This window comes from Mobula birostris, chromosome 5, assembly GCF_030028105.1.
Source record: "Mobula birostris isolate sMobBir1 chromosome 5, sMobBir1.hap1, whole genome shotgun sequence".
In the NCBI taxonomy this organism is placed as follows: domain Eukaryota; kingdom Metazoa; phylum Chordata; class Chondrichthyes; order Myliobatiformes; family Myliobatidae; genus Mobula; species Mobula birostris.
Window position 1 is genome coordinate 19,278,349 of NC_092374.1, and position 72,089 is coordinate 19,350,437.

Consider the following 72,089-nt stretch of genomic DNA (forward strand, 5'->3'; position numbering starts at 1 on the left):
GATCTTTTCTGGAACCTCTGCTGTTTGGGATTTTTATAAATGACTTGCATGAGGAAGAGGAAGGGTGGGTAAGTAAATTTGCAGATGACACATAGGTGTGGAGTTGTGGATAGTGTAGAAGGTTGTCATAGATGACCATAGAACATTGACAGGATGCAGACCTGGGCTGAGAAGTCGAACATAGAGTTCAATGCAAAGACATGTAAAACAATTCACCTTGGAAGGTTGCATTTGAAGGCAAAATACAGTGTTAATGCCAGAATTCTTAGCACTGTGGAGGAACAAGGGGATCTTCGAGTCCACGTCCATAGGTTCCTCAAAGTTTCCATGCAGGTTGATAGGGTAGTATAGTGGGTTAGACTTCATTCGTCAGGGATTTGAGTTTGAGTGCCGCAAGGTAATGAGGTCTCCATCAGTCAGGGTTGACTATGGATGTTGTGTCCTAGCTGTCTAGATATGCAGGCCAGGGGATTGCAATACAGAGAGCAAGCTGTTAAGGTAATATTACAGCTCTATAAAATCCTGGTTAGACCACTTTTGGAATATCGTACTCAGTTCTGGGCACCATATTGTAGAAAAGATGTAGAAGTTTTAGAGAAGGTGCAGAGAAGATATACAAGGATACTGCCTGAACTAGAGAGCATGTCTTATGAGAGGTTGAGTGAGCTAGGGCTTTTCTCCTTGCAGGAAAGGAGGATGAGAGGTGACTTGGCAGAGGTGTACAAGATGATAAGAGGCATAGATCAATTGGATAGCCAAAGATCTTTCCCAGAGATTTTTCCCTAATAAAATTAATTTTGCACAGTCTTTTCTCCTCTTTCTCTTCACTGTCTTGTATAATTTATGTATGCTTTATATATAATTTTTTATTACTTAAGTTGTCTATATACAGTTGAAGTCAGAAGTTTACATACACCTTGACCAAATACATTTAAACTCAGTTTTTCACTATTGCTGACATTTAATCCTAGAAAACATTCCCTGTCTTAGGTCAGTTAGGATCACTACTTTATTTTAAGAATGTGAAATGTCAGAATAATAGTAGAAAGAATGATTTATTTCAGCTTTTATTTCTTTCATCACTTTCCCAGTGGGTCAGAAATTTACATACACTTTGTTAGTATTTGGTAGCATTGCCTTTAAATTGTTTAATTTGGGTCAAACATTTTGGGTAGCCTTCCACAAGCTTCTCACAGTAAGTTGCTGGAATTTTGTTCCATTCCTCCAGACAGAACTAGTGTAACTGAGTCAGGTTTGTAGGTCTCCTTGCTTGCATATGCTTTTTCAGTTCTGCCCACAAATTGTCTATCAGATTGAGGCCAGAGCTTTGTGATGGCCACTCCAATACCTTGACTTTGTTGTCCTTAAGCAATTTTGCCACAACTTTGGAGGTATGCTTGGGGCCATGGTTCATTTGGAAGACACATTTACAACTGAGCTTTAACTTCCTGGCTGATGTTTTCAGAAGTTGCTTCAATATATCCACAAAATTTTCCTTCCTCATGATGCCATCTATTTTGTGAAGTGCACCAGTCCCTCCTGCACAAAGCACCCCCACAACATGATGCTGCCACCCCCATGCTTCACAGTTGGGATGGTTTTCTTTGGCTTTCAAGCCTCATCCTTTTTCCTCCAAATCTAATGATGGCCATTATGGCCAAACAGTTCAATTTTTGTTTCATCAGACCAGAGGACATTTCTCCAAAAAGTAAGATCTTTGTCCCCATGTGCACTTGCAAACTGTAGTCTGGCTTTTTTATGGCGGTTTTGGAGCAGTGGCTTCTTCCTTGCTGAGCAGCCTTTCAGGTTATGTTGATATAGGACTCGTTTTACTGTGGATATAGATACTTCTGTACCTGTTTCCTCCAGCATCTGCACAACGTCCTTTGCTGTTGTTCTGGGATTGATTTTGCACTTTTCGCGCCAAAGTACATTCACCTCTAGGAGACAGAATGCGTCTCCTTCCTGAGCGGTATGATGGCTGCATGGTCCCATGGTGTTTATACTTGCGTACTATTGTTTGTACAGATGAACGTGGTACCTTCAGGCACTCGGAAATTGCTCCCAAGGATGAACCAGAATTGATGTTATTTTCTGACCTCGATCCGATAGAAAATTTGTGGGCAGAACTGAAAAAGCATGCGCAAGCAAGGAGGCCTACAAACCTGACTCAGTTACACCAGTTCTGTCTAGATGAATAGAACACAACTCCAGCAACTTACTGTGAGAGGCTTGTGGAAGGCTACCCAAAATGTTTGACCCAAGTTAAACAATTTAAAGGCAATGCTACCACATACTATCAAAGTGTATGTAAACTTCTGACGCACTGGGAAAGTGATGAAAGAAATAAAAGCTGAAATAAATCATTCTTTCTACTATTATTCTGACATTTCACATTCTTAAAATAAAGTAGTGATCCTAACTGACCTATGACAGGGAATGTTTTCTGGGATTAAATGTCAGGAATAGTGAAAAACTGAGTTTAAATGTATTTGGCTAAGGTGTATGTAAACTTCTGACTTCAACTGTATTTGTGATACTTCTGCAACCAAATTTCCCATTGTGCTCAAAACTTTCTGTACTTGTGGATATGACAATAAACTCAGCATGTCATAAAATAACCCCACCATGGATGGTCCCAACCCCAGCTGTGAAAGGAGGGGACTTGTACATCAAGCCGTTCATCAGAACCCTTCATCAGGAACCCTTTGGGATGAAGGGTCTCAGCCCAAAACTTTGGCTGTTTATTTCTCTCCATAAGTACTGCCTTACTTATTGAGTTCCTACAGCACTTTGTGTGTGTTCCTCAAGATTTCCAGCATCTGCAGAATCTCCGTGTCCGCTCATCCTTGCTGGTTAAATCGTGCAACCCCTTACCCATTGAGATAGTAGGAGTATCTTCGCTAGAAAAATGGCAGTGGAAGAAGAAGATAGCTCAATGCCACTTTCTTATAGCAATTCAGAAAGGGTCAACAGAAGCAGGCATGATAAAAAAAAGCTTGCTTGCAGCTTTGTTACAGGCACAAAGATAGAGATAACTCACATAAAAGCAAACCAATAAATACTTGACTTACTACTGATGGCCATCTTGAAAAATAAATGCATTATTTTAAAACAATTGTTCATTGGGAAGATAACATGTTGTTCTCTCTAGGCTAATTAATCTGCTAAATTTCAATTCTGGTCAATATAGAGGCAAGAGGAGGGGAAATGCAATTTTAATTCATTTACGCACATGTTAGCATGAACAAAATTGTTATCACCTGCTGGCCAGTATTCTGTTTCTTAAATTTAGGGACTTGGGAAAAGATTACATAACCCGAGTTTTATTTTTTATTGTTTTCAATTTCTACATCTGTCAAAAAATGTGCACAACTGTTCCAGGAGAAAATCTCATTACTTTCGTAATTTGCTTGTCAATTAAGCTCATATGGAACATTCACTAATACAGAAGATTGTCTTCTAATTAATATATTTCCCATGTAGACACAGTCATCATCTTTTTTGCCTATTTTCTCCCTTCAGATTTTATACAGATTAGTTTGTTGATTTTTTAAATGGAATCCAGTTTTTTCCTATTGACTTCTAATTAGTTCTTGAAATTATAAGATTTTGCAACAAAGAATGCACATTTTGGAACTCTGAAAATTTAATCCAATGATTCCTTTTTCTTAACCCTTAACTCTGAGACACTGTTACTTGTTTTATCGATTCCTCTTTTGAAAGTTATTACTGTATCTACTTCCACCATCATTTCAGTCAATACATTTCAAATCATAGTAACCAGACTCAAAAAAAAGAATGTGTCTTTGTCTCTTCTATTTGGAAATCTGTTGGAATTGTTTGAGAAAATAACAAGGATAGATAAAGCAAATCGATTGATGTTGTGTATTTGGATTTTCAAAAGACCTTGACAAAGTGCCACATTTGAGGCTGCTTAACAAGGTAAGAGGCCATGGTATTACAGGAAAAAAATATTAGCATGAATAGAGCATTGGCTGATCGGAGAGGGCAAAGAGTGGAAATAAAGGGAGCCTTCTCTGATTGGCTGCCAGTGACTGGCAGTGTTCACAGGATTTGGTGTTGGGACTGATTCTTTTTACACTGCATGTCAATGATTTGGGTGATGGAATGGATGGCTTTGTGGCTAATTTTGCAGATGATAGTAAGACAGGTGGAGGAGCAGGTCATGTTGAGGAAGCAGGCTGGCCCCAGAAGGACTTGGACAGATTAGGAGAATGGGCAAAGAAGTAGCAGCTGGAATACAGAATCCAGAATTGCATGTTCATGCAATTTGGCAGAAGGAATAAAAGCGTAGACTATTTTCTAAATGGGGAGCAAATTCAAATATCTGAGGTGCAAAGGGACTTGGCAATCCTTGTACAGGATTCCCTAAAGATTAACTTCCATGTTGAGTCCATGGTGAAGAAGGCAAATGCAATGTTAGCATTCATTTCGAGAACTCTAGAATATAAATACGTATGTAATGCTGATGTGCTGACATTGGCGGGGGTTCAAAGAAGACTCATAAAGATATTTCCAGGATTGAAAGGCTTATCATTTGAGAAGCATTTGATAGCTCTGGGCTTGTACTGCTGGAATTTAGAACAATAAGGGGAGGATCTCATTGAAATCTGTCAAATGTTGAAAGACCTATTTAGAGTGGATAGGAGAAGATGTTTCCTATAGTGGGGGTATCTAGGAACAGAGGGCACAGCCTCAAAATAGAGAGATGAGGAGGAATTTTTTAACCCAGGCATGATGATTCGTTGCCACAGGCAGCTGAGGAGGCCAGGTCATGGAGTGTATTTAAGACAGAGGCTGACAGAGTCCTGATAAGTCAGACTGTGAAAGGTTATGGGGATAAGGCAGGAGAATGAGGTTGAGCGGGAAATAGATCAGCCAATATCAAATGGGAATGCAGACTCGACAGGCCAAATGGCCTAATTCTTCTCCATTGTCTCATGGTCTTATTTGGCAAAGCTTTATAACTTAACTTTTAACTCAGTGATCTAATAAACCCAATTCAATTAATTTATAAGGTAAAATCAGAAAAAAATCTAACATATTCAGGAACTGCTAATTATTTGACTGCAGTCTATACAATGATTCTGTCTAATAAACCTATATAAAGTTAGGATTCATTTAGTTTTGGTTGGAGTGATTAATATTAGAGCATATAATCAATTTCATTACACCAAATAGTAATAAGTTTGCAAATGTACTTTGCAATAATTTAATGTGAAAGAGATAGAGAATATTAAAATGCAGCTGAAGCTTCATTCAAATAAGTGTTTCTTATATGGCATTTGACCTTAATTGTTATTTTGTGCTCCAATTCTATAGGGTAATTGGCTGTCTTTTTGAGTTCCTATTATGATGTGCAAGAGCTGACTGAGGCAGTGATTATGAAACCATGGTGTGAATATTAAATGAACAGGGAGAACACATTGGCAGAGCTATAATCAACAAGGAAATGGATTGCAAGGAGTAAGGCATTTCTCTGAAGTACAGTCTGTAGCCGGTGAATAGATGTTCTAGTATTCACCTGGGTCTCAATCACTGGGAAGTGAAGGATATCCTAATCAAGTACCAGCAGGGCTCAGTAAACGTCCCCTTTCTGAATCACAAATGCCTGAACTGATACTTTATACATTATGAGTTACCCCCTTAGGAAATCATGAGTCTTTGAGTTTATTACAGGAACAAAGTTTGTAGTATGATGCAGAACACAGCAAGAACTTGCCACATGTTTATTTATTTTTATTTAATGATACAGTGTGGAGCAAGCCCTTCCTGCCCTTTGATCCATGCCCCCCACCCCCCAGCAATCACCAATAAACCCGATTAACCCGAACCTAATCACCGGATAATTTACAATGACCAATTGATCTCCCTGGTATGCCTCTGGATGGTGGGAGGGAACCAGAGGAGCTGGAGAAAACCCATGCATTCCATAGGGAGGACGTACAGGGGCTCCTTACAGAACAGCCCCGGAATTGAACTCCCAAACTCCCCGAGCTGTAATAACTTCGCACTAACTGCTATGCTATCACGGCATCCTTTTCAATTTGACTTCCCATTCCCATTCAGACATGTCTTTGCTTGCCCTTCTCTACTGTCACAATGAGGCCCCTCTCAGGCTGGAGGAGCTATACCTCATATTCCATCTGGGTAGCCTCCAATCTGATGGCATGACCATCCATTTCTCCAATTTATGGTAAATTTGCCCCCTTCCTCCCTTCTCTCTTTTTCAAATCCCCATTCTGTCTCCATCTTATCTCATCTCTTTTCCTCCTCTGCCAATTACCTCCCTCCTCCTTTCCTTTCTACCATGTTCCACTCTCCTCTCATATTTGATTCCTTGCTCTTCCTTTACCTCTTCTACTCATCACTTCCCAGCTTCTCATCCCCTCTTCCCCACCCACCTATCTTTCCTCCACCCCTTCTTGTTCTGATTTCTTCTGGCCCAAAGCATCAACTATTTATTCCTCTCTATAGATGCACTTACACATGCATACACATGGACAGCTTCCAGACCGTTCCAGCTGACTGGAAGTGCACTGAGAGCGGTAAGCATAAAGGAGTTGGGTGTTTACTGTTCTGGTTAACAACGGATGGTACAATCCAGGTCATATTACGAACGAGGAACATGTTCGTAGACCGGATATTGAACTTTTTGCTGTTGGACCCCGGCCATATTCCACCGAGATACAACACAGGGCATCATGGGAGGTTGCTCCTGCCTGTGGCCATCGAACTTTGCAGCTCCTCCCGTGGAGGGTCAGACACCCTGAGCCAATAGGCTGGTCCTGGACTTATTTCCATCTGGCATAGTTTCAATTTTGTTGTTTGATTGTTTGTGGTTTTTGTATTGCTATATTTCTGCTCTATTCTTGGTTGATGCGGCTGTAACGAAACCCAATTTCCCTCGGGATTGATAAAGTATATCTATCTATCTATTATTTGTGTGTGTGTTGGTCTTGATTTCCAGTATCTGCAGAATTTCTTGTGTTTATGGTATTACATATTTGACTTAGTTTAATAACACATTGCAATTAATATTGTTAAAATCATTGGTGTGGTAATGGTTAATGTGCTGACCAGCTTCATTAAAGCTTATTTATGATAGTGAATAGTCATGGAACAGGAAGGGCTTGTTACCTGAGAGGAAGTTGCTTGATCATGTGTATACAAGGAGATGTTGCCAATGACAGAAAGAGCTCTGCCTCGGTACTGCAGAGTTTGGAATCGAAGACTTCAAGGAGACCTGATTTGTTGATGGAAGTGTATTATAATCTATATACTCACAATAGTGCGGGAAGAGAAATACAGTTCTGTTGGGTACCTACTCATGTGGATGTATTGGGTAATGAAAAGCCAGAACTTACAGCAAAACGAGCACTTACTAAATCTGAGGTAGGTATTATAGTCAATGTGGGAAAGTAAAAAGTGAAATCTTTTATTGAGTTGGCTGGGATTGGGAAATTGCAGAAATTATGGGAAAGGAGTGCGGCAGGTAAATGGCATTGCAATTAGTTTCCATTACTCCAGGGGAGGCACCTTTTGGGAAGGAATAGGAGGAAGGATGTGTGGTTGGTGAGACTGAGGTTTGGACTCCACTTTGACACTTGTCGGTAAGCACGGAAAAGGGTAGTGTGATTTTTGTAAGGTCCCAGAGACAGTGGAATATGTGACAATGGTGTGCCACAGATACTCATTTGAACATGAGAAGCTGTTTAGACAATTATTAGATAGATCTGACATGCCTAGTTTGCGGGATATTGTGGTACATGAGGCAGGGATGGCTAAGTTGCATGGTGCCCTAGCAAATGTTTTAATTAAAGCAGGTTTGGGAGGTAAGACAGCATCTCTAGGAAGAGGTACAGTCGACATTTCGGGCCGAGACCCTTCGACAGGACTAACTGAAGGAAGAGCTAGTAAGAGATTTGAAAGTGGGAGGGGGAGGGTAGATCCAAAATGATAGGAGAAGACAGAAGGGGGGGGGGGATGGAGCCAAGAGCTGGACAGTTGATTGGCAAAAGGGATATGAGAGGATCATGGGACAGGAGGCTTAGGGAAAAAGAAAAGGGGGAGGGGGGGAAAACCCAAAGGATGGGCAAGGGGTATAGTGAGAGGGACAGAAGGAGAAAAAGGAGAGAGAGAAAAAGAATGTGTGTATATAAATAAATAACGGATGGGGTACGAGGGGGTGGTGGGGCATTAGCGGAAGTTAGAGAAGTCAATGTTCATGCCATCAGGTTGGAGGCTACCCAGACGGGATATAAGATGTTGTTCCTCCAACCTGAGTGTGGCTTCATTTTTACAGTAGATACTGTGGATAGACATATCAGAATGGGAATGGGATGTGGAATTAAAATGTGTGGCCATTGGGAGATCCTGCTTTCTCTGGCGGACAGAGCACAGGTGAATTTCACGTCCCGTTCCCATTCTGATATGTCTATCCACGGCCTCCTCTACTGTAAAGATGAAGCCACACTCAGGTTGGAGGAACAACACCTTATATTCTGTCTGGGTAGCCTCCAACCTGATGGCATGAACATTGACTTCTCAAACTTCCGCTAATGCCCCACCTCCCCCTCGTACCCCATCCATTATTTATTTATATACACACATTCTTTTTCTCTCTCTCCTTTTTTTCCCTCTGTCCCTCTCACTATACCCCTTGCCCATCCTCTGGGTTTTTCCCCCCTCATTCTTTTCTTTCTCCCTAGGCCTTCTGTCCCATGATCCTCTCATATCCCTTTTGCCAATCAACTGTCCAGCTCTTGGCTCCATCCCTCACCCTCCTGTCTTCTCCTATCATTTTGGATCTCCTCCTCCCCTCCCACTTTCAAATCTCTTACTAGCTCTTCTTTCAGTTAGTCCTGACGAAGGGTCTCAGCCCGAAACGTCGACTGTAGCTCTTCCTAGAGATGCAGCCTGGCCTGCTGCATTCACCAGCAACTTTTATGTGTGTTGCTTGAAATTCCAGCATCTGCAGATTCCTCGTGTTTGGGAGGTAAGATCTGATCCCCTCATGGCTCCTGTTATACTCCACTACAGTAGGTGGCAGCAATGCACCTTCCTGATGGGTGTAAGCCACCATTAGCACAAAAGAAAAAGAAGACAGAAAGAATATCTTTGGACTGGAATTGAATGTGGTACCAGGAAGCAAAACTGAGAAGATATCTGTCTCTTTTTACTGTTGCCAGGTCTGTAAACAATGGAAAAATGTGAGAGCTTTGTGTTATTTTCTCTTGAGAACTGTTAGATTCCTGGATTGACTGCACAGACTTTATCATGGCCAAGTGGTGTCAAAGACTACAGAAAATCCTTACACCTGAGGTTATTGTGAATAGGAAAAGTGTGATAGGGGAATGTGCTTATTTGGAGGGTGTAAACTGTTCATTCTACAAATTGTGCCATAAAACAATTTTTTTGAACATAGAGACTAGATTAGAGCCACATTGTCATAAACCAGTAGTTTATAAAGTGGAGGTGAGGTAATTCTTTTAGGCATAACCTTTATTGAATGGTAGAGCAAGCCTACATGATCAATATTATATCTGCTGTCTTTATTTTGTGTCCTTATCATTTATATTTAACTGTATCTCTAAAAGTTTCAACACTAGGTTGTTAACTTTGGTGCTGTGTGGTTCATCTCATCAAGGTGAAGAGTTCTGACTCAAAAGGTTGACTGTACCCTCTACGGATGCTGCTTGACCTGTTGAGTTCCTCCAATGCTTTGTGTGTTGTCTTATCTCTGATTTGCCCAGGTGCCTGTGTTAAACGGTGGGATAATCATTTATAGTTCCTCTTGAAAGAAAAGAACTGTAGTTTGCAACAGTGTTGCTAACAGGTATGTATCTCTTTCTGTTAACCTTTATCATGTTTGTGACATGTTAACATTCATGAATGTTTAATGTCTTTTCCAGTACAGAAGTGTAAAGAACGAAATAGAGTCATAGAAAAATATAGCACAGAAATAGGCCCTTTGGCCCACCAAGTCCATGTTAAGCCATTTAAACTGCCTACTTCCATCAACCTCCATAGCCCCTATGTATATATCTAAACTTCTTTTAAGCTTTGAGATCAAGCTCACATGCACCATTTGCACAAGCAGCTCATTCCACACTTTCACGGCCATCTGAGTGAAGAAGTTTCCCCTTATGTTCTGCTTAAACGTTTCACCTTTCACCCTTAACCCATGTCTTCTTGTTGTAGACCCACTCACACAACTTCAGTAGAAAAAGCCTGCTTGCATTTATCTCAATCTATACCCTTCATAATTTTGTGTACTTCTATCAAATCTCCCTTCAATCTTGTCCATTTCAAGGAATAAAGTCCTAACCTATTCAATATTTCCTTACAGCTGAGGTCCTCCAGCCCTGGCAACATCCTTATAAATTTTCTCTGTACTCTTTCAAGCTTATTCACATCTTTCCTGTAGGTTGGTGTCCAAAACGACATAGAACACTCTAAATTAGGCCTTACCAATGTCTTATACAACTACAACATTATATCTAATCTCCTGTACTCAGTACTATGATTTATGAAGGCCAATGTGCTAAAAGCTTTTTTTACTACCCTATCTACCTGTGACACCACTTTCACTGAATTATGGACCTGTACTCCCAGATCCCTTTGTTCTACAGCACTCCTCAGTGTCCTGTGTAAGACTTCACACAAAATGCAGGAGGAGCTCAGTAGAGAGGCAGCATCTACAGAAAAGTGAACAGTCAACATTTCGAGCCAAAACCTTTCATCAGAGTACTGTTTACTCTTTCATAGATGCTGTCTGGCCAGCTGAGTTCATCCAACTTCTTGTGTGTATTGCTTTGGATTTCCAGCATCTGCAGATTTTCTCATGACTCTATCAGACCTACCCTGGTTGGTCCTACTGAGGTGCAATACTTTGAACTTGTCTGCATTAAACTCCATCTCCATATTTCAGCCCATTTTTCTAGCTGGTCCAGATCATGCTGCAAGCTCTGATAGTCTTCCTTGCTGTCAACTACACCCCCAGTCTTGGTGTCATCTGCAAAATTGTTGATCCAGTTTACCACAATGTCATCCAGATCATTGATAGAGATGACAAATAACAAAGGACCCAGCACCGAACCTTGCGGCACTCCACTAGTCGCAGCCCTCCAGTCAGAGAGGCAACCATCAACTACCACCCTCCGGCTTCTCCCAATAAGACCAATCTCTTATCTATTTTACTACCTCATCTTGAATATGATTGACTGATCTTTCTTGTCTTAAATAATTGTTATACTGGATCTGATCATATAAAAACACACTAAAATAAAGAACACAATAAAAACAAAACTAAATACATAAGATAGCTTATATACATAGATTGATTTATATAAAATGATGCTAGGTATAGGAGTGTTAATGTGTGCAGTGGCAGATCTCTGTTGCAGAACATGATTTCTGGTTAATTTGTACTTTCCTAATTGGGTTAGTTTCTAGAATGCAGATCTGGTTAATTGATCATTGCATTTCTCATGGGTCAAATGGGCTTTTAATAAGTCTCACTTTACTTGATACAGCATGAGATCCTGTGAATAGATAACAAATGATATTAATTAGTCAGTTGTCCTTGATTAAAGGCAGCTATGTAAAGCCTCCCTGCCTACCTTTATACCAAAGGCCAGAAGATGTGGTGTGTTTAATGATAATTACAACTATAAATACTGGCTGTGCCTGTTCTTACAACTTTCAATTTACAGTGTTTGTAAAACTACAAAAGATACAGATTGATAACCCATTGAAAAACACCTGACTGGTGAACTTCTATTGTCACCTCTGCAACACCAGCTACCTCAACTTCCAATATCACTCCATGTATAATTGTGCCTTTGTTGTTTCTGTGCTGACCGGTTGGTCTCTCTTTATTTTCCACCTTCCACACACTTGACCTTCCATACTCAACTGAACCTGTTTTGTCTATCAACAAATCCTTCTGCAACCTTCCTCTCCCATCCTTTCTGATTGACCCTATTTCCCCAAGAACTAAAGTCCAACTGCCTATGTTTAAAATCCTGCCGAGATACTTCCCAGATATGCCTTCACATTCTCTAGACACAGAACTCCAGTCTTAATCTTTAGTTAATAATAACCCCAAATACTTAAAATGACCTTACACGAAGACCTAGACGGGTGTAATAAGTTTTGTTCTCCAATGGCAGTAGGGGATTTAAATTCAGTTCATTAAACATTATGGAACAGATGATTTTCAACTGTATAACTGCGGGATTGCAGTAAATCCAGTATTTAAACTATGGCTGGCCTTACAATAGCTTTTAACTGAAGTGGAGAGGCAGGTGGCCCAGTGACACTAACTTGTTATGGATTGAGATGATTACAGACGATGGCTCACTAGACAGTGAAAGTGAGCTGTCCAGACTGTGCTGTGTTAAATGGAGCAATTGGGATTCTACATCATGGGAGCTCTGATGGGAGAGGTGTCAGGATTACTAAATGCTGAGGGATGCCCTGAGCCCAGTGCAGCCACCACAAAGGCCTCTTCACCTGGATCCACCTCTCACCTACTTCACCTCTTCCCCTCACCTCTCTATTTTTTTTATTTTTTGAGATACTGCACAGAATCAGCCCTTCCGGCCCTCAAGCCATGCCACCCAGCAATCCCCCGATTTAATCTGAGCCTAACTACAGGACAATTTACAATGACCAATTAACCCCCAATTAACCAGATTTTCTTCGGACTGTGGGATAAAACCAAAGTCTTATAGCTATATAGCAGAGAAAGAACACCTTCAGCCCAACTCCTCTAGGCTGACCAAATTGCTTAAATGATCTAGTTCCATTCGGTGCATATCTTTCTAAACCTTTAGGACCTTAATGCATTTTCCACATGCACTACTTCCTCTGGCAGCTTGTTTCCTATGCTCGTTATTTTTGTTTGAAAAAAATTGCACTCAGGTGCTGTTTACGCGATAAAGATCATGTGTAAGATATATTTTTTTCATTATACCTCAGTATATACTTAGTGACCACTTTATTAGGCACCTCTTTTACCTAACAAAGGTGGCCACTGACTGTATTCCATGGTCTTCTGCTGCTGTAGTCCATCCACCTCAGTGTTTTTTGTCTTTAGCATCATTCTTTGCAAACTCTAGAGCAGAGTTTCCCAACCTGGGGTCCACGGACCCCTTGCTTATTGGTATTGGTCCAAAGCATCAAAAAGGTTGGGAACCCCTGCTCTAGAGACTGTTGTGCACGAAAATCCCAGGAGATCAGCAGTTGCTGAGATACTCAAACTACCCTGTCTGCCACCAACAATCAATCTATGGTCAAAGTCACTTAGATCACATTTCTTCACCATTCTGAGGTTTGGTCTGAGCAACCGCTAAACCTCTTGGCAACGTCTGCATGTTTTTTACACACTGAGTTGCTGCCAGATGATTGCTGATTGGATATTTGCTTTAATGAGCAGGTGTACAGGTATCCCTAATAAAGTGGTCACTGAGTATTTGAGACAATATTTAAAACATTTTACCAATACGAATCTTTCCCCTCTCCTTTTGAGTCTCTGCCCTTTGGTTTTGGAGTCACTTCCCCTGGGGGAAAGCATTTTGCTATCACCTTAACTATGCCCCTCAGAAGATGAGAAATTATTACTCCGAAGATTTTCTGCCCACCCACCATCTCCCTCCCCTTCCCTCTGTATATCTCTAGATATACAGCCCTTCACGAACTTAGCCAAAATATTGCCAGTGTGAAAGTGAGCTCTCATCAATCAAACACTAATTAATATTTGATGAGGAAATGTGCCATTTTGTCAGGGCTTTGTGTATTGCAGCTTTTTTTTCAGAGAAAAAAAGAGCACAGTTTGTCTTTTATCTCTAACTTTTGTAATAATGTGCTGTGCAGAGATACTGTCTAGATGGGCTATGAATATACTGTCTGGAATATTACATTGTGCATGGGCTCTTGTTTCTGTAAGGAGAGATCTGGCTGGGCTGTGTGTACAGAGTATAGTATCTGGAATGATTTTGCGGGTACGGTCTGCATTTTGAATGCAGAGCCCATGGCAATCATGGCAGGTGATCTCATTGAAATCTTACATGTTCTTCCAGGCTCTGATGTGGATGTGAAGTTGATAGGTTTCTCTGAGCGGATAGGTTCAGAGTGAGGGAATCACTGACTTAAAAGTAATGGTTGCTCTACCAGGAGGAGATGAAAGGAATTTCTTCATCCAGAGGGTGATGAATCCTTGGAATTTTCAACATGAATCCAACACAGTGACGGACTATATTCAAGGCAACATGTCCAGGGCAGCACAGTGGTGTACTGGTTCGCACAATTCCTGTTGCTGCCTGTAAAGAATTTGTACGTTCTCCCTGTGGCACTATGACTTTCTTCCGGGTACTCCGGTTTCCTTCCATAGTCCGGAGATCTACTGGTTGGTAGTTTAATTGGTTTTTGTAAATTGCCCCCTGATTAGGCTAGGATTAAATCCAGGGATTTTTGGGAAGCACAACTTAAAGAGGCTGTTCTATGCTGTATCTCAATAAAATAAAAAAAAATAAAAGTAACGATTAATATGTTTTTAGGTAATAAAGGTTAGTACAGGAAAGTGGTATTCAGGTAAAAAGATTCACCATTATCTTATTGAAGCCATAATGATGTATTTCTTCTGCATCTGATTTTTGTTTTGTTTGACTGTTAAGTGCCGTCTAGAACAATCAGTCTGGAGAGCACTGTACATCCATCTAGAGCGTAGAAGCTGGAATGGACAAGTCAGACTGGAGGTGAAAAATGGACACTACAACACAGTACAGGCCCTTTGACCCACAATGTTGTGCTGACCTGATAATCTACTCTAACATCTATCTAAGCTTACCTCATACATCAACCTCCATTCTTCTATCATCCATTTGCCCGTCTAAAAGTTTCTTAAATGTTCCTAATATATCTACCTCTACCACCAACCCTGGCAGGGCATTCCACACACCCTCCACTCTCTAGGAAGTTTAAAAAAAACTTGTCTCTGACATCTTCTCTATCACCTTGAAATTATACCCCCCTCCTCTGTGTTAGCTATTTCCACCCTGGGAGAAAGTCTCTGGCTATCCACTTGATCTATGCCGCTTATCATCTTGTACACCTCGATCAGATCACCTCTCATCTTCCTTTTCTGCAAAGAGAAAGTTCCCAGCTTACTCAACCTAGATAAACTATAGTTATAGAGCAGGGTTTCCTTGCCTGGGGTCCATGGACCCCCTCCGTTAACATTAGTCATCCATGGAGCATAAAAGGTTTGGAACTGCTGTTCTAGAGAGATGCAGCTTGGAAGCAGACCATTCTGGCCAGCAAATCCATACTGACCATCGAATACCCAGTTAGAGTAATCCTCTTTGAACTAATTTATTCACCCCATTTTCACATCAACTCTCTACCTCACCTCTACACATGCTAGGAGAAATGTACAGTGGCCAATTAAGCCACCAACCTGCATCTTTTGAATGTCACACACCCAGTGGAAACCTACTTGGTCTCAAGGAGAAGATGCAAACTCCACACAGACAGGACTTGTCAGGATTGAAGTTGGGTTGCTGGAACTGTGAGATAGCAGCCCTGTTGGTTTCTCCACTGTGCAGCTAAGTATACTAGGCAAAGGAACGTGCATGGTGCAGTCTCATTTTTGTGCACATGTCGGGAGTATCCTCCAAACTGAGGTATACGAGTCCGGAGGGTACCACAGGGAGCTCTGTGTGAATTGGCTGTCCAAAGTGTACTGTCTGGAATAAACAGGAGTGTACATGTTCAGAGGGTAGTGCCTGAAGCAATCGGTATGAATCATCTGTCTGGAGTGGATTATGTAAAATTACCAAGTTAATTCTGAATTCTGCTTAGTAGCCTCGTTGTTAGGAAGGACAACAGTATTTTTTCTAACAGGGAGAGTTAAAAGTCCTCAAATACTACAGCTTGTAAGGGGACATTACCTTAAGTGATAATTCAATAGTGAATGCATCCAAGAAACTATTTTCTTGAAGCTTGTTTTTAATATTGCCTTGGCACAACTAGGTCACATCACAATTTCTTTTCAATTTTTAATCTTCACTTTCATAACTTTTCATTTGCATTATTTGTGCCATGACAGAAATTCTCTGCTTGCAGTTTGATTCAGGCCCGTGTGAGTGCCATGAATCAGCTCACTTTGTGCATTGATTGAGGAAGTGACATATGATGGGTATGATGAGACTGACACTTCTTCAATCAAGTAAGAAGGCATCCGTTAGTCTTGCGAGACCATGGATCTGCACCTGGAAAGTCTTCACTCTCCAGGGCGTGGACCTGGGCAAGGTTGTATAGAAGACTGGCAGTTGCCCATGTTGCAAGTCTCCCCTTTCCACAACACCGATGTTGTCCAAGGGAAGGGAAAGGGCCAATACAGCTTAGCACCAGTGTCGTCACAGAGCAATATGTGGTTAAGTGCCTTGCTCAAGGACACAACACGCTGCCTCGGCTGGGGTTCAAACCCACAACCTTCAGGTCGCTAGTCAAATGCCTTAACCACTTGGCCACATGCCCACAGAATCAAGTAAGTTCCCACTGCATAACTTGGTTTTACTCTGGATTCATGGCAGCACGATAGAGTAATGCTAAGCTCAAGTGCTTTACAGCACTAGCGATCACTAACTGAGGTTCGATTCCCGCTGCTGTCTGAAAAGAGATTGTATGTTCTCTCCATAACCTCTTGGGTTTCCTCTGGGAGATCCTGTTTCCTCCCATATTCCAAAGAAGTATGGTTAGGGTTAGTGTGTTGTAGGCATGCTATATCGGCACCGGAAGCATGGTGACACTTGCGGGCTGCCCCAATTCTCGGACTGTGTTGGTTGTTGAAGCAAACTGACACATTTCACTATGTTTTAATGTTTTGATGTACGTGTGACAAAAAGACTAACCTAATTTAATCTTGACATGTCAAAACATACTATTTGGTGAGCCCTTTCCTAACCTAATGTTAAATATATTTAGGCTCATCATTATCCGCTGGCACTCATTCGTGTCATGCAAGTTTCATTTGATGCTGGTCCCATTGGCAAATTTGTGGTGTGTTTGCCATTGTAAGTATCACATTTTCCAGCGAGCTCTGCAGAGATGGAAATGCTGTGGGTTGTGGCTCTTGTAGTGGAAAGAATATTGAGGCAGTCGTGCATGGTGTCCAGGATCTCAACCTCAGAAATCCGAGTCCACTGATACGAACAAGTCTCACAAACTAGGGTCTTCCTTGGTTACAGTGGATGAACATGACATCTTCTGTGCCTTGACATGCCCTTCGCTCTCCATGGAGTGTTGCAGAACTGCCTTCCTGGTCATTGGATCTCACTGTAGTTCTCAACCACTCACTCTGCCAGAGCTGGCTTTGCATGCTGGGATAGGCATGGCCCTATCTCACCGGGGTACGAGGCTGCCAGCTATCCTCACCTGGTTTAGCCTGTCTGTTCAAGCAATGTACTAGGCACTGTCGCATGCCAACAGCAACTTGGAGCCATAGGTGAGAGCTGTGTATACAGAGGGGACCAAAGGTGAGTAGGCTGTCCCAGAATGGACACGACAAGCCACTTCATCAGAGGTGCTACCCCTCCCTGGACACTGCACACACTCCAATGAAAACTAATATCTAGTAAATTAGGATGTGGATTTTGCCAGTATGGTACAGGGGAAGTGCAGTCATGGAATGCATTAGTGACAACACCCAACTTAAGGAACTTCACCAGCTATGTTACAGTGTCCACCCTTTGTTGTAATAAAAAATTGGATTTACTGTTAGATCTGGGGATAATCATTTTATTATGTAATCGGGACCTAGTCTGTACTTAATTAGGTCTTCCTGTAGCCACCACTCTGTTATCAGGGTGTAGTTTTACTGGTAATCTCATTAACTGAGAATGTAAAACCTGTAGCAAATTCATGTTCAGGTAGATCAGCTTTGACTGGTCTCCTGCTGCACACCAGTTTTTAATAATTGTTCATTATTTTAAATACCAACTATGGGATCTTTCAATTTTCTCCTACACTGGGCAATCAGTGTTTCTCATTAGCTTTACTCAAACAACAATTCAACTCAGACTCTCCATTTCTTTCTGTGTTGCTAGATTACTGGTTTTGTGGCTAATAAGCCTCTAACTGAATTCTCAGTTTGCTTGGAGTCATGGAATCATAGAACACTACAGCACAGAAACAGGCTCTCAGCCCCATCTAGTCTCCATTGGTATGATTTTCTGTCTAGTTCCACTTACCTGCACCCAGACCATAATCCTCCATACACTTCATCCATGCATCTATCCAAACTTCTGCAACACCCTGGGAAAGGTTTCGCTGCTAACGTAATGGACTTTCTGTAGAAGCAGTGTTTGGGTTATGGTTAGAGATACCAGGTGCTTTGGAATGTGAGCTGGGTCCTCTGTTCGGCGGGAGATAAAGAGGGAAGATGCTGGAGAGAACGGGTCATCGGATTCGGCCTGGTGAGGGACCGTGATTCGATGGAGAAAGTGCCGCAGTCAATTGAGGATCAGCGAATATTACTTTTGCAAGAGCTGAGCTCCAACTTGTGCACATTTGACTGCTTAATTATAATAGGCTCTTTTTTGTTTTTTTCTTTTCTTTACTAACCCTTTAGTTAAGATTCATAAGTATAAATAATTCCTTAAATCGTATGCAGTGTGCTGTCCGATATTTCTTGGCACTGAGTTGTAACAGGGTAGTAAACTACACAGCATTCACACAGACTGGGGCTCAGGAGGCGGGGACAGCCGTCTCAATCTCACAGGTTTGGTGGGACCAGAGTCTGTATTCCCTAGACTTACGCAGCCAAGGAAACCAGTCCAGTGGGGTTTCCCTTCTAAATGTTAAGATTGAACCCACATCCACCACTTCCACCAGCAGCTCATTCCACACTTGCATAACGCTGTGAGTGAAGAAGCTCCTCCTCAGGTTCCTCTTAAATATTTTGCCTTTCACCCTATACTATCATCTCTAGTTCTATCTCACCCAATCTCAAGGTAAAAAGACCCCATGTACCTGCCTTACGTCTACCTACATAATTTTGTATACCTCAGAAGATCTCCCCTCATTCTGCTATGTACCTGGGAGTAAAGTCCTAACCTATTCAACCTATATCAGTAACTCAGGTCCTGACAACATCCTGTACTCCTTCAATCTTATTAATATGTTTTCTGTAGATAGGTGACCAGAACTGCTCTCAAAACTTTTAAATTTGGCATCACCAACATCTGATAATATTTTAACAGGACATCCCAACTCCTTCACTCAGTGTCTTAATTTATGAAGCTCAATGTGCCAGATGCTCTCTTTATAACTCCATCTACTTGATCTTCTATTTTTCTCTATCCTGCAATTTTATGGGTTAAGGAGATACACTGCCTCTCTTGCTATTTACGGAGGACTCATTTGCTCCAGAACGCCTGCTGTGCCATCATCGGCTCACTTTCAAAGCAAGTTATACAATAAATCATCCCTAAAACAGTCTGAAGATGTCAAACTAATGAACTCCCACTCCTACAAGATTTGGCACATGATTCTCATAAGCTTAAGGAAATTATTAGAATTTAGTGCTTTGTTAGACAATGGTTTTGAATATGCTGCACAAGGGTTCAGCAGTTAATGGATGTGAACAGAGCAATGGCCCTCTTCATTTTGGACTATTTCCTTCAGAATCAGGTTTATTACTACTAACCTGTGTGGTGAATTTATTGTTTTATGGAATCAGTACAGTGTAAAGTCATAAAATTGCTATAAATTACAAAATAAATGGTGCAGAAAAATGGAATAATGAAGTAGGGTTTATGGATCATTCAGAAATCTGATGTCAGCAGGGAAGGAGATGCTCTTGAATCTCTGGATGAGGGTCTTCCGGATCCTAGATGGTAGAAGCGAGAAGAGGGCACGTCTGAATGTTGGGCACCCAGAAAGATTGATGCCTCCTCCTAGAGGCATCACCTTTTGAAAATATCCTTGATGCTGGGGTGGGGGGGGGGGGTCTGCCCATCATGGAGTTGGCTGACTCTGCAGCCTGTTCTGCTTGGTATTTCACAACTTCCATGTTCTGAAGTCTACATTCTCACACTGCAACTATTCTCATTCAATCACTGATCAAACAATCTTGTTTACTGCTTATCCCCATTGTCACCTTACTCTCTCAGAGATTTCCCCTCTTCCCCACCCCACTTGTTTCTTTTTGTCACTTTTTTTTAATTTAAAAGAGTCTCCAAACTGAAATATTGACTTTGTTTCTCCTCCCACAGAAGCATCCTAACCTGCTGAGAGTTTCCCACATCTTTTGTCTTTGTTTCAGTTCCAGCATCTGTTTTTTTTTAAATTTTTCTCTCTACAATGTCTGTGTGAAGCGGATTTCAGAATTACAGCACTGTGCAAAAGTCTTGAGCACATATACAGTAAATAGCTAGGGTACCTATCTATATACAGCCAATACAGGATTTTTGCACAGTACTGTAGTAATTTTATTTACTGCACTGTACCATTGCTGCAAAAAAATACATTTCATGACATGTATGAGTGATGATAAACTGATTCTGATATGGGTCTCTGTTGTTGTCTGAGAGGGAGAAGGGATAGGGGAACTATGCTTGGGAAAAGGCAAAGGGAGAGGGGAGGGAGCGGGAAGCACCAGAGAGACATTCTGTAATGATTAGTAAACCAATTATTTGGAAACAAATGACCTTGCCTGGTATCTCAGATCTGCACTTGCACCACCCACACATCTGGCACTCTCTCTTTGCCACCTGCCCCATACCGTTTCTGCAGTGTTCCACCCTCACCAGTCCCAACATCTTTTGTTCCCACACCAATAAATAAATAAATAAATAAATAAATAAATAAATAAATAAAAAAAATCTCTCCCCTCCCTCTCTCCCCTCCCTCTCCCTCTCCCTCTCCCCTCTCTCCTCATAACTTTTTTAATACGAGACAAAGTGGCATTTAGGAGTTGCTAACAAACTCAGGACAGTATTCAGTAGGGGAAATAGATACAAAATTACATACGTCAATATTAATACAAGTGGACACAACAATAAGAAACAAAAAAAAACTGCTGAAGGAACTCGATGTGTTGAGCAGCATTTGAAGGGGAAAGAATTAACGTTTTGAGTTAAGACCCTGCAGAAGATCAACAAGGAACTCTTCAGTCTGTAACTGTTTGTATGTAAGAGTCCTTACTGCTTATTTCAATCTATTGAAATCTCAGATGTATTACTAATCGTGCCATTGTCATACAGTACAGAAACAGGCCCTTTGGCTCATCTCGTCCACACTGGTCAAAATCCACATCCAAGCTAGTCCCATTTGTCTAGGGGTTCCCAACCTATTTTGTGCCACGTACGCCCACCATTAACTGAGGGATCCATGGACTCCAGGTTCGAAACTTTTCCTAAACACTTATGTACCTGATGGCAACCTACTCCCTGCACTGCCTCTTTAATTGAAGACGTACAAATTTCTGTTTTCTAATTATCTAATTTCCTGATCTGCTTTTAGTTGATTCTGTGAAACTAGCTTCCTCCAACTACAATAACCTCAAAAACACTCTTGACTTTTTTGAAAAGAACAATTTCTAATTTTCCTTTGTAATCTCCATGGAACCTCAGATATTTGACACGCTCCAATGCATAAACTAACATTTTACATCAAAAGCACATTATTAGGATTCATTCTTAGGCCAATGAAATCTTCACCTTAACCAATCATTCTGAATGAGAAAGCACCATGCAGATATGAATAGGTCTTTAAGCAAAAACTTAATTAGAAAATGGAGGTGGGCGGTGTGATACTTAGATGATGAAGCAATTGTAAATTGTTTCCAATCTGTGTAAACTTGTAAGAAGAAACTATTCTGAAAGATGCCTCTGAAATCCTTTCAGCTCTAATTCTCTGCTTTTTCTCTGTTTCACTTTGCTCTATTCAGTGGAGGGTCAAGAGTGACAGCAGGCTATTCTTGTATCTCTTTATGACATAGAAATAGGCTATTTGGACCAGTAAATCTCTGCTGGCTCTCAGAGTATTTCAAACCATTCATTTCCCTCACTTATTATCTGCCTACTCAACTTCTCACAAATGCACATGTGTAAGACTTAAGAGCAGAAGTAGGCCTTTTGACCCATCATATCTGCTCCACCGTTTCTTCATGTCCGATCTATTTCCCTCTCAACCCTTTCTCCTGCCTTGACCATGTAACCTTTACTCCCTGAATAATCTAGAACCTATCAGCTTCCACCTAATGACATGACTTACAGAGCCACATGTGACAATGAATTTCACAGATTTGCCACTCTCTGGCTAAAGAAATTCTTCTCATCTCCAGTCTAAATGGACCTCCCACTACTCTGAGGCTGTGCCCTCTGGTCCGAGACTACCCCACCTTTGGAAACCTCCTCCCCACATACACTCTGCCTAGATCTTTCAACCTTCCATATCTTTCAATGAGATCCCCCCTCATTTTTCTAAATTGCAGTGAGGAAAGGCATGGAACCATCAATTGCTCCTCATATAATAAGCCTTCCATTTCTGGAATCATTCCGGTGAAACTTCTCTGAATCCTCTTTAATGTCAGTACATCCTTGCTTAAATAAGGAGCCCAAAACTATTCACAATACTGCAGATGAGGCCTCAGCATTACATCCTTGCTTTTATATTCTAGTTTGCTTGAAAGGAATGCTAACGTTCCATTTGCCATCCTTGCCTTTGACTCAACCTGTAAATTAACCTTTAGGGAATCCCGCACAAGGACTCACAAGTCCCTTTACACCTCAGATTTTTGAATTTTTTCCCTATTTAGAAAATGGTCTATGCGTTTATTCCTTCTACCAAGGTGCATGAATCATCCACAAACTAGGCCACAAAGCCTTCAATTCCAGCATCCAGACCTGTGGAAGACTACTAGTCGCTGGCAGCCAATCAGAAAGTCTCCCTTTATTTCCGTTCTTTGCCTCCTGCCAATCAGATAATGTTCAATCCAATCTAGTATCATTCCTGGAACACCATTGGCTCTTGTTCAGCAGCCTCGTGAGTGGCACCTTGTCAAAGACCTTCTGAAAATTTGAGTACACAACTTCTCCTGATTTTCCTTTGTCTATCCTGCTTGTTAATTCCTCAAAGAATTCCAAGAGATTTGTCATGCACGATGAAACCATGTTGTTCTTGGCCTATTTTAGTATGGTGTCTCCACTCCTGAAATCACATCTTTCAACATCAACTCTAACATCTTTCCAACCACCAAGGTTGGGCTAAATGGCCTATAATTTCCTTTCTTCTGTCTCCCTTCCTTCTTGAAGAGTGGAATGACATTTGCAATTTTCCAGTTCTCCAGAAGCATTCCAGAATCTAGTAATTCTTGAAAGATTATTACTACTGCCTCCACAATCTCTTCAGCTACCTCTTTCAGAACCCTGGGATGTAGTCCTACTGCCTTCATACCTTTCAGTTTGCCAATTATCTTCTCCACAGTCATAGTAAAGGACCTCACTTCTGTCCCCTAACACTCGAACTTCCAGCATACTGCTAATATCATATACAGAGAAGACTGATGCAAAATGCTTATTTAGTTCGTCCGCCTTTTCCTTGTCCCCGCCCACTGCCTCACCAATGTCACTTTCTTGTGGTCCGATATCAACTCTTGCCTCTTTTTTACACTTAATATATTTGCAAAAACTTTGGTATCCTCTTTGATATTGAAAAAGGATCGAGTACTATCCCAGCGTATATGATGATTAAACTCTTCCTGGGCTTCTAGGGTTTGTCATCAAAACATCACTTAGATTATGAAGACACACAGTACTCTTTTGTTGTCATTTCGTAATGCATGCATTAAGAAATGAGACAATATTCCCGGTGTGATATCACAAAACACAGGACAGACCAAGACTGAAAAAACTAACAAAACCACATAATTATAACATATAGTTACAACAGTGCAACAATACCATAACTTGATGAAGAACAGTCCATGAGCACAGTAAAAAGTTCAAAGTCTCTCAAATGTCCCACATCTCACACAGACGGGAGAAGGAAGAAAAACTCTTCCTGCCATGCCCGACCATAGTCCGACTCTGAGTCGTCCGAAAACTTCGAGCCTCCGATCAGCTCTCCGACACCGAGTACTGAGCACCATCTCTATCCGAGCGATTCGACCTCAATCTCGGTCACCAACAGCAGGCAAAGCCGGGGATTTTGAGGCCTTCCCTCCGGAAGATTCACGATTACGCAGTAACGACAGCAGCGAACGGGCGTTCCTCTGTGCTTTCACGTCCCTCTCCATCAAATCAGAATTGTCAATGGCCCCTATTTAATGGATATGGCATCATTTTCACCGGAGGGCTATGCACGCGCGGCGTGCTGCACTCTCTCCTCCCGCCACTTAAAAGCCTGAGATGAGTTTATTCCTCTTTGATATCATTGACAAGCTTACCTTCATATTTCATCTTTTCCACACATCAACACTTTTTTGGTTCTCCTGCCACCAATCTACACCAAGGCCAATTTATAGTAACAATTAACCAACAACTCTATGGGATATGGGATGGAATGTGAGCACCAGGAGGACTCTGCACTGTCAGAGACGGAGTGTGCAAACTCCACATGAGCAGAACCTGAGGTCAACACCAAGCTTGAATTTTGAAGCTGTGAGGGAGTACTTACAAAAGGTAAGGTGAGGAGAAGACTCCAGGAATAACTTATTAGTTAAATGTCCAAGCATGAAGTGTCAAAGAGTAACTAGAACATTTGCAGTTAACCATACGTATTGAGCTGCCGGCTGGTGGCATAGTGACATCAGTGCCGGACTTCGGAGCGAAGGCTCCTGAGTTCGAATCCAGCCGGCTTTCCATCCATGCTGGGTTGAGCGTCGAGCTAGCAACTCGGCATTGTAAAAATAAGAAAGCCTGCTAAAAAAAACGTCGTCATGATGGCGTCCCGATGATGCCACTCGGAGATAAGGGCTTTCTTCTTCTTCTTCCATATGTATTGAGCAGCCAATCCATCTTGCCCTCCCCTTGAAGACCCCTCACACAAAATAGGCCTGGAACAAGTAAGATTCACTCCATGTCTTGAAAACAAAATTCCGAAGAATCCACAATGCAGCAAAGGATAAAACAACCAGGGGTAGCTGGTTGCATCCTACAAAGGATGCATATTTCACAGTGAACCAAAATTGACTGTGTTTGTTTCTCAAAGTACTGTGAGGAAATCAATGTCATTACTGAACTTTTTGAACAGATTGTCAGCTGGAAAAGAGATCCTGAATACCTGTTTATACAAACAAGCTTTTCTTCAGAACCCATACTACGTGACAACAACACTAAAGTAACAAGTCCTTTTGTAGATAATAAGATCGTTCTAGCATGGCTGCATATCTTCTCAATTGTAAGTATCAGGGAAAGATTTGCTATCAACTTTCAGATAAACTCACATATTTCTACACTAGAATATCTTTGTTATGCCAATGGTTGGACATCAAACATTCCTCTATCAGACAAACAGGAAGGAGGCAGTGCAGTCAAAACCGAACGTTGTGTCAATCAAATGATAAACAGAAGAAACTCTGCCCATGCTGGAAATCTGAAGCAACACGCACCAAATGCTGAAGGAACTTAGCAGGTCAGGCAGCAACCATGGAAATGGTTTCGAACTGAGATCCCTTCTTCAGGACTGGAAAGGAAGGGGGAAGATGCCAGAATAAAAAAGGTAGGGGAAGGGGAAGGAAGATGGCTAGAAGGTGATAGCTGAAGCCAGGTGGGTAGGAAAGGTAAGGGGCTCGAGAGGAAGGGATCTGACAGGAGAGAGGAACATAGGAGGAATAGAAGGAGATGGGGACCCAAAAGATGGTGAGAAGAGATAAGGAACCAGAGTGACAACCCCAGGAGATCTGCAGGTGAAGTGTTACCTCAGCTGGAAAGATGGTTTGTGGCCCTGAATAGAGGTGAATGGGCAGGTGTAGCACTTTGTTACAGGCTGCTTGTAGAGATAAGTACTGGAGGGGTGGGGGCGGGGGAGATTATTGGGGAGGGAGAGATGAATGGAATGGCCATAGTTTTGATTTTTGGATTATAAGTATTAAGATTTCAGAGCTAGGGAGAAAAAAATGACAGGAGATGTAACTGAACATCTTAAGTGGTTGCCATGGTGAGATCTATCTGAAGTAATCTACAGTAAAAGATAAATAATATTTAGACTTTAAAGTAGCTTGTGCTGAAACTGCAATCAAAATTGACATGAGAGAGAGAGCGAGATTAGAACATTAGAAAAAACATTAGAAAAATTGTACTATTTTATTTTGTCAACACACACAAAATGCTAGAGGGACCCTGAGGGCCAGGCACCATCTATGGAAAAGAGTAGAGCCGAGATTTCGGCCCAAAATGCTGCAGTTAAAGGAGGCTGCTCAATGTCACTTTCTCAAGGGCAATGAGGAGTGATTTCGGCCCTTGCTGGTGACATCAAGATCCTATGAATGAGGAAAGAGGTCCATTCTCTGAGCAAATAGATGGAGATCGCCAGGTCAGAGTGGACACAAGCACTTTTGTGTCACAGATGACACTGACTGGTTATTATTCCGTTACCAACAATGGGAACTTGTTGTGTGTAAATTGAGTGGTTTGTTTTTCTACACTGCAGCAAACAACTACGCATCAGAAGTTCTTTATCTGTTGTGTATATTGGAGAAAATTGATACCACAAATGGCAATTTCTTTCTCTGTTTCATTCTGAATGGCTTGCATCCCAAACTGCTAGAAGCATGGAAATGTAAATAGCAGAAAGACTTGTCATAATCTTCTAATCTTCCCTGGAGAGCATGCATTGTTAAGAATGACTGAAAAAATGGCAAATGTGCACTTTATTTTGTAAAAGGTCCCCAAGACACACTTCGCATTCCCGTCAGTTAATGGTAAAAGGACTAGGGGCACATATTTAATGTTTTGGACAGGTCATCCAAAAGACGAAGGAAAACCATGGTCACCAAAGTCCGCATCGGATATGGTGCCTAGCCAGACAGACAGACAGGACAAGAAACAGAATAGAATTTTGAGGGAGATTATTTTATTTACTGAGTGATAATGAATTTGAATTTATGTCTTGGAACATGATGAAAGTAGAGATGATCAGTGATTTGAAAAGGACATTGGACAGGCACAAGGCATTTCATTTGCTGCAGGGAAGGGGTAGAGGGAATAGGACTGTCTATAGGAAGTCAGTTTGGACATGTTGGGGAAATGAACCTTTTCTGTGGTGTTATGAATTTAGGGCTTTTATATGACCAATGAAGTTAGAAATCCTTATAAAACCAAGATACCTAGTGACTAATACTTCCACAGTATTAATGATGAAAAATGTAATCTATTGTTATAAGTTTTCTCCTCACTTCTCTTTAGTGCCCAGGCTGTGTTTGCCAAAATATTTCCTAAGTATCAACTGAGGAGTGATAAGGATTTTTATTAATTTATGATAAGAATCCACCACTACATGCACAGTGCCTGGTGTCACTTTATGGACATTCTGATGTAATATATATTATAATATGTGGATATACAAAATAACATATAATAGCTATTCGTACATTGTGTTTTATAGGATTGCTTTTATATTTATTGTGTTTTTTTATCGTGTTCCTTATTTCATTTTGTTCTCTTTTACACGTGTGCCCTAAAGAATGACAATGAACAATCCTGAATCTTGAATCTTGATCTTGAACTATACATCTCATCAGAAATAAACAATGCCAGAAAATCCTCAAAACTCAATAAAGAAAATCCTAGTTACTTGGAAAATGTGCAGAAGTTAAGAGAGAAAATGCTTTTGATTTTGTGACAATTTTTTGAAGTTCAGCTGGAAATGTTTCTTTTGTTATTTAAGAGCCAAGTATTCATAATAAATGGAAAAAATGAGATTTTCATTGCTCCACATTGTGCTGACCGCTCAGTACTGCAACCATCTGATAATTAAATCAATAAAGACCTGTTTAGAAAGTGATAGCCATCACTATTTGTATTGGAGCTCGAAAAGGTTACACCAATTTCTCTTTCACTCAGCAGATGGCTGTTAATACTTTAATAATTGATGTCTCTGGTAAATTGTTTATTTTTACCACTTCTGCAACAGTAGCAAAGTATTACCCTTGCTGTGGTAGATAAAATGCTCTTCGCAATTGTTCTATAGTGTAAGGTTGCCAAATATGTAGGATTTCTTTTAAGTAGCAAAAGTGATCCATACACCTGCTTCACACTCTCGTGGCCATTCAATAAGTTCATGGATGATCAAATCTTGGTCTTATTTCCACTTTTCTGTCCTCTTTCCATTACTGTTGCATCCCTTGTTGTCCAATATTCCATAAAACCAGAAGACATAGGAGCAGAATTAGGCTATTCGGCCCATTGAGTCTAATTGACTAATTGATCATGGTTGGTTTATTTTCCCTCTCCAATTCATTCTTCCATCTTCTCCCTGTAGCCTTCACTAATTAAGAATCTTCAGTCCTCCGCTTTAAATACACCCAATGACTTGGCCTCCACAATTGTCTGTGGCAAGGAATTCCACTGTTCCTAAGGACATTCCTCATCTGCATTAAAGGGATGTCCTTCTACTCTGAGGCTTGTGCCCTCTGTCCCAGATTCCCTGACTATTGGTAACATCCTCTCCACCTCCGCTCTATCTGGGCCTTTCAGTATTCAATAGGTTTCAATGAGATCTCCCGCTTATACTTCTAAACTCCAGTAAGTACAGGCCAGAACCATCAAATGCTGCTCATATGTTAATCTTTTCATTCCTGGGATCATTCTATTGAATTTCCTATGGGACCTTTCCAAAGCCAGCATATAATTTCTTAGATATGGGGCTCAAAAGTGCTTGCAATACTCCAAATGTGGTCTGACCAATGTCTTATAAAGCCTGAACATTATATTCTTACTTGAAATTCAGTGGTTGTCATAATTAATACTTCTGCAACTCCAAAATTGTAAAGATTCATAACTCTTCTGAAAGAAGAAATTCTCTGCCTTAAGCTGGAATCTCCCTATTTTCTTACTATTTTGTTCAATAAGGTTTATAATCATTCCTTTCAACTACATTTGTTGAAGGTCCAACATGATCAACTATTCTTCATAAAATAACTCTCTCAAGCCAGGAGTCAATAGATTCTGCATACAATCTAAATGCATCCCTCCTTAAATAGAGACCAAAACAGTGTATTGCATCCGGAGCTCCCGGTGTGGCCTCCTCTACATCGGTGAAACTCGATGCAGATTGGGGGACCTCCTCATCGAGCACCTCCACTCCGTCCACCAAAAGAGACAGGATCTCCCAGTAGCCACCCGCTTCAACTCTGCTTCCCCTCCCATTCAGATATGTCCATACAAGGCCTCCTCTACTGTCATGATGAGGTAAAACTCAGGTTGGAGGAGCAACACCTCATATACTGTCTAGGTAGTCTCCAGCCCCTTGGTATAAACATAGAATTCTCCAACTTCTCCCTTCCCCTATCCCTATGTCACGCTGCCCCCTCTCCCAGCTGCCTATCACCTCCCTCATGGTTCCGCCTCCTTCTACTACCCATTGTGTTTTCCCCTATTCTTTCTTCACCTTTCCCGCCTATCCCCTCCCTGCCTCCCTTCCCCCACCCCTTTATCTTTCCCCTTACTGGTTTTTCACCTGGAACCTACTAGCCTTCTCCTTCCTACCCTCCCCCACCTTCTTTATAGGGCCTCTGCCCCATCCCTCTTCAGTCCTGATGAAGGGTTCTGGCCTAAAACGTCGACCGATCTTTTCCACGGATGCTGCCTGACCTGCTGAGTTCTTCCAGCGTGTTGTGAGTGTTGTAGTCATGTGTCATTTCCTCATGGGCCTGCGCTGTTTTAGAAGGAATTAACTACTTTTGTAATCCGACCCCTTAACCATGAATTTTAGTTGTTCTTCTCACAGTTCAGTGCTTGGATGCCAGCTATTCATGATATATATTCATGATTTATATGAGGGGATTAATTGTACAGTACTGTACAAAAATTTTAAGCACGTATATATAGCTAAGTGCACAAAACGTTTGCACAGTACTGTATTTGTCAACGTGAAGCAGAGAGGGAGTTTGTAAATCTGGCAGGATCAAAGGATGATAGGAATGGAGCGCCACTGGAGGGTTTTGGGACAGGTGGCAGAGAAAGGGTGCGGGAGCAGGGAGTGGCATAGGTGCATATTCACTCAACCCTAAGACAGCAGGGACGTAAACAATTGGTTTATTGATCATAATGTCAGAAAGTCTGCGGATGCTGGAATTCCAAAGCAACACATACAAAATGCTGGAGGAACTCAGCAGGTCAGGCAGCATCTGTGGAAATGAATAGGCAATTGACATTTCAGACCAAGATGACTTCTTCAGGACTGAGGTTTATTGATCATTACATAATGTCTCTCCGGACCTTCCTGCTCCCTCCCCTCTCCTTTTCCCTTTCCCCAACTATGATTCCCCTCTCCCTGCCCCCTTCCCACTCTCAGTCCACAGTAGAGAACCACATCAGAATCAGGTTTATCATCACTCACATATGTCATAAAGTTAGTTTTTTTTGTGGCAGCAATACAGTGCAATATGTACAATTGCCACAGTACTGTGCAAACGTTTTTGGCACCCTAGTTATATATACTGTATGTGCCTAAGACTGTAAAGACAGTACTGTAATATCTCCAGGTGTCTGGATGTCACAAAGCTTGTGGGAGGGTAAACGAAGTAGAGGATGCAGAGAAGCTTGAGAGTGAATTGGGCAAGCTGTGTGAATAGGTAAAGAGATAACAGATACACTACAATGTGAAGAAATGTGATATTCTCCACTCTAGTGTCCAAAAACAGGAAAGAAAATTATTATCTGTAAGTCAAAGGTTAAGGAAACAGCATTGTGTAACGAGACCTGAGTGTTCTTATACATCTGCTGATACCTATAAATATTAATATACTAAAAATGCTGGAGTGAGTGAGATCTCCATCAGTCAGGATTGATTGGGGGGAACGTTGACTCAAACCATGAGAGGCCTGTGTCGGGCATTTTCATGCCTTACAAGGCACAGATTGGAAGACTGTGTGGGACGCAAATCCTCGTGCAGACTAGAGCAATGTGTGATTAAGTACCTTGCTCAAGGGCACAAACATGCTGCCACAGCTGAGGCTCAAACTAGTAACCTTCAGGTAACTGGACGAACGCCTTAATGCCTTAACCACTTGGCCATGTGTGTCCTAGCTGACTAGACACCCAAGCCAGTGCAGTATTATATGCAAAACAATCTGTTGACCAAGCAGCCAGCTCCCCCTCCCCATGCATCTTGTGAGCCCAATGGAATGATAGAGACTGGTACCACTTGTCACCTGCAGGGTTGCAGGTTTTGCCAATCAGGACTCAATGTAGGACTGCCTTAGGGACTCCAAGTCTGGAATTTTCCCTTGGGGTTTACTCCAGAAGCCTTCCCAATGAGTGGGTATAGCCACAATGCAGCAGAGATTTGAGATTAGAGTTTTCCTTTTTCTAGATGAGCTACCAACCACTGCTGACAAGCCCCATCAACCCATAGCGACTAGTTTTAAGTAGCCAGTAACCCACCTTTTCCCCTTCTCTTGTCAGTAGAAATGGTTCTGCCGGGCTTAGTAGCTAAGACACATGAAGGCTGGAAACTCTCAGGAAACAAACATGTTTCTCTTTCCAGGGTGCTGCCTTACCTGCTGGAGTTTTTCAGGAGTTTATGTTTGAATTACAGATTTCCAGCATCTACATTTTTTGATGGAAGTGAGTCTGCCATGGCAAGAGTTGGATAAAAAGGGAAGTGGCACACATGACAATATAGACTGAGCACGGGGCAGGGATGAGTCACTGCAATTGGTGAATGCTTTGCGAGAACAGCAAGTGTTTTGTGTCACCTTGGTCTCTTTATCTGAGCGAAGGATGTTCTTTACATGGAGGGGAGTAGCAAAGGTTCACCTGAATGATTCATGACATGGTAGGGCAGATGAAGGCCCACACTAGGACCAGAGGGCACAGCCTCTTTAGAACAGAAATGAGTAAGAATTGATTTTACCAGAATGTGGTGAATCTGTGGAATTCATTGCCACAGAAAGCTGTGGAAGTCAAGTTATTGGGTATATTTATTTATCTCATCATTTATTTATTGAGATACAGTGTGGAAAAGGCCCTTCCAGCCCCACTGCCCAGCAACCCCAATTTAACCCTAGCCTGATCATGGGACAATTTACCTATTAACCAATTAACCTACTAACCAGTAGGTCTTTGGATTGTGGGAAGAAACTAGAGCACCCAGAGAAACCCACTCAGTCAAGGGGAGAACATAAAAACTCCTTACAGATAGTGGTAGGAATTGAACCCCGGTCTGTAATGCAGTTTAGACGGAAAATATATCAGTCATGATGGAATGGCAGAGCTCAAATGGCCAAATGGCCTAATTCTGTTCCTATGTCTCATTGTCTTGGATTCCCCACAATGAGAAATACCTTACATTAGGGTTAGGGTCTTATAAACGAAGATAATTGTAACAATCAGGTTTAATTTTTGGAAGAACAAGAAGGAACTCCATTAAACATTTAAAAAAAATTCCTGATGGGACTGGATAGACAAAGCAGGAGTGGTATTCCATGTGGGAGGGAATCCAAGTCAAGGACAAAACCAAAGGATACTGTGTAGTCCATTGAAGACATTTAGAATGAAGAGTAATTTCTTCAACCAATCTATCACAAAAGTGTTAATTATTTTCAGGAGGGAGTTAAGTGCCTGAAGAGATCAAGAGGTATGGGCAATGAAGTCTTTTGAATTTGGACAGTCAGTCCCGGTTCTATTAAATGGCAGAGCAAATTTAAACAGCCAAATTGTCTATTCCAGCTCATAATTGCTATGCTTCTATTTTTTCAAAGAAGGGAAATTTATATTTAATGGACAATTAGTGAGAAACAGATTAAATGTGTTTAATGAGACAGATGGCACAAATAGATGTTTCAAATAGATTGGATACTGGGACAAGTTCTGGTATAGTCAGAAGCTGTCTGATTCGGAAAATTGCTTGGCAGCAGTGGGGATTGCTGCAATCCAGAAGTTACAATTAAAATTCCTAATTTCTGACTGCGTTAACCTGTAATTTATGACACTTTCTTTCTATTGCCGTGTCATTGTGTAGCAGAATAATACGGCACAAAATCAGGCCCAACTCATCCAAGTTGCCTCTTCAACTAGTCCCCTATGTCTGGGTTTGTCCTATATCCATCTAAACTGTCTCTATCTATGTATCAGTCTGAGTGTGTTTTAAAAATTGTAATTGTGTCTACCTATACTACACCCTCAAGCATCTTATTCCATATTAACAATATTGATAAAAACGTAGTTGGTTTAGTTGATAATTTTATGGATGACATAACATATTCTGGTGCAGTGGAGAACAAAGAAGGTTATCTAAACTTACAACAGGATCTTGATCAACTATGAAAGTGGGCCAAAGAATGGCAGATGGAGTTTAACTCAGATACTGTGAAGTGTTGCATTTTGAAATGCTAAACCAAGGCAGGGCCTACATCGTAAATAGCAGTGCATCAGGAGACTGTTTTGGATAAGGGAGACCTAGAATGCAAGCACATAGCTCAGTGAAAGTGTTGACACAGTTTCACAGGGCTGTGAAGAAAGTATATGGCATGCTTGTCTGCATCAGGCATGGAATTGAGTATAAGAGTCGGGATCATGTTACAGCTGGGAAACTATATACATTTCTGCTCGCCATACTAAAGTAGTGATGTAGTTAAACTGAAAAGGGTGCTGTTAAAGATTTGCATTGATATTGCTGAGATTCAGGACTTGAGTTATAAGGCAAGATTGCATTGGCTGGAACAGTTTTCCCTAAAGAAAAGGAGGCTAAGGAGTGACTCAGTAAAGGTGTAGAAATTATACAGGGCATAGCTAAGGTGCATGGTAAGACTTTTTCCCTCAGAGTAAGAGGCACTAATACACAGGGCATAAGTTTAAAGTGAGAGGTGAAGGATTTAACAGGGATCTGAGGGCAACATTCTCACACACAGGGTGATGGATATGTGGAATGAGTCACAATCGCAGACACTTGTAGAATCTGGGTGATCTCGCAGGTGGGCAGCTAGAAGAAGTTGGTATGTAAGAAAGCACATTACAACCAATTTGGGTTTCTTGGTAATTGTACTTAACTCCCTTCCTTTTATTGCAGTCTTGTCAAATCTTGACTGAAGCACAGCGATGACAATGCTTTCTGCTCATTTCACATTCTGGAAAAAAAGATTACAATTTAGCTTGACACTGTAAAGGAATGGTATTAATTTAGTATTAAGTACTGCTTCCAAGCTGCAGTGATGGTGTTAGATTTTAATTTGAGAGTTTTAGTTAGCAGCCCTGTAGGACGGGCATATATTATCTTCCTTTTGTTCTGTACTGAACCCAAAGGTTTCATCCCAGCTGTCTACATGATATACAAGCCAGGCCACTACAAAATGGAGAGCAACCTGTTGTCTATATAAAAGTCCCTTCCCCTCCATGAAACTGATGAATCCAAAGGAACGGCAGAGAGCGACACAGTTTGGCACCAGCAGCATTGCAGGGTGTTGCCATTTAACAATGAACTCAACATAGGTCTGCCTTGGGGACTCCAGCTCTGGATTTTTTTCTCAGGGTTCACTCCTGAAGCCTTCCCCATGAGTGGGTATAGCCACAAGGCAGCACAGGTTTGAGATTAAAGTTTTCCTTCTCCTGGATAAGCTGCCAACCACAGCTGATGAGCCCCATCTGCATCCGGGTTTAAGGTAGCAGTAACCCACCTTTGCCCCTTTTCCTGTCAGTGGAAACAGTTCCACCAAGCATAGTCACTAAGCCACATGTGAAATCCAGGAGCTGAACTTGGTTGTCAGAGGCCAGTGAGATGTATGTCATTGAGAACATTTAATAGGTAGTGTGAGCTTAGCCCCACTACCACCCCCAGTTATAATCATCTTAAGGAACCTGTTCTGGGCAGTTCTTATTAAAACTCTGAACTGTTCATTCTACTTCTGTGTTTCTCCCTCTGCTCCTGGACCACCACCAAACTTTTGTCAGAATGAGCATCCAGAGCACTCTGTAGAGCTGGCATAATTACAACATTTAAGAGATATTTGGACAGGTACATCCATAGGAAAGGTTATGAGCAGAGGTTCCCAACCTGTTTTTATGCCATGGATTTATGCCTGTAAGCAAGAAGTGTTTGGACCCCAGGATGGGAACCCCTGGTTTAGAGGGATATGGACCAAAAACAAACAAATGGGACTAGCTCAAATGGTGAACTTGGTCATCATGAAAGTGTTGCTACAAAGGCCTTGTCTGTGTGCAATATAACTCTGTGATTCTTGATCCATGCCTTGCTGAGGCATTGAGATGTCAGAGTGTATACCATTCCTTAACGTCTCTCTGTCCTTGTTTGATAGCCAGTTTATCACTCATCCAGTCCAGTAAAATTTTCAAATTGTAGTTAGAGCAGAAGTCTTGGTTTTCTGGTAGAAGAGATGCCAATTTGCACATATCTGAATGGGATGAAAGTTTCCTACCTTTCACTGGTCCACTTAACAATACCTTCCAAGCCTAAAAACTCCACCCTGCCGCTAGACAAGTGTAGAAAGTGTGCAGAAACGCCAAAGCCACATCCAATTAAAACACTATCCTGATTTCAGGAATATGTTCTTCCATCATCTGTAGGCTCAATTCCTGGATCTCTATGTTGCCCCCACCCCATTGAGAATACAAGTGGGTCACTGCCATCTTCTCAAAAAAGGTGAGTCATAAGCTTTAACTATTGCTAGACATACATCAACAAAGGATTTTTTTTCATAAAAAGGGTTATGGTCCTTCTTTTCCATTGGGTATGAATCTTCTTGAACAGATTCACTCACCACTAGTACTACAACAGGACAACAGCTCAAAATAGGTGTGCCACAATGGGCTCTGAACAATTTCAGTATTTTCTTTAAAACCTTTTAAAGCAACTTGAGGGTTTCCTGGAATTCTAATATTGGACTGTCCAATTTCATGATTGATTTGGTCAATTAATTTATTGAGGATACTAATTTAATACTGAGTACTTAATGTTGGTGTCATTATATCTCTGCTGAACGACTGAAGTAGAAAGTAAATGTAAAAGAGTGCAGTGCCTGGCATGAAGCCAATGGAATTGTTAAAAGCCAACTAGGTGTTTGTGACTATTTGGGTATTAACAGTCTTAGTGGAAACATCTCAATAATTAATAAGAAATGGTAAAGGCAGTTTTTTAGGAATCTTTTCAAGTCTCCGTGTCACATTTTCTGTAAATTACAAATTTCCTTTTGTTTCCTTGTGAGTTCCCAGTCTGTACAAGACAGGCAATCATTTCCCTAAGATCACATAACATACTGTAGAGCAACATTTGGCCCAATAAGTCTAGTCCGCCATTCCGTCATGGCTAATTTATTAGCCCTCTTAAGCCATTCTCCAACATTTTCTCCATTCTCCAGGCTTTCTCCCCATTCTAATGCCTTTGATGCCTTCGCTAATAAAGAACCTATCAACCTGTGCTTTAAATACACTCAATGACTTGACCTCCACTGCTGTCTGTAACAATGATTCCACAGATTCAACACCACCTGATTAAAGTAATTCCTTTTCATCTCTCTTCTAAATGGATGTCCCTCTGTTCTGAGGCTGGGTCCTCTGGTCCCAGACTTCCCCACCATAGGAAACATTCTCTCTAAGTCTGTTGTATTAGTCCTTTCAATACTCAGTATGTTTCAATGAGATCCCCTCCTCATTTCATTTATTTTCGGTTGATTAACTATTCTTTGGACAAGCAAACATTCAGAATCAGCTGGTTATTACTGACATATGTCATGAAATTTGGTCTTTTTGCAGCAGCACTGTAGTGCAATACCTAAAATATACTATAAATTATAATAATATAATAAAAATTAAAGCAAAAAAAGAGTAAATATAGAAAGGTAATGTTCATGAACTGCTCAGAAATCTGATGGTGGAGGGGAAAAAGCTGTTTTTAAAACATTTAATGTGTGCCTTCATGCTCCTGTACCTCCTCCCTGATGGTAGTAATGAAAAGAGAACATGTCCTGGGTGGTGGACATTGCTAACTTCACATCCAGTTAGCTGATAAAACAAGGAATGGGTATCACAAGTAACTAGTGCAACTGCCAGTGTGACAAATCGTTAAAAATTCCAATTGGGCACGTGGTGCTGAAAAGGAAGAAGCACATTTGCTTAGACACAACTTTATTAATTTTTCAACCCCAATTCAATCCTAAAGTAGCCTGGGGAAAATTACACATGTAGGGCAAGAAATACTTTTTCGAGTCTTTAATTCCTTTATCTGTTTCACATTTGCTCTTGAAACAGTAAAGGAAGACAAAAATAAACTTTTACAATGTATTTCCTTGAAGTTTAAATTACAAAGGTCTAAACTACTAGGCCAGTAAGGAACTTTGCACAACCATGCTATCCAGCGTTGATACCTTACTTGTGAAAATCTAAAGCATCCACATGTAAACATGTCAAATTACAAACATTCTAGATTTACAAACAAATTTACATGGATATTATCGGATATTATCGGATATTATTCACCTTTCCTCACCAAGCAACTAGCATTCGAAATCCTTTCTAGAACCTTGCGACTGTTCTTTCTACTTTACACGTGCACTAAGACATCACTCTTAAAGGCACAGGCAACTATTCCAGCATTACCAGGGTAAATGCATAAGTGCACTCTAACAATAATAAATAATATTCAACGGTCACCTGGTTACACTAATCTGCAAAGTGTGGAGTTTACATGCTTTCCCCGTGGATTTCTCCAGAGTCATTGGTTTCTTCCCACATCCCAAAGGTATGTGACTTGAAAGGTTAATCAACCACTAAATTATGTCTGGTGTGAATGGAAGGTAGAATCCATGCAGAGTGCTAGAAATGTGGATTAGTGTTGGTTGTGTGTAAATGGGTGTTTGGTGATTATCACAGGGGTTTGGCCAATTTTTTTTTCAAATTCCTATGTACTTATTTATCTCTATAATAGTGTTTCAACAGCAGTACTGTGCTAAATTGCCAGACAGCATTTCTGAGCTGAGATCTCTGGGACAGAACTTGAAGCTTAACCTTCTGAGTCAGAAGTGTGGAACGCCAGAGACGGAGCTGTGGTAAATTTCTTCTGGCAACAGGAATGGACTGCTAATGCCTATGGAAATACTGTCTACCTACTAGGCAATTTCTAACCAATGCTTACCAGAATCCACTGCCAATCTCCATCCCACTGTGCTCCTGTATACCAGACTTGTCTAAGACAATCTGTTTGACATCCCACACCTCACTTGCCTGATTTAAAAGAAATGTTTGTCTCAAAGTAATTGGGATGTATTCACCCACTAAGAACTGCACACTTGAAACGTACAAACTCACTATTATATTCATTTCATAATATGGCCATCTCAATGCTTCAACCACATCACTAATTCCTAAGACAATAGCAAGATAGAAAGCTAAGCCCTATTGCCTGAAGTGGCAGATGGAATACAGTGTTGAAATGTGTATGGTCATGCAATTTAGTAGAAGAAATAAAAAGTGTAGACTGTTTTCTAAATGGAGAGAAAACTCAATTTCAGAAATCTAAGGTGCAAAGTCTAAGACCAGAGGGACACATGCTTAAAATTAAGGGGTCTCCATTTAGAATGGAGATGAGGAGGGATTTCTTTAGCCAGAGAGTGGTGAACCTGGAACTCATTGCCACAGATGTCTGTGGAGGCCAAGTCATCGTGTAGATTTAAGGCAGAGGTTGATTGGTTCTTGATTAGTCAGGACAAGAAGGGATATGGGGAAAGGTAGGAGAATGGGCCTGGGAGGGAAACTGGATCAGCCATGATGAAATTCAGAGCAGATTTGATGATCCAAATGGTCTAATTCTACTTTTATATCTTATAGTCTTATGGTCTTTATAATGTAGTATCAGCTTTGGAAAATGAAGTGAACCATATCACTGCACCAGTTACCCTAGATTCAAGCTGTTTTATATGTTTAATTCATTCATTGAAGGGAGAAGTCAATGGCAGTGCCAGCTTTTGTTGCCCATCCTAATTGCCTTTGAGATAGTGAACTTTTTTTTCTTTGTCAAACGCACATCCATGTTGCTATTCAGGGAAATTCCCAGAGTTGAGATGCAAAGATAGTTTGGAATAGACAGTAAATGCCAGAGGTGGCAGCATCCAACAAATGAGTATATTGTAGAAAATGTAACACACTAACCTGGAATGTTCATATGGTATAAAACATGACATAGAAACCTGGAATGAAGGAATGGAAGAGAAGTGACACCATAACCTGGACCACCGATTCCAATTTTCTCCTGAAATGTGGAGACACGTTGATGGATCAGGAGACACATACAATCTGATCTACTTCAGTGCTTCGCAGTAGTGAATTTAAACGCAAACAGCAACTTTGATGTGTGCTACTTCAGTGCTGTTAATTTGACTTAATTATTGGCAAAAAATATGGTTTTCTTCAAGATACTGTTATCCTGTCAGTTTTTCTTCTTTTACTCATTAGTTATTTTCAGTCTTTGTGTGTAGTTTGTCATTGATTCTATTGTATTTCTTTCTTCTACCATGAATGCTTGCAAGAAAATTAATCTCAGGGCAATATATGGTGAGATATACATACTTTGATGATAAACTTACCTTGGTATGCAACACGTTACACCTATCTGAGATGCCAGAGAAGGTCTAGGATTTGCATTTTAGCTGGAAACTCCAAGATACCTTAAATGGGCAGCACATGATCAGTACTTCAGTCAAGGTTTCGTGCTGTAGTCTTTGGAATGGGGCTTGCACTCACAACCTTCTGGCTGAGAGACGAGCACTGGAAGTTAGTCACATCTTAAACCTAATTCAGATCAATGCAAAAGAGTACAGTAAATTTCCATTTGGCAAATTGCCCAAACGTGGTATCGAGCTAAGTAAAAGAAGAAGCCAAGGATTAATTAATTCTCCACTCACTATCAATAAATCAAAACAGCCCAGCAATTGAAGAATTAACACCTTGCTAGTTTTTTATTGTAAAATCAATTGAGATCACATCCTCAGAGGTTGCATTAAAGCTACACAGTCCCTTTGGAAAACTTCACTCGGAGTACTGAAAATGGAAAAGATCATTAGAGCAGAAGTATCTGCTTAACCCCTAGAGTCAATCAGGAGAACTCTGAGGCCAATCTCTAGTGTTGCATTACAGAGATATGTAAAGCAGGTTGTTATGCCAGTATCTACACGGCCTTAGTGTGACAGGGATGTGCGGTGATGGTCCATATGTCAAGGTAGAGACATTGAACTGGATTGAACAGTTCACTGAACTTTAATAAGAGCTGTGCAGAACAAAAGGAAAATAACAAACACTAGGCCAAGAGGGCCATTAACTAAAACCCTCAAACTAAAATGCTAATGCCAACACTGCAGCTCAGAAGCAATAATAAAATACATTCTGCACCTTTACAGTGTCAACCTAAACTGTAATCTTCTTTCCCGGAACAAGTTGGGGAGTTTGCAAAGATTTAGCATGATTTTGACATTTAAAACTTTGACAGCCTTCTACAGATGTGTCATGGAGAGTACGTATATTGACTGGCTGTATCGTAGCCTGGAATGGAAACATTAATACCCGTAAAAAGAAAATCCTACAAAAAGCATTGGATATGGCCCAGTCCATTATGGGTAAAGCCCTCCCCATCACTGAGCACATCTACATGAAATCCTGTTGCAGGAAAACAGCATCCATCATCAGGGAGCCCCACCGCTCAGGACATGCTCCCTTCTTACAGCTGCCATCAGGAAGGAGGTTACAGGAGCTTCGGGACCCACAGCACAGGTTCAGGAACAGTTATTACTCCACAGCTATCAGGTTCTTGAACCAAATGGGATAATGTTTCTCAACTTCACTTGACGCATCATTGAAATGTTTTCACGACCAATGGATTCACTTTTAAGGACTCTTCATTTCATGTTCTCAATATTTATTGATTATTTATTTATTATTATTACTTTCTTTGTGTATTTGCATATTTTGCTGTCTTTTGCATACAGATTGAACTGGTTGATAATAAATTTACTTTATAAGGACTAGAGTAAGCAGGGAGCTTTGCCTTCATTGTGGTTTGGTCAAGAATCAGCCAGACTGAAAAGAAAAGGAAAGGTATTAAATACAACCACAATGAAACACTAATTGACTTGAACATACATACTCACAAGCGTGATGGCCAATCCATTCAGCTGCCTGCCTGTGAAGTCGCCAAAACTCTGCGGTAGAGTCCGCGGTTGTGGCACAATGATGTGGGGTGGTGGTAATATTACACAGCCATACAAGAAATCAATAGAGAAAGTTAACCCAAAATGCTCACGATCCTCCAAGTGAGGCCTCGCCAGTGCTTTACCAAGTCTCAGCGCAGATGCTGCCTGACCTGCTGAGCTCCTCCAGCATTTTGTGCTTGTTACCCCAAAATGTTACATCTTAGCATAGATTCAAGTCTGGGGAGAGGGTAGCTAGGGCTGATCTTGAGACATGTTGCTTTATGCAGAGGATACTAAGTGAACAAGGAGAAGAAAATTCTCAATATTGACGCTACAGCAGAAAGGGGTAAGAGATTGTTAATTTTGAAAACTTAGATTAAATACTTTTCAAATAGTCACATTATTATCCTGGTAAGCATCTTCTACACCTTCTCCATGGCCTCCATATCCTTTCTACAATGGGGTGACCAGAATTGAATACAAATTCCAGAGGCAACCTAACCAGAGGTTAAAATTGGTAGATTTTTTCTAACACAGCATCATTAAAACACTCCAAGCCAATTTTCCTTGTGAAATATTTCAGATTTCATCGCTAACTCTATGAGGAATGAGAAGACTTTACTGACAATGTCATTGCATTGCTGCACCTTACAAGATCAGGTGGTCTTGGGTGCATTTTGAGGTCATGCATTCTCCCCCCTCTCTCCCCAGAGATCAGTTTATCTGTGTTCTCTGAGTAGAAGGTTATCACAAGCAGCTGTTGTCACGAGATTATGAATTTTAAATCAGCCTGTGACATTGCACAGGCTTTGGAATTTGTCTGTAAGTTCCAAGGAATTCATCCAACGAAAGACCCTAGTTTAATGAGTGTGCACAGAACCTGGAGGAATTATAAATACCAAAATATTCAGCTTCCTCCATTTCATCAGCAAATATTGTGTACTCCTTAAACAACTGCCAGAAAACACGAGCAAATATATTTAGAAGCTTAGAAGTTTGTAGCTTTAAAGAATGAGAGGAAGGGAGGATCTCAATGAAACCTATCAAATCTTGAAAGGCATAGATAGCGTGGGCATGGAGAGGATGTTTCCATTAGTGGGAGAGACTAGCACCGGAGGACACAGCCTCAGAATACAAGGACGTCCCTTTAGAACAGAGATGAGGGGGATACTCTTTATCCAGATGGTGGGAAATCTGTGGAATTCAATGGATTCAACAGATGGCTGGTGTGGTCAAGTATTTGTGTATATTTAAAGTTGAATTTGGTAGCTTCTGGTTTAGGAAGGGAGTTAAAAGTTATGGGCAGAAGACAGAAGAATGGGAAGGAGTGGGAAAATAAATCAGCTATGATTGAATGCTGGAGCAGACTCCATGGGCTGAATGATCTCATTCTGCTCATATATCATGTTCTTGTGGTCTACAAGGTCCTGTTCCTATGCACTGTGACTCCATAACTCCATGCCTTTCGTATCCATGTACCTGTCCAAGTGCCTTTGAATTGTAATCGTTGTAACTGCCTCTAGCAGCTCATTCTGGATAACCAACACTTTAATATGTGGATAAACTATCTGACAAGGGTCCTTTAAATGTTTTACCTCTTACCTTAAACCTGATCTCTTTAGTGCTAGACACACCTGTCCTGGGAAAAGCCTCTGAATGTCTTTCCTATCTATGCTTCCTATAATTTTATAAACTTCTTTAAACCTCATTCTTATTAGTTCCAGAAAGATTAAATCCATTCTATCCAACCTCTCCTTGTAACTGCAGCCCTCTATTCCAGGCAACATCCTGGTGAACCTCTTTTATATTCCTTCTACTGCAACTGTTGGTTATCATCATTATCAGTATCTGCCATGTCATAGGACATGGACGATCATGATCTATGACCAGGATTGTTCCAGGCAAATTTTTCTACAGAAGTGATTTGCCATTGCCTTCTTCTAGGTAGTGTCTTTAGAAGATGGGTCAATTTAGTCTTGATCTATATTCTTCAGAGATTGTCTGTCTGGCATTAGTGGTCACATAACCAGGTGCTCACTGGTATCAGTACATTGATAAATTGGCTTATTATTGTCACACGTGCAGAGGTGCAGTGAAAACCTTTGTTTTGAATGCCAGTCCATATAGACCATTTCATCACATCAGTGCATTGAGGTAGTACAAGCTGACAACAGAATTAGTGCTATAGATACAGGGAATGTCCAGGACAGGTGCAAGGCCATCATGAGGTAGATTGTGATGTCAGGTGTCCTTCTTATCATACAAAGATTTTGGCAAAAACAGAATGTGTGTTCAAGGAAAAGTCTACTTTCTCTTGTTACATCCTTCATCAAACTACCTGGCTATTCAGCTCTTCCTTTTGGAAGTCCAGACAAGATATTGATTATAATTTGAATGAGTTCTTTTTTTCCTAAATTTGATCTTAAGCTGTTTGAACATATATTTTTTTATCCTACATTTCCCAATATACAGCTTAATCTTTGAACACTACGTATCTTAATAGTAGACATCTGCAACACTTTACAAGGTGTGTCACGGGATTATCAATAAGATGCAATGGGACAGTGCCGGAAGAATTCATTGCAGTTACCTAACTATGGCAGTTGGATAGACTGCATGTATATGGGAGGCTTTTGATTTGTCAGAAATTCATGAAAATATTCAGAGTGCCTTGGAAGTAATAGATTAAATTTCTTCTGCCAGAGGGTGGTGAGTCTTTGGAATTTATTGCCACAGATGGTTGTGGAGATCATGTCTTTGGGTATATTTAAAACAGATGTTGGTAGGTTCTTGATAAGCCTAAGGCTATGAGGAGAAGAGATTGCAAGGGATAATAAATCAGCCATGGCGGAATAGTAGAGCAGACATGATAGGTTGAATGGCCGGATGCTGCTGCTATATCTTATGGTCTAAGATGGGACTGTTCAAGAGTCATATAATAAAGGAATAAAAGCTGTCCTTGGGTCTGGTGGTATGTCCTTTTATGCATTTCTAGCTTTTACATGGGGGGATTGGGAGGGTAAGTCTAGGTTAGGAGTGGCTTTTGATTAAGTTAGCTGTTTTATCGAGGCAACAGGATGTGTAAGTAGAATGAATAGAGGGGATACTGGTTTTCATGATGTACTGAGCTTTGCCCATGACTCTATTCTTCCTTACAGTCTTGGGCAGAGCAGTTGCCGTGCCAATCTGTAACACATCTGGGCAGGGTTATTTCTACAGGGCATCTGTAGAATTGGCGAATCGGGATAGCTGGCTCAATTGAGGAAAAATGCATCCCTTGCAGTGACTAGGTATGAGTGCAAGTGCCAAATGCAAATGCTGATGCACAGCATGTAATTGACAGTGAACCATATGGAGCACTAATTTGGTTCATACCTGTCTGCACAACTTAGTGAATTCTGATGAAAATTGCTTCCAATTGGAGCAAAATTATAAACTGCTGGAGAGACTTAATCAGTTGACAGACATCTGTGGAGGGAAATAAATTATGTGAGGTCCGCCTTTTCAAGGGCACCCAGGGATGGGCAATTAAATGCTAGTTCAGCCTCTATAGCCCGCATACTTTGAACGAATTTTTTAAAAATCCAAGGTAAAGTCATAGTTCCTCAATATTTTCATATGCCTCATACACCACCTGTTGGGCTGTCACAGGTCAGTGTCTCCTGGGTTGATGTTGGTGAGCAAGAGGTACAAGGGCTGGCCATTGGCGAACCTGGAGTTCAGGGTCCCATCATTGGCTAGTGTTGGCCAGCAAGAACCACAGTCTACAGATCAAGGACAGTGAAAGCCGACAGACCAAGTATCTTTGCTCTTGCAATGTGCTTGGGAATGGAGGCTGCCATTTTGTGGAACTACTCTATGTCCTTCACTTTGTGAGCTTGTTGCTTGGTTTGATCAATGCTTTAAAGTAGACACAATGATGCCTCAACTAATCTGCTGGACAAGGGATTATTTCTTAATAAGTTATTTGCGAGGTATTCTTTGGTTGGATACAACATGCAGGTTTGTGAATGTTTTCCTGCGTGATTCAAGCTGATTCCTAATTGAGAACAAAGACCCATAAATTAACAATTGTCACTTGCTGAGAAAAGGTAATAAATGGATGCTGGCTTGCAGCAGAGTCAGTAAAAGGGCTTTAGAGCTCAGACACATGACCTATAGCCAATGACACTGGAATGTAACATTTGAAGTAGTATGAAATGAAGAAAAAAAAGCAAATGCTTCAAGTGTACTGGCAGCGATAACTCTTCAGGGACCAACTATCGTGGATATGAGGTGTCCCGGGGATGTGGAGATTCAAAACAGGACTACAAGGAACATGTGGCCATCAGCAGAAATGTAAAAAGGATATTTCCTATAGTGGGGAATTCTAGGACCAGAGGGCACAGCTTCAGAATAGAAGAGCATCCCTTTAGAACAGAAATGAGGAGGAAATTCTTCAGCCAGAAGGTGGCGAATCTGTGGAATTCATTGCCCGCAGATGGCTGTGGAGGTCAGGTCATTGGGTGTATTTAAAGTGGAGGTTGATAGGTTCTTGATTAGTCGGGACATCAAGGGTAAGAGGGAAAAGGCAGGAGAATGGGGCTGAGAGGGTTACTTGATCAGCCATGATATAATAGCAAAGCAGGAATGATGGGCTGAAAGGCCTAATTCTGCTCCAACAATACTGGGCAAAATTTTTTTTAGGCATATATATAGCTAGAGTGCCAAGACTTCTACATAGCACTGCATCTGTCAACGTGGAGCAAAGAGCAAGTTTGTAAATCTGGTGGGAGCAAAGGTTGTTGGGAATAGCGAGGGTGAAGCCTCACGGGAAGGGTGTGGGACAGATGGCAGAGAAGGAGTGCCGGGGGAGAGGATGGTGCGAGTGCAGACCCACCTAGCCCTGAAACACATGGCAAGGTTATTTGATTGCAAACAATTGGTTTATTGATCATTACAAAATGCCTCTGGTGCTTCCCACTCTCTCCCCTCTCCTTAATTATTATTCCTCTCTCCCTGCCCCATCCCACTGCCAGTCCACAATATAGGCCCATATCAGAACCAGGTTTATCATCACTCATGTCATGAAATTAGTTGTTGTTTTGCTGCAGCAGTGCAGTGCATAAAATTACTACAGTACTGAGCAAGGTCTTAGGCACTCTAGCTATGTACATGTGCCCAAGACTTTTGCGTAGGTCTGTGTTTTAAAGTTTTGCGTTAAATTTCCTTTGTACTTCAAAATGGAGCCACTGGATCCATAACTGTCTACTTGAACTTGATAGTTTTTCTGACTCAGGTTAGGTCAACGGAAAAGGTCAGTGGTTGCAGTTCCACCATCACTCTTAAAACACGACCTCTGCTTCCAGTGGAAATGCCCGCACTTGCCTTATCTATACCCATCATACTTTTGTAAACAAAATAACAGTGTAAAATATTATTAAGTACCAGGAGAAAATGCAAACACGTTCAACGTTTAGTGTTACTGCAGTTCTTGCTGGAATTGAATACGAGTTCCGTGAAATAAAGCATTTCTCATTACACCAATACAATATAAGAAGAGCACAAAGGCGGTGTCTAGATGGATTAGTTAAAATGTCTGTAGGATTGCAATAAGATCTTGAGCTTTGAGTACTGGGAGTGGATTTTGATCAATACAGACTACAGATGTTGCCTTCTTACTATTCACTTCCCAACTGCTTGGCATAGTTTTGAGACGCACTTATTGCATCAATGAAAATGTCATCATTCTTGTGATAGAAAGCTCTATAGTTCATTCTTCAACAGGTTTAAAAGAAATATTTCATATACAGTATCTGTCTTTTTGAATGGAAGATTAGAAAGGCCTCATTGACATGGTACTTCTCTTGAATACTGAATTTTTCCCAAAGATAAAGAGTACTTTGAATCCCACTTTTACTGATGTCTCCAGTATAATACATGAAGTGTTAACACTGCAATCATCTGACCCTTCTATAAGTCTGGAAAAGCCCTCACATTAAGTTGTGATTTGTATTTCCCTCAATGAATAGTGTCACATGACTGGCAACAATGAATATATCAACTGAGTCAGGTTTTATAAAAACAAACAAACATTTATTAAACTCTGCTGAACAATAGTGAAGAATATTTAATGACTAATTTAACTGGAAGTTAACTGCTATATGGCAACTCTGGAACAGTTCTTAAAAGGGTAAATGCGAACATAGTTCTTAGAATGGTAAATTCGAAAGTTCAAGAGATTTATACAGTCAATTAGGAAAGACTTTCCTGAAGTAAAGAATTCCTCGAAGACTTGATGTTACTGTTGATCCCAGCCGGAAACTGGCCTGTCCACAGGATTCACAACAACGGAAATAAAATGGTTTAAAGGAACTGACCTTTTCCTCTGGAGAATAGACATTGCACAATCCTTCCTACTTTAACAGAGGATATCTCAGATGCAGGTTACCATTTCTTGAACGAAGATTCAATAAAGGTCGATCCTCTTCAAAACTGCCAAATGATATCAGCTTTACTTGACTCTGCGAATTCCTGTAGTTTGGTAAGTTTTCACTCTCCAATACTACTTACAATAGAAAGTAGAACTTCACTTTAAAACAAAACTGCGTCATAAGACGAATACGCAGCATAGTAGAGTATCTGACGAATTAAGTAACAAACTAAACTTAAAAACTAACTGCGTCACCCCAGGGGTCTCCCTTTTATATCTGTGGTGAACATGTCATCACGTGACCTCACACTGGTGGGAAATTTACATCACCCCACCATCACATGACCATTACCTCATGCTCATAAGATACTCAAGTACATCATGGTCATAAGACAGTCATAAGATATCCATCAGGTATGTAACAATAGAAGCGTAAAACATATTGAGTTGTTGATTCCAAGACTATCCTCAATATACGCTCAGTGGTCACGTTACCCAGTACAGAAGTGGAAGCCTGTCATGCTGCATCTTTGGACCAAAACGGAGGACCACACTGAGACTTGGAAGAGATAAACAAAACAAGGAATTTTATTAACAAAACAGGGTCTTAGCTAACTCAAGATAACTTGGCCAGACTTCACTTGGCAAGGATCAGGACAACTGAGCCAGCAAGGGATTAGCACTGCTCCTTTAAGTACACTCCAGGGCATGAAAGAATCCGTGCCCAGCTGATAAAACTCCAGACTAATAACAAGCTTGCAAGTAACTATTCTAATAAGAGACAAAAGTCCAAGGACACTTAATTGCAAAGTTTTAGAGAATTAATTGGAAATAATCAAGGACAATTGCAATTTAAATGTAAACAAGAGAAGAGCTAAAAATAATACATAAAAAACCCAAAGTGCAAACATACAAATAATTATAATTAACAAACAATACAAATTAAAATCAACTGCAAAAATTCAGAGTCCTCAGAATACTCTACCAACAACCTGAGGCCATGACAAACCTGTTGTGGTCTTCTACTGTTGTGGCCTTCCTGGCAGCTTGAGCTGGTTTGGCCATTCTCCTCTGACATATCTCATCAACAAATTTTTTTGGCCCACAGAACTTCTGCTCACTGCATATTTTCTTTGCTTTTTACACCAATCTCTGTAAACTCTAGAGACTGTTGTGTGTGAAAATCCCAGGAGGTCAGCAGTTTCTGAGATATTCAAACCACCCTGCCTGGCACCAACAATTTTTCCAGGTTCAAAGTCACTTAGATCACATTTTTCACATTCCCCCAATCTGATGTCTGGTCTGAACAGCAACTGACTGTTAACCAACCATGTCTGCGTGCTTTTATGCATTCAGTTGATACCTCCTGATTGACTGATTAGATATTTTTTATTATTGAGTTTACCTAATAAAGTGGCCACTGAGCGTATATTCTTTATGACTATAAGCCATTTGTGTGGATCCCACTGATGCCATTTTTTGTTACCATGGGGAATTCGCCTATTGGTCTTTATATCATGTTATTCATTCTTAATGCAACATAGCTTTTTACTTATCCTGAATTATAAATAAAAAGCAATATAGCCAGGCCAGTTGCAACAACCTGTCTTGCTGAAGGGTCTCAGCCCAAACTGTCGACTGATTACTCTTTTCTATAGATGCTGCCGGGCCTGCTGAACTCCTTTAGTATTTTGTGTGTGTTGCTGAGATTTTCTCATGCTTGTGTAACAACTTGTAACTTGGTAAATCCATCAGAAAAGATAACAAACAATTGCAAGAAATTTGATATTTCAATCATTTTCCAAATGTGCTCTGCTTATATTTTTATTCGTTGAACACAATTTGTGTTCATTCCACTTAAGACCATGAGACATAAGAGCAGAATTAGGCCATCTGGCCCATCGAGTCTGCTCTGCCATTCAATCATGGCTGAACCTTTTTTTTCTAACACCTCCTCAAACCCAGTTCCTGACCTTCTCTCCGTAACCTTTGATGCCTTGTCTAATCAAGAACCTATCAATCTCTGCCTTAAATACACCCAATGACCTGGCCTCCATATACTTCTCCCCTCTCCCCTCTCCCCTGTTGCTCTCGATAGGACTTTCATAGTACAGTCCTGGAGAATGTTACAGAACAGAGAGACCTATCAGTGTATGGTTTCTAGTATCAGGACTTGGTAGGGTGGAGAAAAGGGCTTTTCCCATGCTGACCCTCATCATTCAGGACACTGAGTACAGAAGTTTGGATATTACATCCCACTTGCTCAAAACACTCAAAAAAGTTGCTGGTGAACGCAGCAGGCCAGGCAGCATCTCTAAGCAGAGGTACAGTTGACGTTTCGGGCCAAGACCCTTCGTCAGGACTGAGGGTCTCGGCCCGAAATGTCGACTGTACCCCTTCCTAGAGATGCTGCCTGGTCTGCTGCGTTCACCAGCAACTTTTATGTGTGTTGCTTGAAATTCCAGCATCTGCAGATTTCCTCGTGTTTGCGTGCTTAAAACATTGGTGAGGTCATGTTTGGAATTTTGATTAATTGGCCTATTGTTTAAGTGGATCTGCTGTTTATTTAGAACAACTCTTAAAGAACAAAAACTAATGGAAATAATAGATGGATTGCCCTTGTTTATTTGGGACACTATTTCACTTAATTGGGGCAGGAGACTGTTGCCGGACAGTTTCTAATCAGCGTCAAACATGTGTACTTATGTGGCCATTAAACATTACATGTGCTTAGAGTAGACAGTTTTTAAATAGTGACAGTTGCATATGCTTGTGTTCAAAAAGCAGTGATTTTTGTCACTAATAGTTGGCAAGAAAAAAAGGAGTAAAACCATTCAGGTCCGTTTTGTTCACTGCGGTTTCAAGCACTCAGGCTTGGAGATGCCAGCAATGGCTGGGAGTGATGAAAAAGAAACAATTTCACTACTTCAGCAAGTTAGGCACTATGAAGAATTGGAAGGTATTGATAACCTCTGACTCCATCACACTAGGCACTGGATCCCCACAAGGCTGTGTGCTTAGCCCATTGCTGTTTACACTGCTAACACATGACTGTGCAGCCAGATTCAAGGAGAACCTGATCATTAAATTTGCAGGTGATACCACAGTGGTGGGGTTCATCAGCAAAAATGATGAAACAATGTACAGGGAGGAGGTCAAACACCTAGAGAGCTGGTGCAGGGATAACAACTTGATGCTTAATGTCACCAAAACCAAGGAGATGATCATCGATTTCAGATAGTCTCAGCATGAGCACACACCCCTCAGCATCAGCAGCTCCGCAGTGGAGAGAGTGGAAAACATCAAGTTCCTTGGGGTGCAGATCTCAGACAACCTCACCTGGTCCAGGAACACCACTGGGATTGTGAAATGGGCCCAGCAGAGTTTGCACTTTCTGAGAAAGCTTAAACCAGCATCACTCCCCACTAACATCTTAACTACATTCTACAGAGGCGTGGTTGAGAGTGTGCTGACCTTTTGCATCACAACCTGGTACTCCAGCTGCAGTGCTGTCAACAAAAAAGCCTTGCAGAGGGTGGTTAGGGGAGCAGAGAAGGTTATTGGGGTCTCCCTACCTTCTGTCCAAGACCTCTTTCAGAGTCGATGCCTCCAGAAGACACGGTACATCATTAAAGACCCCTCACACCCTCTCCATGAACTGTTTGTTCTTTTGCCATCAGGCAAACATTACAGGAGCATCAAAACTAAAACCACAAGGCAGTCAGACTGCTAAATAGCTCCTCTACCTTACTCTGCTTTGGACACTTTTAACTTGCACTGGACACTTATAACTTGATTTTAACTGACATGTGGCTGTTGTGTTTTACTATTTATTGTTATGTTTATTATTTAGTGTTGCGTTTGTTATCTTATGATTGCACTGCTCCTGAGAAACGTTGTCTCATTCTGCCCTGCAAAGCAGATGTACGGTTAGAATGACAATAAAGTTTTTGAGTCTTTGAATCACCTTGAATATTACAATGAAAATGAAGATTTGGAGAATGTAATTGTCAATAATTATATGAAGCCAGTTCATTATCTACACTAGGTGTGTGTGCTGATTCTGTTCATTTACAGTCAATCATAAGAACACACCAGCATAATTTCTCTATCGATAACTATAGGCAATAATACAAAGTTTTATAGTAATGTAGTAGAATTAGTAGTGTTCTAATTCATTCTGTATTTCATCAATAACAAATTATTACTTAGTTAAATGGTAGTTTGTCTTTTTATACCATTTTAGCTATTTACATGAAACTAACTGGGGCATCTGCTTAATGGAGCCAAATTGTACTGGTCCCGCTGTGTCCCTGTAACCTGAAACAAATGTGCTGCCTTTAATTCTGGTCACCCTTCTCTAAGGAAAATGGCATCAAGCGGAAAGGAGTGCAAAGGAAATTTACGAGGATGTTGTTGTGACTTTAGGGAATAAATTATGGAGACAGGTTGAATAGACTGGGTACTTATTCAGATGAGTCATAGGAGAATGAGGGGTGATGATTTTGAGCTGCATAAAATCATGGGGAGCATAGATAGGGTTAATGCACACAGTCTCTTTTCTAGGTTTGAACTGAAGGGCAAAGGTTGAAGGTGAGAGTGGAGAGATTCAAAAGGAACCTGACAGGTAACTTTTTCATTCAGGGGATGGTCTGTATATATAATGAGCTATCAGAGTGTTTGAGGCAGGTATATTAAAATTCAAAGTTCAAAGTACATTTTTTTATCAAAGCATATATACATTATACAACCTTGAGATTTTTCTCCTTACAGGCAGCCACAAAACAAAGAAACCCAATAGAACCCATTAAAAAAGACCATCAAACAACCAATGTGCAAAAAAGAAATTGCGCAAACAATAAAAAGTAAGGAAATATCATTCAGAACTAAAGTTCGTGGAAGTGAGTCTGCAGCCACAAAGCCAGTTCATCACTGCCGCCGGTCCAGGAGCTCGTTAGTTACAGGCCATAACCTCAGTTCAGTGCAGAGATGAGTAAACCCCACCAAGCAGTGAAGTAAACACTAGTCATCCCTTGCCTCCAGCCCTGACACCCTGATCTTTTCAATCTGGTCCGGCGCTTAAATTAGCCAGACTTCGGCTCAATCTTTGCTCTTGGACCCAGTCCTGCTGTTTCAATATGCTGTTGGACCTGATCCCTGCTGCCCGATTCGGCCCTGAACCGACTTGCCATTCTGGCCCAGTGTTCAAATCTAACAGTGACCTGTTCCTTGCTTTTGGCCTGGGCTGCACCACTTTGATTCAGCCCATACACAGCTAACCACAACCATCCTGCACCTTCAAAACTGCAGTTCACACCACAAAAATACCCAGTTGTAAAGCTTAACTCCTAAAGGGAAGTTACAGGTTATTGGTTGTAGTGATGTTTTTTTCCCCAGAAAATGTGCGATTAATACAGTACTTAGTAGTTTTGTTTGCTGCTAGCAAGGCATCACTGTTTCACCAGCACCATGTTTAACAACAAAATAAAAGATACTTGGATAGGTATTTGAAAAAGAAAGGTTTGGAGGTTTGGGTCAAATATAGGCAAATATCCTTGAATACTCCATTGTCCCTCCATTTTTCTACCTTAAATCCTTACAAGTCTTGATAAGGGAAGAAACTCAGAAATCACAGAATATCTAGTGGAAGCCAAGAGCTTGAAGATCTTGGAGATCCAAAAAAAAAACTGAGATAGTGGGAGAATATAGGAAATACTTAGAAAATCAGGCAGTATCTGTGAAAAGAGAAACAGAGTTAGCATTTTAGGGCAATCATCTTTCTTCACAACCAGTACGTGTTAATTTGCAGAGAAAATCAGTGGTGGAAAGGACAAAGGGAACGTCTGTGATAGGATAAAAGTGAACAGATACAGTGAAGACCAACATTTTACAAGTGACATAAAAGATGTTGATGCCATCTGAGAGAGAATGAAGAAAGTCTTTTAATGTCAACAAATCATTACTAAGAAAGAACAAATCTGTTTACTTGATTTAGCTACTTCATCGTAAAATGCAACCCATTGGGAGTTCTTATTGATTAAGGCTGTTTTAAAAGAGAAAACCAAATTTCTTCAGTATTACCAAGATTATGATTGCAGGAACTTGACCCCATGATGTTGTGTTAATATTTTGTTGTTTGGATAAATGAGCTTGACATAAAAGCATTTTAATAATGATCTCATTAGGTAAAATCAATGTCATTTTAGCATTTTGTTTGATTTTTATTGATTTGCATTTTCAGGATAATACAGAATCACTGAATCACCAAATAGTTACAGAACAAATGAGGGATATTAGGCCAATTGAGACCACAGTAAATCAATGCACAAACTCAGTCTAATTGTCCAACCATAACTCTGCAATTTTCTTTACACAAACCTATCCAGCTTTCTTTTGAATGCTACCAAAAATCTTTTTATACTTTATATAGATGCTGCAGATGGAATTGAAGTTAAAGAGTTTTTTTTTAAACTTAAGAACATAGAAGATTACAGCACAGTACAGGTCCTTTGTATCATGATGTTCTATTGATCTTTTAACTTACTCTTAGATCAAACACTCCTACATAACCTTCAATATTTCTGTCTTATATGTGTCTATCTAAGATACACCTAATGTGTACCACCACGTAAAGCTCTACCATCACCCTTGACAGGGCCTTCCATGCATCCACCACTTGCTGTGTAAGGAATTTAACCCTGACATCCCCCTATGCTTTGCTAAATCACATTCAAATTATGAGCCCTTCAATTTAATTTTCACCTTGGGAATAAGTCTCCGCTCTCCACTCTATCTATGCCTCTTATAATCTTGTACGCCTCTATCAAGTCACCACTCATCCCCCTTCACTCCAAGGAGAAAATCCCTAACTCACTCAACCTATTTTCATATGACACACCCTCCAGTCCAGGCAGCATGCTGGCTAAGTCTCTTCTGCACCCTTTCTAAAGCTTCCTATAATGGGGTGACCAGAACTGAACACAATATTCCACATGTGGTCTAACCAGGGTTTTATGGAGTTGCAACATTACCTTGTGGTGCTTGAACTCACTGTCCTGATGAATGAAGACCAAAACAACATACATCTTCTTGACAATTCTATTAACTTGCACTGCAACATGGAGGGAATCTATGAACATGGACCCCAAGATCTCTCTGTTCCTCCACACCACCAGGAATTTGCCATTAATCCTGTAATCTGCCCTCAAATGCAACCTTCCAAAATGAATCACTTCACATTTTTCCAAGCTGAACTCCACCTGCCAGTTCTCAGTCCAGCTCTTCTGCGTCCTGTCACTGTCCCGTTGCAAACTACAATGCATTATCCACAACTACACCAACGATTGTTTTATCTGCAAATTTATTAACCCACTCTTCCACTTCCTCACTCAAGTCATTTATAGATGCAGCAATCTCTTCCCTCACTTCCCATAGTAGCCTGGGGTACATTCTGTTTTGCCACAGGAACTTAACTATCCTAATGTTTTTCAAAATTCTAGCACATCCTCTTTCCCAACATCAACATGTTCAACCATATTAGCCTGTTCAATGCAGTTTGTACAAGTGTCAATATCTGGTGAATACTGAAGCAAAGTATTCATTAAGGAATCCCCTACATCATCTGTCTCCAAGTACATGCTTTCTCTTTCCCCCATTATCCTTGATCAGTCCTGCTCTCGCTTTGGCCATTCTCGATTCTCCTATTCTTCACATACATTTGGAACTCCTTGGGGTTTTCAAGCATTCTAATGTCCTCTTCTACCACTCTTAAATCCATTCTTCATTTCCTTCCTGGCTACCTTGTAACTCTCTAGAGCCCTGTCTGATCCTTGCCTCCTAAATCTTATGTAAGCTTCTTTCTTCCTTTTGATTAGATGTTCCACATCTCTTATCAGCTATGGTTCCTTCATCCCACCATCCTTTCTAATCTATCCTGATTCATCACAGAATCAAAAATACCTTTTGTTACTATATTTAGATTGTCAGTAAGAGGCAGTTGTCAATTGATAACTATCCCTTTATGCTAAGGTTGGGCAGACTCTAAAGAGGTTATATTTTCGGTCAATGATGTCTAGGTTTGTTAGAGCCGTTGGGGAGGGTTTAGGGGGATGGAAAGTAGAGTGATAGAGATGAAGATGGGGCAGTTGGTTTATAATTAGATGCAGTATGTATTGAGACAGTGAGGAAGGACAGGAAAATGAAAGACAGGGCAAACTTACAGTCAGTGGGATGAGTTAAAGTGTAACAGGAACCATAATCAAAAAGGGTTTTCCATACAGAAGTGAAGGTGTTATATTTGAATGCATGCAGTATACAGACAAGGGGAGATGATCTAATAGTGCAGTTAGAGATTGGAAAATATGATGTTGTGGCATCTCTGAGTAGTGGCTGAAAGAAGATTATAGTTGGGAGATTAACATTCAAGGACACATCTAGTGTCGAAAGGACAGGCAGGGAGGCTGATGGGGTGGGCTGGCTCTACTGGTGAAATATAAAAGGGATGACATAGAATAGGAATACGTAGAATCCTTGTGGATAGAGTAACAAACTGCAAGGGTAAAAAAAACCTTGTTGGGAGTTAATTATATAGAGGCCTCTGAACAGTAGCCAGGATGTGGGCTACAAATTACGAGAGATTGAAAAAGGCATGTAAAGACAGCATTGTTGAGATGGTCATGGGAGATTTTAATCTGCAGGTAGATTGGGAAAGTCAGGTTGGTGCAAGGTCCCAAGAGAAGGAATTTCTAGAATGCCTGTTTCATGGCTTTTTAAAGCAGCTTCTGATTGATCACACTGGAGAAATGGCAATTCTGGATTGGGTGTTATGTAATGACCCAGATTTGATGAGGGAGCTTAAGGTAAAGGAACTCATAGGAAGCAGTAATCATAATCTAATGGAATTTACCATGCAGTTTGAGCAAGAGAAGCTAAAATTAGATGTATCAGTATTACAGTGGAGTTAAGGGAATTACAGATGCCTGTGAGAAGAGCTGGCTGAAGTTAACTGGAAAGGGACACAAGCAAGGATGATAATAGAACAGCAATGACTGGAGGTTCTGCACAAGATTTGGAAGGTGCAGGTTACATACATCACAAAGATGAAGGAGCATTCCAAAGAGAGGATGAGACAACCATCACTGACAAGTGAAGTCAAAGATAGCATAAAAGCTGAAGGGAAGGCATATGACATTGCAAAAATTAGCGGGAACGTGGAGGATTGGGAAGCTCATAAAAACCAACAGAAGGCAACTAGCATAAAAGAGAGAAAAAAATGAAATATGAAGTTAAGCTAGCCAATAATATTAAAGAGGATACCAAAAATATTTTTAGATATACTGTATAAAGAGTAAAAGAGACATGAGAGTGAATATCAGCCTGCTGGAGAGGTGATAATGCGGGACAAAGAAAAGGCAGACAATCTTAATAAGTCCTGCATTTTACATCAGTCTTCACTGTGGAAGACGTTAGCAAAATGCCAGAAAAATGAGAAGTCTGAAGGTTGATAAGTCATCTGACCAGATGGACTGCACCCCAGGATTCTGAAAGAGGTAGCTGAGGAGATTGTGGAGACATTAGTAATGGTCGTTCAAGAATCACTAGATTCTGGAATGGTTCCTGAGGAATGGAAAATTGCAAATGTTACTCCACTATTTAAGAGCGGAGGGAGGAACAAGAAAGGAAATTATGGGGCAGTTAGAAAGATGGTGGAGTCTATAATTAAGAATGAGATTTTGAAATACTTGGAGGCACATGATAAAATAAGCCAAAGTTTGTGTGGTTCCCCCAAGGGGAAATCTAGCCGACAAAGCTGCTGGAATTCTTTGAGGAAATAACAGGCAGGATAGACGAAGGAGATTCAGTGGACGCAGTATATTTGGATTTTCAGAAGGCCTTTGACAAGCTGCTGCTCATGAGGCTGCTTAACAAGATAAGAGCCCATGGTATTACAGGAGAGGTACTAGAATACATAGAAGATTGGTTGACTGGCAGGAGGAAAACAGTAGGAGTAAAGGGAGCCTTTACTGGTTGGCTGCCAGTCACTAGTGGTGTTCTGCAGTGGTCAGTGTTAGGACCGTTTCTTTTCATGCTATATGAGAATAACTCGGTTGAAAGAAGTGATGGCATTACGGCAAGTTTTGCGGATGATACGAATATAAGGTAGTGTTGAGAAAGCAGGGTATCTAAAGAAGGACAGTCAAAGGGCTGACCAGGAAGTGCATCGTCATGCACTTTGGTAGAAGGAATGAAGGCATGAACTACTTTCTAATTGTGGAGAAAATTAAAAAATCAGAGGTACTAAAGGACATAGAAATCTTCGTTTAGGATTCCTTAAAGGTTAACTTGCAGGTCGGGTCAGTGGTAAGGAAGTCAAATGCAATCTTCGCATTCATTTTGAGAGAACTAGAATATAAGATCAGAATGTAACACTGAGGCTTTATAAGGCATTGGTCAGACCACACTCGGAGTATTGTGAGTAGTTTTGGGCAATTTATCGAGGAAAAGATGTGCTGGCATTGGACAAGTTCCAGCAGGGGTTTATGAGAATAATCCCAGAAATGAAAAGTTTAATGTATGAGGACTATGTGATGACTATGGGTCTGTATCCATTGGAATGAGGGGTAATCTCATTGAAACCTATGGAATATTGGAAGGCTTAGATGGAGTGGATGTGGAGAGGATATTTCCTATGGTGGAGGAGTCTCAGAAAATGACACATCCTTAGGTTTGAGGAACATCCATTTAGAACAGAGATGAGAAAAAATTTCTTTAGCCAGAGGGTGGCGAATCAGTAGTAGTCATTGACACAGAGAACAACGTTGGCTAAGCCATTGGGTATATTTAAGGCCGATGTTGATAGGTTCTTGATTAATCAGGGCTCAAAGGTTACAGGGAGAAGGCAGTAGAATGAGATTCAGAGGCATGATAAATAGGCAGGGAGAATCAGCCATGATGGAATGATGGAGCAGACTCAATGGGCCAAATGGCCTGATTTTGCGCTTGTATCTGTGGGCTTCTGGACATGACTTGGCTTCTTAGTTGTATTTTATTGCTCTAGAAGATGTGGTTAGCTATTTTCTTTCCTCCCTCTATCTAACACCTACTCCAGACATTTAAACTTTTAATAAGCATCCAATACCTCTTTCATTCAGATCCAGTCTGTGACATTCATGTTCTCATGGTCTCTATCCTATCGCAGCCATTCCCATTATTCTCTCTATCCCTCCTCCTTCCCTGCCTATTTCTGAATATTCCCACTCAGAATCAGAATCAGGTTTATCACCAGTGTGTATTGGGAAATTTGTTAACTTAGCAGCAGTAATTCAATGCAGTACATGATAATATAGAAAGAAAGATAAATAAATAACTAAATCAATAACAGTAAGTATATATATGTATATTAAATGGATTAAAATAGTGCAAAAAGAAAAGAAGTAGTATATATTTAAAAGAACTGAGGTAGCGTTCATGAGTTTAATGTCCATTTAGGAATCATATGGCAGAGGGAAAGAAGCTGTTCCTGAATCACTAAGTGTGTGCCTTCAGGCTATTGTACCTCCTTTCTGATAGTAACGATGAGAAGAAGGCATGCCCTGGGTGCTGGGGGTCCTTAATAATTGATGTCATTTTCCTGAGGCACTGCTCCTTGAAGATTTCTTTGATACTATGGAGGCTAGTACCCAAGATGAAGCTGACTAATTTTACAACTATTTGTAGTTTCTTTCGATCCTGCACAGTAGCACCTCCCCCACCATACCAGACAGTGATGCTGCCTGTCAGAATGCTCTCCACAGTAAATCTATATAAGTTTTCAAGTGTTTTAGATGACAAACCAAATCTCTTCAAACTCCTGATGAAATAGAGCCGCTGTCTTGCTTTCATAGCTGCATCGATATTTTGGGACCAGGTTTGATCCTCAGAGATCTTGACATCCAGGAACTTGAATTTACTCAACTCTCTCCAATTCTGATCCCTCTATGAGGACTGGTTTGTGTTCCCTCATCTTACCCTTCCTGAAGCCCACAATCAGCTCTTTTGTCTTACTGACGTTGAGTGCCAGGTTGTTGCTGCAACACTACTCAACTCTTAAAGAAGGCCCATCAAATTGATTAATTAACTTTATTTATCTCTACACAAGTGTAACCAATTGAGTTTATTTATTATTTATGTATTAAGATACAGCATGGAATAGGACCCCTCCCACCCCTCCCTCCCCCAGCCCTTAGAGCCGTGCCAACCAGCAATTCCACAATTCAATCCTAGCCTAATCACAGGACAATTTACAATGACCAATTAATCTTTGAAGCGGTCTGTGTTTGGACTGTGGGAGGAAAGCAGAACACCTGGAGGAAACACACGGTCACGGGGAGAATGGACTAATTCCTTCTTCAAGCACTTTATTTTCATCTGTTGTTTTCAACTAAAATCTCATTGCAAATGCACATAGGAATATATTCCCAAGTTATATGCTTAATAAGATGGATGAGACTTAAACCCAAAGTTTTCTGACTCAGACAACTGTCTAAACCAGAACACATACCTCAGCATTCAGATGAGAAGATTTTGGCAGAGTGAATTCCAGGGATTTATGAGAGTCAAATTACTGTCTGGTATTTCCCAGGTGGACATTTAATTTTTTTTAATTCAACGACTTCTATTAAGTTAAAATGAAGTCTATGAGAAAATGAATGAGTCAGCAGGTGCCTTGGGTTTATATTTCTGCTTTTACCTCATTGCTTTTAGTTATATTATACAATATGAATGGATGGCTTCTAGAAACATGAATTATTTATAAGCTTAGTCCAAAATATAACTAATTTTCTATGGCAGATCTCATAACTGGCCATGCAATGCAGCAGGCTTTCTCTTCTTAATGATATTCAATGAATTATTACATAACTCAGATGCACCTTAAATTTGAAATAATCCCAAAAGCATTCCAGAACTTTTCAGTGATCAAATAGAACTGTAAGTTGCACTGTCATTTCCTTTGAAACCTTTGGTAAAGGAGTGGATATTTTGCAAGAAAATGACTTGCTCTTTAGCTTTGCCTGGTTAAAGACAGTTTAACAAAACAGTGAGATACTTTCCTCACTCAAGGTAATGGGACAGATCACACATTTCTTTTTATGTATGCATATAATTATGTTTACTTTTGGCCTAGAGGATGAAGTGCAAATTTCAAGCAATTTGGTGGCATTATATTCTAGGCAGAGCAACCTGTTAGTGTGCAGAAAACATAATGAGCATGGGGTAGAGGTTTGGATTCCAAAATTTCCTGTCACTCCATTATTTCAAAGGCTCATTTATTATCAAAGCATGTATCCATATACAACTCTGAAAATTTGTCTGGTCCAGACAGCCATGAAACAAAAAATGAACATGAAAGTTATTCAGAGAGAAACATCAAACCCACGCCCCCTGCACAAAAAGGAACAGCTTCCCGTTCATCAACACCTAAAGTTGGTTTAGAAAAGATTAGAACGAGAACAGATCCCTTGACATCTTCAGAATAGTTTAGGAGTCCAAGCAGAAAAAAACAATAGAAATAGGAGACCTTTCAGCCTGCCCTGCCATTGAATGTTGCCTTAGCCTCAGTTCTGCTCTCATGCCCGATCCCACAACTCTTTATTCCTTAGTAGCCCAAAAATATATCTATCTCTGCCATGAATGCAGACAAAGGTGTAACTGTAACCATTGTCTGTGATGGAAGAGTCCAAAAAAGTAAAACAATCAAAGTTAAAATTTCAAAGTAAATTTATTATCAAAGTACATATATGTCACAACACACAACCCTGAGATTTATTTTCTTGCAAACATACCAATACATCCAATAACGATAATAGAATCAATGAACGACTGCACCAACCAACGTGCAAAAGCAAGCAAACTGTGAAAATACAAAAGAAAGAAAATATAAATAATAATAAAGAAATAAGCAATAAATATTGAGAACATGAGATGAAGAGTCCTTGAAAGTGAGTCCAGTGTTTGTGGGAACAGTTCAGTGATGGGGCAAGTGAAGTTGAATAAAGTTATTCCCTCTGGTTCAGGAGCCTGATGGTTGAGGGGTAATAACTTCCTGAAACTGGTGGCGTGAGTCCTAAGGCTCCTGTACCTTCTTCCTCATGGCAGCAGCGAGAACAGAGCATGGCCTGGGTGGTTGGGGGAGGGGGTCTCTCATCATGGATGCTGCTTTCTTGTGACAACGCCCCACGTAGATGTGCTCAATGGTGAGGAGGGTTTTACCTGTGATGGATTCTCCCATTAAAGGAAGCGTTCACTGAGAACCTTACCAAGATCTTCAGAACCTCATGTTCCAAACATATCACATTTTATTCCTACAAATGCCAATGGATCAGGTTTCAAAGCATTTATAGGATCTCCACAAGACAATACCTTCATCATTGGAATCAACAAAATGAGTCTTCAATCTCCAGTACAAGTGTATTCCCTCCTTAAATAAGGAGAACAAAACAGTGTGCAGTGCTCCAGGTGTGGTCTCACCAATGACCTTAAATAGTAACAAGTGTAGTCCCCCTGGCCACCCTCAGGGTCGCTCGGCTCGCTGTCGTCTAGGGAAACAGCCTCGGCCCCGCCAAACTGGGTAATTCGTTTGGATGCTGTGTGAGGTACCCCACCCCGCCCAAATAACAGACAATACACCAGATGCAATTAAATGATTTACAGTTTATAGATATTACTGGAACTATATGATTAAGATAGAATAAAATATAAAAGGAAAATAAAAGGCGCCACACTTATCAAAGTTCAATCTCTTCGTGCACAAAAACCGTTGGAGCTCAAGGACCTTCTTCTTCACCCTGTGACCCCCTCGGACCACCTCGACCGGCCGCCTGGGACCAACAACGGTGGTCGACCAGAAGCTTCACACGAATCCCTCTCGTTTCCTTGCCGAACGTCCCGCTCGGGGTCCGACCCCGTTAGCGGACTCACAGCACCTCGTCCATCCTCTGTCTTGCTCTCCCGCCTTCTCTCCCCCAAAGCCCCCTTGCAAACAGTATCTTCAAATACACCAAAACCATAACAACTATCCCAATTGGTTAATAACGTATTTCTTATCACCCTCTAAACCACACAAGCTGCTAGCGCAAACTTTCTCAGCATTTAAGACAACAAAGCCGCATTCCCCAGATTAACATAACAAAGACGCCATTTTAATTAGCCTCCGCAGTAACATAAAAATCGAAACCCCCTTACACAAGACTTCTCTATCTTATGCTCTGTCACTTGCCAGTTTGATTACTTTTTATGTCTGTGTTCTAACTCTGTGTTTGATACAGATAGATGATGCTTTATTGATCCCAAAGGAAATTAGAGTGTCACAGTAGCATTGCAGGTTCACAGATATAAATATTCGAGAAGAAGTAGAAAGAATAAAAAATAAGTTACCACGAACAGTCTAACAGGAGGAGGTCATCACTTGCTCGGCTATAGGTTGACTCAGTGTCAAACCTAATGGCCGAGGGTAAGAATGATCTCTCTGTTCAGCCAAAGTAGCATGCAGAGGTCGAGAAGCATTGTCACCAAGGGGTTTTCAGCATAAGATCATATGACGTAGAAAGAGAATTACGACATCTGGCCCAATTGTGTCTGCACTGCCATTCAATCATGGCTGATTGATTATCCCCCTCAACTCCATTCTCTCCCCATAACTTTTGACACCCTTACAAATCAAGAACCTATCAACCTATGCTTCAAAAATACCCAATGATTTGGCCTCTGTAGACACCTGTAGCAATGAATTCCTCAGATTCACAACCCTCTGGGCTAAAAAAAATCCACCTTATCTCTGTTCTAAAGGGTTGTCCCTCTGTTCTGTTCTGAGTCCCTCTATTCTGGTCTTAGACTCGTCACTATCGGAAACACCGTCTCCACATAAACTATCTCAGATTTTCAACATAGTTTCAATGAGATAACCACTTCCTCCTCCATTCTTCTAAACTCCAGCAAGTACAGGCCCAGAGCCATCAAACACTCCTCATACCCTTCCATTCCTAGGATCAATGCCAGCACATCTTTCCTTAAATATTCTAATTGTGGTCTGACCAATGCCATATATACCCTTGGGATTACATCCTTGCCTTTTATATTCAAGTCCTCTTGAAATTAATGTTAACTGTTGCACTGTTACAGGATTTTGTGGTTTTGAGCTGTTACACTTTGGTTATTGAAATTAAGTCGGATCACTTCCTTGCTTTACTACGTGCCTTTTAACCTGACAAGCAACCAAGTTTGGCCATTCTACACGAACAATATACACAAAGAGAGCAGATGATCACACAGTCCAATATTATATAAGCCATCTATGTCACTCTGCTATTTCAGGCACTATATTCATAGCCGTTTTTGCCATTTCAAGTTTACATGGGGCTAACTGCTGAATAATTACTGTACTCTCTAAAATCAGTTCATATTTCATGAATAGCTTGTCTGAAATTGACTACTGTGCTTTAAGTGATGGCTGGGCTGTACACCCTGATCAGACAAGCATTGACTTGACTTTTGTATTCAGTATATTAACTCCTCACAAAGTTCAGCTCACTGTTGTTCAGTAATTGTTAGATGTGCATATCTAAAGTACATTCAGTGGCCACTTTGTTAGGTTCCTCCTGTACCTATCAAAGTAACCACTGAGTGTGTGTTCATGGTCTTCTGCTGCTGTAGCCCATCCACTTCAAGCTTCAACATTTTGTGCATTCAAAGATGCTCTTCTGCTCTAAGGCTTGTTTATCTGAGTTACGGTTGCCTTCCAGTCAGCTTGAGCCAGTCTGGCCATTCTCCTCCGATCTCTCTCATTAACAAGGTGTTTTTGCTCACAGGGTTGACGGTCACCGTAAGATTTTTTGTTTTTTTGCACCATTCTCTGTAAGCTCGAGAGATGTTGTGCATAAAAAATCCCAGCAGTTTCTGATATACTCAAAGCACCCCATCTAGCACCAACAATCATTCCACAATCAAAGTCACTTAGGTAACATTTGTCCATGATCCTGACATTTGGTCTGAACAACAACTGAACTTTTTGACCATTTCTGCGTACTTCTATGCATTGAGTTGCTACCACATGATTGGCTGATTGGATACTGGCTTTAACAAGCAGGTGTGCCAAATGAGTGTCTATTAACCACATAGATGGTGATCACTTTTGTGGTGAATCTATGAATCCCACTGTGTTTCTATAACCTCCGGTGCATCACCATTTATTATAACTTCCCAGTCATTCTCCTTGTCAAATTATGGAGCGTTGTGCTCATTTGCTTAATCTATCAGTACCTATATGCAATTTTCTGTCTGTTCCTTGTCAGTTAACTATACAATTGATTTTCGTATCTATTTGTTTTCAAGGCACAGTAGGGGTCAAAGGAATATATCGTGGAATTCCTAATCCCTCGTCTCATACTTTTGAAGGCATTAAACTGAATAAATGATGAACAGATACATACAATAGAATGTTTCCTATCGTGGGAGAGTCCAGGATCCAGAGGGTGTAGATTCAGGATAGGAGGATGCCCCTTTAGAACAGCGATGAGGAGGATTTTCTTTTGCTAGAGGGTGGTAAATCTGTGGAATTCATTGCCCAGAGGGCTTTGGAGGCCAAATCATTTAAATTTAAAGATATTTAAAGAGGAGTTTGATATGTTCTTGATTAATGAGGATGTCAAATTTTATGGGAAGGAAGCAGGAGAATGGCATTGATAGAGATAATAAATCAGCCATGATTGAATGGTGGAGCAGGCCTAATTCTGCTTCTATGTCTTATGGTCTAATGGTCATATAAACACCATGTATTCCCTACTGGGAGTGTGCAGAAGGCAGAACCAGCCTTTACATCTCTTAGCATCATCTGCAGCCTTGGAGCGCCAACAAGATTCCTGGCAAGAACTGTCCTGATTGTCTTTGCAACCCCCATGATTAATGATATCATCTGTGGCTTAGCTGATGGTAGGCTTCCTTAACTATTGGAAAGTATGAAGCTCAGAGTTCTAGTCTGAGAGGGGCATTAAAAAAAAACTAAGGGTGCTGCTCTAATGAAATGCTAAAGGCAAGTTGTACTGTTGATGTCCTCCACTTTTGGGAAACATAATAAACTAATGTTCCATCTGTTCATAGTCATAGTTTAAAACAGCCCAAAACAGACCCTTTGCCCCTACTCTTCCACACTGGCTAAGATGCCCTCATAGGTGAATGAGAAAAGAGCACAATGCATTGTTTTGAAGGATTAAGGGATTTGTTTCCTTATGTGTTTGCCAGTATTCTTCATCCATACAATATATTGAATAAACAGATGATCTTATTTTATTTTTGACTTCACTGACATGCAGTTACCAAATATAATTTTCCTCCCATGCTTGCAAAATCACTAAAGGTATGGAGGCAAATATATTCCCAATCACTGAGTAATATCAAGCAAAACATGGTAGTTGATCAATTGAAAAGGAATGTATACTCACCAGCTTTACTAGTGTCTTCATCTGACTGACAACTTTCTTAAACTCTAAGCAGTAATGACTGGTACACAGAAGCAGACGATGTACATCCATAGTGTTATAAGGTATAGCAGCAGAATTAGGCCATACGGCCCATCGAGTCTACTCCAGCATGTCATCATGGCTGATCCAATATTCCCTCTCAGCCCCAATATCCTGCCCTCTCTCCGCCTTCCTTCATGCCCTGAACAATCAAGAATCTATCAATCTCTACCTTAAATATACATGAAGACTTGACCTCCACAGCTGCCTGTAGCAAAGAATTCCACAGATTCACCATTCTCTGGCTGAAAAAGGTTCCTCCTCATCTCAGTTCTAAAAGAACGCGCCTCTATTCTGAGGCTGGGCCCTCTGGTCTCAGACTCTTCAACCATAGGAAACATTGTCTCCATATACACTCTATCAAGGACATTCACCATTCAATAGATTTCAACAAGGTCAACCCTCGTTCTTCTGAATTCCACTGAATACAGGACCAGATCCGTCCAATGCTCTTCATATGACAAGCTATTCAATCCTCCAATCATTTTTGTGAACCTCCTTTGAACCCTTTCCAGTTTCAGCGCATCCTTTCTAAGATAAGGGGTCCAAAACTGCTCACAGTACTCCAAGTGAGACCTTGCCAGTGCTTTATAAAGTCTCAACATTACACCCTTATGTTTATATTCTAGTCCTCTTGAAATGTATGATAAAGTCACCACAGATCCAACCAGCAAATTAACCTTTAGGGAATCCTGCACAAGGATTCTCAAATCCTTTTACACCTCAGTTTTTGCCCATTCTCCTAGGATTCTTCTGTAGCCTCTCTACTTCCTCAAAACTACCTTCCCCTCAAGCTATCTTCACATCGTCTGCAAACTTTGCAACAAAACTACCAATTCTGTTATCCAAACCATTAATGTGTAACATAAAAACAATTGGTCCCAACTCAGACCCCTGTGAAACACCACTTGTCACCAGCAGCCAACCAGAAAAGGCTCCCTTTATTCCCACTCTTTGCCTCCTGCTAATCAGCCACTGTTTTATCCATGCTAGAATCTTTCCTGTAATACCATGGGATCTTAGCTTGTTAAGCAGCCTCATGCCTGGCACCTTGTCAAAGGCTTTCTGAAAATCCAAGTACACAACATCATCTGATTCTCCTTTGTCTATCCTCCTTTTTATTTCTTCAAAGAATTCTAACAGATTTGTCAGACAAGATTTTCCCTTTAGGAAACCATGCTGACTACAACATACTTTATCATGTGCCTCCAATCACCCTGAGACCTCATCCTTAATAATTGACTCCAACATCTTCCAAACCACTGATGTCAGACCAACTGACCTGTAGTTTCCTTTCTTATGCCTCTCTCCTTTCTTAAAGAGTGGAGTGACATTTGCAATTTTCCAGTCCTCTGGGACCATTCCAGAATTTAGTGATTCTTGAAAGATCATTACTAATGCCTCCACAGTCTCTTCAGCTATCTCTTTCAGGACCCTGTGATGTTTACAATCTGGTTCAGGAGTCTTATCTACCTTCTGATCTTTCAGTTTACCAAGAGCCTTCTCTCTAATAATAGTAACTGCACACACTTCATGACCCCTGACCCCTAGAGCTTCCACCATACTTCTAATATCTTCCACAGTGAATAATGATGCAAAATACTTATTCAGTTCATCCATCATTTTGTTCCCCCCCCCCCACTACCTCTCCAGCATCATTTCCCATTAATCCAATATCCACTCTCACCTTTCATTTACACTTTATGTATCTGAAAAAACTTTTGGTATCCTCCTTAATATTATTGGCTAGCTTACTTTCATATTCCATCTTTACTTTCTTAATGACTTTCCTTCTGTTGGTTTTTAAAAGCTTCCCAAAACTTCCCACTAATTTTTGCTCTATTATGTGCCCTCTCTTTGGCTTTGACATATAGACATACTTTATTAATCCTGAGGGAAACTGAGTTTCGTTACAGCTGCACCAACCAAGAATAGAGCATAAATATAGAAATACAAAAACCACAAACAATCAAACAACAATATGCAAACTATGCCAGATGGAAATAAGTCCAGGACCAGCCTATTGACTCAGGGTGTCTGACCCTCCATGGGAGGAGCTGCAAAGTTTAATGGCCACAGGCAGGAACAACCTCCCATGACACCCAGTGTTGTATCTCAGTGGAATATGGCTGGAGTCCAACAGAAAAAAGTTCAATATCCGGGCTACAAACACGTTCCTCAATCGTAATATGACCAGAATTGCACCATCCGTTGTTAACCAGAACAGCAAGCCCCCAACTCCTTTACACTTACCGCTCTCAGTGCACTTCTGGTCAGCCCGAACGGTCTGGAAGCTCTCCATGGAAAAGTTTTGGTCAGGTATGTCCATGTGCAGTCCAAGTGGAAAACTCCTCTTCTCCATAAGTCTCCATTGTCTCGACCTGGTCCTCTTTCCTTGACTTTTTGATTCCCCTCTGCATCCTCTGTTTGTTCTCTTGTTAGCCATAGTTGTATCATCTTTCCCTTAGAATATTTCTTCCTCTTTGGGATGTATATATTCTGTGTTTACCGAGTTGCTTCCAAAAACTCCGGCCATTGCTGCACTGCCATCATCCCTGCCTGTGTTCTTTTCCAATCAATTCTGGCCAGCTCCTCTCTCATGCCTCTAATTCCCTTTACACTACTGTAATATTGATACATCTGACTTCAGATTCTCCTTATTAAATTTCAGGTTGAATTTGATCATATTATGATCACTTCTCCTAAGAGTTTGTTTACCTTAAGCTCTCTAATCAGTTCTGGTTCATTGCACAAGACCCAATCCAGAATAGCTGATCCCCTAGTGGGTTCAACCATGAGCTACTCTAAAAGGCCATCTCATTGGCACTCTGGAAAGTCCTCCTCTTAGAATCCAGCACCGCCTGATTTTCCCACTCTACCTGCATGATGAAATCCCCCATGACTATTGGCATGCATTTTCTATCTCCCATTGTAATTTGTAGATCATATCCTTGCTACTGTTTGGGGCTCTGTGTACAACTCCCATCAGTGTCTTTTTACCCTTCCAGTTCCTTAGCTCTATCCACAATGATTCAGCACCTTCCAATGCTATGTCACCTATTTCTAATGATTTGATTTCATTTTTTCACCAACAGATCAATGCCTTCCTGTCTGTCCTTTTAATACAATGCGTATCCTTGGACATCAAGCTTTTAGCTATAATCTTCTTTCAGCATGATTCAGTAATGCCTACGACATCACATTTGCCAATCTGCAACAGTGCTACAGGTTTATCTAATAACACTTTGAGACCTGTATTCACCCTGTTCAACTCTGTCCACCTTTTACACTGCAACTTATGCTGTTGACTATAATTTTTCCCTATCAACACCCTTTCCTCACAACACATTGCCTCTGTTTGTAACCAATTACCTCATCTTCGGTTCTGTTATCCGCCTTTCTTACGATATTTCTTGCATTGAAAACTACACAGCTTAGGAGAGTAGTCACACCATGCTCCACATTTTGATTCCTAACTTTGTCTGACGTCTTACGAATACCTGCCTCTATAACCTCTCCTCTGACTGTTCTGGCACTCTGGTTCCCACCCCCGGCAACTCTAGCTTAAACCCCGCCATGCAGCATTTACAAACCCTCCTGCTAGGATATTAGTACCCCTCCAGTTCAGGTGAAAACCGTCTCTTCTGTACAGGTCCCACCTGCCCTGGAAGAGAGCCCAATAATCCAAAAATTTTGTGTCCTCCCTCCTACACCAATTCCTTAGCCATGCCTTAAACTGCATAATCTTCCTAGTTCTGGCCTCACTAGCACATGACACCGTTAGCAATCCTGAGATCAGAACCTTGGAGGTCCTGCCCTTTAACTAAGCATCTAACTCACTGAACTCCCTACGCAGGACCGCATCACTTGCCCTAACCATGTCATTGGTACCTACATAGATTATGACTTCTGGCTGTTCACCCTCCCACTTAAGAATGCTGAGGACTCAATCGAGATATCCTGTGCCCTGGCACCCGGGAGGCAAAATGCCATCCGGGAATTTCATTCTTGCCCACAGAATCTCCTGTCTGTTCCCCTAACTAATGAATCTCCTATCACCACAGTGTTCCTCTTCTCGCCCATTCCCGTCTGATTCGCAGAGCCAGCCTCTGTGCTTGAGACCTGACCACTGTGACCTTCCTCTGTTAGGTCAGCCCCTCGACAGTATCCAAAGTGATACAGCTGTTGTTGAGGGGTATTAGGCCACATGGGCACTCTGCACTGGCTCCTTAACCCCTTTCCCCTTCCTGACTATCACCCAGTTTCCAGAGTTCTGCAACTTGGTTGTAACTACCTCCCTAAATGTCCTATTTATCTACCCCTTCAGCTTCCTGAATAATCTGTTCATCCAGTTTCAGCTCCAACTTCCTTAACCCGGATTGATAGAAGCTGCAGTTAAGTGCACTTCCTGAAGATAATTAGTCGTCAGGGACTCTGCCTTCTCATATCCCGCAAGAGGAGCATTCAGCTGTCCTGGTTGACATCACTACTGTCCTAGCTGAGTAGATATAGAGAAGGGAAGAGAAAAAAAAACTTAAACTGGAGCTTTTCTTTTCTTTTGCATTCTCTGACTAAGGCCTCTTTTCATTGAAGCCTCGAAGAGCTAAAGACTCAAGATCACCACCCTGACTCTGCCTGCTCAGATGCTGTCCCATGAGATGATGGCCACTGTGCTTGCCACTGCCTGCCTTTAATTTGCTCTTGCTTATCAATCCCAAATGCCGATTGGTTGCTGGTCAAAGCTCTTTGATGGCATAGCGACCCACTGCTGCCTTTTCTATTCAGGTAGTCGACCTGATTGAAATCCTGTCCTCTCAAAACTTCCAACGTTGGACTGGTCACTGGTCAAAGTTCTTTTTTCAAAATTGAATACCTTGATTTTGCAGCTGGATCTGCTATTATTCAAAGCATCATATGTCACAAGTGCGGAGCACGGGTGGACCCAAACACCGGGCACAAACACGTTTTGTAGCGTTAAAAAGAATAGAGTTTATTAATCATTGCTAGGGAAGCAGGGAAGCAAAGATTGTTCAGAGGGAGATCAGAACAGAAGTGGGAATAATTGTGGCTAGAGTTGGACTTGGACTTGAAATTCGAAACATGGAACTCGGGACCCGGACTTGGGCTTGGAACTCGGAACACCAGAGCCTGGACCTTTCTTAGACACAGGACGTGGAACACTGAGCTGGGGCTCCTCCTTCGGTACAGGACATAGAGCTGGGACTCCTCTTTTAGACACAGGACGCAGAACACTGAGAGACAGGATTCCCCAATTCAGAGTAGTGGCAAATGGCCGGACCTACTCAGTGGAGACTAGAACAAGACGAGACAGTTCCCCACTCAGGGTAGCGGCAAACGGCCGGACCTACCCAGCAGGGATGAGGACACAAGGAGTCAGTTCCTAACTCAGAGTCGCGGCAAAACGGCCAGAGCTACTCAGCGGAGAAGAGGACATGAAGAGACTGTACCACACAATGATAGACAGTTCATACCTTGACACTAAATAGATCCAAATAGTGGCAAGACCTTGACGCGGCCCAGGAACTACAGACAGCTGCTCTAGTCTCACTCCGGTGTGTTAACCTGACGGACCCACTCCGGTGAGGTAGTTTAGTGGCTCGATCAGGCAAGGTAACTTAACAAGCTGGCTCCGGCGAGGCAACCTACTGGCACTCGCTTCGGGGAAAAGACTTGAGTGGCTCCGGCGATGTAACTTGGCTCGTTCTGGCAGGGTGATTTGTTC